Source organism: Ascidiella aspersa, chromosome 2 (genome assembly GCF_963924565.1).
Source record: "Ascidiella aspersa chromosome 2, kaAscAspe10.2, whole genome shotgun sequence".
Taxonomy (NCBI): Eukaryota; Metazoa; Chordata; class Ascidiacea; order Phlebobranchia; family Ascidiidae; genus Ascidiella; species Ascidiella aspersa.
In genome coordinates, this window is record NC_139448.1 from 36343746 (window position 1) to 36415834 (window position 72089).

Genomic DNA, 72089 nt, shown 5'->3' on the forward strand with positions numbered 1-72089 from the left:
TTCTTTAACCCAGTTGAGCATATTTGAATGACTATTTTTTCTCTTGTTTTAGGAGGTTGGAGGTTGCCATGCGTACGATTGTTATAAATATTCAAGGAGTGTTTATCAAAGTCAAGTATTATTGAAGTTAGTAAGCAAGCATTTACCATTTGCTTTACTGATGAGTATGTTGTACGTCACTTTCAACACCAACTGATTGTTTTATTTTGTTTGTTTAACCTGTTGTTACTTCTTTAAACTCCTTAAGCACATCAAACACAAACAAGAATGCACTTTTAATTGTGCAATAATAATATAAAATAAGTTTACTGTTTGAACTTTATTATTATATTTTGTTTAGTCTGTTTTTAATTTCATGCTACAAATTTAAATGTTTTAATTTGAAGCATTGTGAGAAACGTTAGCTCAGTTGATTTATCGATGAGATTCCAAACCAACGTACTTCTGCTTCGTACAACATAAGTCTTCAGGATTATTACGATTCATCTGCGTCTTTCGGCTATTTGGAATTTTCAACTGCAAGTGCGATATTTGTTCATGTTTTTTTACAGAGTAATTATTTATCTTAGTTATCTGTTTAACACGAACTTACAGTTCTTGATTTGTCCTAAATTTATTTACAATTATTTCCATATTTAAGGTCCTAATGATGCTCTAAATCAAAAAAATAAGTACATCACTGCCCAATTTCTTGTTTGTTAAAATAGACTAAACATAAGTAATATTCTCAATGTTGTTTCCAATCTTTTTAGTTTCAAATGATTTGCAGAACTTAAAACTAGGCCATTTACCGCATTTAGATAACCCACAGAATAATTTTACATGAATGGTTGCATTGTATGTACAATGTACACGCAAGCCACTTGAGTTTTAAAACACACATTGTGTACAAAGGAATCAAATCCCTTTTTCACAAGTATCAATCATGTTGTGTGTTTTAAGGATGTGGAAATCCGAGCCAAGCTGGTGTGTCAGCAGCCCCAGCAAACAGTGGGTTTGGAGCGAGCCACACATTCACCTGCACCACTGGCTACACAGGGACAGCTACCGGGCTCTCAACCTGCCAAGCTGATGGTATTTGGAGCTTGGAGGGACTACCGACCTGCATTACAACATAAGGTGGGCTGAACATTACACGCTAAACAATATTGCTTTATTTGGGAACTACAAAATGTATTTTTCACTTTACTTACACCAGCGGCACCAAAAAAGTCTAATGTCACCTGAACTATGCATTAAGCTATTTTATGTGTGCGTCTTTGTGTTGCGATTTATTTGCTGGATTTTTTTAGAAATCTTTTATCTCGTTAATGCTACCTTTTCCGCTTTATTGCTTTGCTTCCTTTTGTTGGTTATGGCACAAATATTCATAGTAACATTATGAATACTATACGATACACATACCTAGTCTTTATTAAAAAACTACATTTACAATATTCAACCGTAATACCGGAAAATATCTATCATACAGATCAAGGGTTTGTTGTTAATACGTTTTTTGTCATTCTACAAGTTTGCACAACCTCTACTAGGTCTTTATAATAGAGTTAGCATTTTCGAACGGGTGAAATCCCAGGATTCATCCATGACTTTTTGGATAACTTTCTAATTGTCCACTAAACTGAATTGGTAAAAGTTGAAATTTTTTCACATGCTTGTCTCTAAAATTCTTGACATTTTTGGAAAATCCGTACGTATGGCGACTCTTGTTTAAAATAGTAACAATCAATTAAAAGCAGGCCAACATCCTCTTTTAAGTAAGCACGTTCATCCAATTCAACAGCAGAAGTTAAGCGAAATAAAGCAAGGAAAGCGAATATATTGAAATTCATCATTTTCAACGTGTTTTACTTTCAACTCTAAAATCAAATTTGTTTTTCTTTTTGTTTTATGACATTTGTTTAACCTTAATGGCCGCCTGAAGATAAAAAAGTAAGTAAAAAAAAGTAATAAAAGCAAAAAAAAATAGTTTTAAATCAACTTTAAACTGTTTTAACGGCCTTTGTGAGCGGCACAATATTTTCTGCAGTATTTTGTTAATGCTTCACATTATGTATTCGACGTTTTTATATTGCGATTGTGTTTGATTTCGATTACACCGTTATATGGTGGTACTATTTAAATGTTTGAAATTCGTTGTATTAAAATTGAAGTAATAAATGTATTTACGTGATCAAAGCAACGTTGAGGCAATTTTGTCTGTGCTCAATAACAACACATTCCTGTAAATTTGTTCCTAACTGTTGCAGTCTCCGTAGTAAAGCAAGTTGATACTCACATAAACCCAAGCAGCAGGCAACAGTGCTACGATTGGGTTAGTGTTAGGGCGTTGTTGACCGCTGCTTGGATTTATGACACTTTGCGAGTTGCAACGATAACAGCTCACTTACACAGTACACCATCGAAACAATAAGCTCTATACATTCGACCACTAACGCAAGCATGTGTTTATACGGTTAACTAACATCTATCATTGACTAGCTTATCAACAACTGAAACATACAACCGCAGAGCTAAACTGGTTTGCAGAGCCAAACGGATTGCTTTGACTTGTCGTAATCGTGAAGTTGACTCTTTACCCTGCAATTGACCTGACTTCATTTGTTAAGGTTTTGTCTTTTGATTATTAGCTACCGCAAACATATCTGTGTTTGTGAAATAACAACAGAACTGCAAACAATACGGGAATAGCGTAGGATCCAGGACCCCGTACTAACAGCCAGCATTAATTCAATGAGTCACATTTTGTTAGTTGTTGGTTCCCAATTCATTTCAACACAACTTAGGGTCAAGCGTTTTTAGATGACATTTTTACATTTCCGTACAATTTAACCTTATGCTTATTGACTTTTTATTTTGTCAGCGTTTCTCAAAGCACGCCGCCTTTGCTCGATAGAGGCGACAAAGATCTGGCGTAGATCTGGCGTAAATTTTTGGTTTCTGAAAAAAAATCCGAAAAAACAAACAACAAAGGATTTGGCCACAAGGGTATGAAAGAAACGCCGTATAAAAATTGTTCATTTAACATGATCAAAAATTACCTGTGTTGTGGAAAACAATTTAAGGAATTAAAGTTTAAAAATTAGTAAAAGTGCTTAAGATTTTTTAAAATTAATTATTTTTAATCTCACAGTTCCATAAGCTTAAAATGGTCTGGTTTTAGTTCCGAAAAATTCATCTTTTTGAGGTTCAACAACCTGAAAAAGGTCACATTTGAACGTAATAATTAAACCAAATGTGCCCGTTTGATCATAGTTATGACGTAGTTTAGGGATTGCGTATTTATTACTCAACATACGGGTTATCAGAGTAAAATACAAAGTGTAGAGTGTTGTTATCCAAAATTCAAAAAAGAGACGGGGATGCGAACATTTTTTGCATAATGTGCGCAAAAACTGTGCGCACATTGTAAAATGCCTTCAAAATGTGCGAACATTTGGAAGTTAAAGTTTAAAGTTAGAGTTGGAGTTTAGATTTGGGTTTGCTTACATTACCTATCTCAAAAAAGTGCGCACATTTGGAAATCCCTAACTCTAACTCTTTTAACTCAACTCTAACTCTCAAAACTCTAACTCTAAAAATGTGAAAAAATGTGCGCACATTTAAACATGCGTCACGTCCCCTGTTGCGCACAAAGTACTTTCTCTTAAATACTAGCTTTTCCGCAGGAATTCTTAGTTTGTTGTAATGAATTCGATCGTAATCGTACAGACACGTTATATTAACGGTGTACAAGGATAAATTTTAACACGGAATGGACCGCAAGTCTTTCCAGTAATGCTTTGTATTGTGGAAAATTCTGTTACGAGAAAAACAAAACATTTTGAAACTTATAATTATACCGCAACTGGTTAAACGCAAACCTGAGATTATGGTTTTTAGGAAACCAGAGCTTATGGTTTGACGTCGTGCGCAGAGATCTTAGTCTAATTCCTTCAAGGAGATGGCGACACGTTTTAAGCGAACATATATTTTTCCAGTATGATTTTCAGGCTTACTATCACCACTGGTTTGAAGCAATTAACATAAAACACGAGAGACGATAATTATTAGAATGTTTGGTGAAACAATAAAGCAAAATCCTCTAAACACAAAAGAAAGCTGAATTGGTTCCTTGTAATTAAGCGGTAGTTATTTTGCGCATTTTGTGTATTTGGCGATACGTATATAGTCTTCGATTAATATATTTCGTTGGAAAACAGTGAATGGGTTTCAAAGACCAATGTTATTCAGATGAGAGGTGTTTAAACTTGCATTTCTGCCATTTTCGGCTCTTTTTGCAACACGTATAATATAATGGAAAAAAATGACTTTTGTGGTAAACAGATGTAAACAAATATGAAAAATACCAAGAAAGCGCAGTTTCACTGAATCATTTCGATATGCAATAAAATCTAGCGACCTGAGAAAATGCACTTTGAAATGCTGGTACATGTGTTTAGTTTTTATAAACTGTCGTTTTAAACTAGACAAATACCGACAATGGCTTAGCAAGCCATTTATTTCATAAATATGCCACGGCCATCGTGATAATTGCGATAATTGAAAGATATTTTGTCTCTGATATCCCGCCGAAGGTGCACTTTTGCGCAGCCCTGCTTTAAACTTCGCAGTCTGTTAATAATTTTGAAAGACTGTATAAGTGACTTTAGCTGTAAATATTTTGCAACAAAAGGTAATTATTAAAAGTAAGTTGTTTCTAACGTTGGGAGCCTAACACTTTTTCAGATTTTAACATTATCAGCTAAGTCCTAATGTTCCGACAGCGCTAACGTTATGCTTATAAGCTCGCCAAGTTGTCAGCCTCTGTTAAACAAGCCGCCATTAGTCGCTAGAGGCGACAAAGAGTTAAATGTGATTTGAAGTTCCTCGTAATTGTTGCGCTGCAGATTTTCACACAGCGCTAAAACGGCTCGCCAAGTTGTCAGCCTCTCGTAAAGCAAGCCGCCGTTGTTCGCTAGAGGCGACAGAGAGTTAAATGTGATTTGAAGTTCCTCGTAATTGTTGCACTGCGGCTTTTCAGACAGGGCTAAAACGGCTCGCCAAGTTGTCAGCCTCTCGTAAAGCAAGCCGCCGTTGTTCGCTAGAGGCGACAGAGAGTTAAATGTGATTTGAAGTTCCTCGTAATGGTTGCGCTGCAGCTTTTCAGACAGCGCTAAAACTGCTCGCCTAGTTGTCAGCCTCTCGTAAAGCAAGCCGCCGTTGTTCGCTAGAGGCGACAGAGAGTTAAATGTGATTTGAAGTTCCTCGTAATTGTTGCGCTGCAGCTTTTCACACAGCGCTAAAACTGCTCGCCGAGTTGTCAGCCTCTCGTTAAGCAAGCCGCCGTTGTTCGCTAGAGGCGACAGAGAGTTGAATGTGATTTGAAGTTCCTCGTAATTGTTGCGCTGCAGCTTTTCAGACAGCGCTAAAACTGCTCGCCGAGTTGTCAGCCTCTCGTAAAGCAAGCCGCCGTTGTTTGCTAGAGGCGACAGAGAGTTGAATCAAAGTTTCCGAAGCTACATATTCGGCCACAAGAGGCGCAACTGAGCGTAATTGTGGTTCGCGAATTTAAAAACTGCCCGAAATATCAGCAGCTTTATGGTTTTGTTGTTTGTTGCTTTTTGTATTCTATGGTAAATGTGCCATGCGCAAATTCCCTTTGTTTTCATGCAAGCGTTGTTCTTTGCTGTAGTGGCCAAAAATTTCTGTTGTGTTACTGAATTTTAATTTGTTTTCAAATTTTTATCCAACTCTTAACTGTGTGCCTTCAAATGTATTCTAATGATATTGCGATGAGGGAGCTGACTTTGATGACCTAACGGTCTTTCGCCGCTTCCCGGGAATCTATTACCGTAACAATAAACATATCTATTTACCTGGGTTAGAATCTCCCTGCTTTTTAAATTTTGTATTAAAGTGCCTTTTTTAATGTTTTAATAAATAGGGTTTCAAAGTGGGCGCAAATGTTTCTCAATCACGTACAACTCTTGCAAAAAATACCCAATAACCACATATTTTGACAAAAACGTGGCAATGTAATATTCCCAACAACAAATTTAAGCGATTACTGTTTGTTTACCAAGTGCTATAATTTAACTTTTCAATGAACTTGTAAAAAAACAGGAATAGGGAGAAAATTAAAACGAATTCAAAACAAATACGGTCAGTAATGTTTTGCCACATAAAGTGTAGGCTTATCTTTTATTGCAGTAAAATAGTGCCATGGTTACGATCAAACCTATTTATAGGGATTTTTTGCAGGTTATTTCACATTGAAAGTTTATTTTGGGTTCAATAATAAGTTGGAACTCTCATTGCGATGACGAGCGTTCCGGTCTGCTGGTCGAAGCGCTGGTCTGCGCAGATCGCTAGTACGCAGGTGACAATCCCGCTATGTTAAATAAAATTCCCCTGAAATTTATTTTCTTAAGATGTGTTCTATATCCGTAGGCCTACACTTAAAAAAAATTACCCATTAGAACAGACAAGCTTTAATCTATTATATCTACTTCCTTTTTATTCATTTAAATATGTTTAATATACCAAAAAACTGCTTTTTTGAATACAAAACTATCTTTTGGAACTTTAAAAAGTCCCTCAAATGAAAAAAAAATATCCCAGATTGAGAACCTATACCTCGTATAGTAGTAGACCTTCCAGTGATGGGCAAATGTACAGTGAACAGTACTTTTGTTTGCATCTTTCACAGAGCACAGAAAAAAGACGTTATATCTTTATCATTACCAAAATATTATTTATCGCAATTGTACACACCTGTGTATGAATATTTCAAAATATTGTCTAATTATAATAATTAGGTTTTGTGAAGTATTCTACGAGGTAACTTTCCGCATCACCAAGACTGAATAATATAAACTCAATAGGGACGGCTGTTCTGTTGTTTGGCGACTCAGAATTGGTCTAAACGTACTTTCACCGTTACATTTTGGAACACACAATAAGACCTATAAAGCAGAAAAATCTATAAAACCGTAGTATCAAGATCAATGGCATAATACAGCCAAATACACAATAATATCACAGAGTAAGATCAAAATCGTCTGAATAAGTCTTAAACCTGTCGAAATACTTCCTAAATTATTCAGAATAAGGCCTAAATGACCAAAGCAAAATAACGCATGAAACTGTACTTAGTGTTATGGGATAATTGGGGGCCGTTGGTCTGGCATCGGCCGGTTTGGTTTCGATATTGGGACGCCCTAGTTGGACCGGCGCTTTTCGGGCGCTGCTGTTTTTGCACCGGTTTGGGGGCCTGTTTGTGGTTATAGGCAGGGCTGGGGAGCCGGAGCTAAGCATTTTCTCTGGAGCCATAGCCGGAGCCGTTGTTATTATTTTTGTGAAGCTGGAGCCGGAGCCACTTTTATTATTTTAGTGGAGCTGGAGCCATTTTTCAATTTGTGGTGCTAAAGCTAAGAATTTATATTTTGTTCCATCTCCAACGTTAGTTAGCCAAAAGCAATTTTTAAAACTTGCCATTAAATAAGTGACTGATGGCACCGGAGCTGGAGCCGGAGCCAATGGATATGAGTTTTACTACTCTGGAGCCGGAGCCATTTAATCCAGAGCTGGAGCCGGAGCCGGAGCTAATGCTATTTTACGGTGGCTCCCCAGCCCTGGTTATTGGTGGGTAAAGGGTGGGGTTAGAAAGTGGGTTTCGGTTGAGGACATTAGGGGAGTTGGTGACGTAATTAGGGGTGAGATTTGGGGTTAGTTAAAGTGTTGTTTAGGCCTGATTCTGGCCATTTTGGAATAATTCTTTAAAGCCCATACAAAAGTACGTAGTATTTTATAAACGTTTCAAATTATTCTTATTATATCTTCTGGAGGTCGTAGTTGGACGTACAATGAATATATCAAGCCTATACAGAAGTAGGTAACATCTCGTGATCCTGTTTGGAATAATTCATTTCATCGTTTTCCACATCATTAGTTGTTACCTTACTTGCGAAACTTTCCGATTAAAATGAAAAAACAAATTTGTTTTGATTTTCGCCGCAAGTCCCAAGAAAAGTTAATTTTAGACTTTTCATGATGCGTTAACTTTCACCAATGAAATTACCATGTAACTTTTTTGTTAATTCTAAACCAAACTAATTAAAAAAGAATTCAAAAACCTAAACCGAGATTGTCAGAAAGTCTCAACCAATTCCGTTTTGGTTTCGATATTGGGACGCCCTAGTTGGACCGGCGCTTTTCGGGCGCTGCTGTTTTGGCACCGGTTTGGGGGCCTGTTTGTGGTTATAGGCAGGGCTGGGGAGCCGGAGCTGGAGCCCGGAGCTAAGCATTTTCTCTGGAGCCATAGCCGGAGCCGTTGTTATTATTTTTGTGAAGCTGGAGCCGGAGCCACTTTTATTATTTTTGTGGAGCTGGAGCCATTTTTCAATTTGTGGTGCTAAAGCTAAGAATTATATTTTGTTCCATCTCCAACGTTAGTTAGCCAAAAGCAATTTTTAAAACTTGCCATTAAATAAGTGACTGATGGCACCGGAGCTGGAGCCGGAGCCAATGGATATGAGTTTTACTACTCTGGAGCCGCAGAGCTGGAGCCGGAGCTAATGGATATGAGTTTTACTATTCTGGAGCCGGAGCCATTTAATCCAGAGCTGGAGCCGGAGCTAATGCTATTTTACGGTGGCTCCCCAGCCCTGGTTATTGGTGGGTAAAGGGTGGGGTTAGAAAGTGGGTTTCGGTTGAGGACATTAGGGGAGTTAGTGATGTACTTAGGGGTGAGATTTGGGGTTAGTTAAAGTGTTGTTTAGGCCTGATTGTGGCTATTTTGGAATAATTCTTTAAAGTCCATACAAAAGTACGTAGTATTTTATAAACGTTCCAAATTAATCTTAATATATCTTCTGGAGGTAGTATTGGACGTACAATGAATATATCAAGCCTATACAGAAGTAGGTAACATCTCGTGATCTTGTTTGGAATAATTCATTTTATCGTTTTCCACATCATTAGTTGTTACCTTACTTGCGAAACTTTCCGATTAAAATGAAAAAACAAATTTGTTTTGATTTTCGCCGCAAGTCCCAAGAAAAGTTAATTTTAGGCTTTTCATGATGCGTTAACTTTCACCAATGAAATTACCATGTAACTTTTCTGTAAATTCTAAACCAGCTAATTCAAAAAGAATTCAAAAACCTAAACCGAGATTGTCAGAAAGTCTCAACCAATTTCGTTTTGTTTTCGATGTTATTGCGAGCTTAACAATCGACATAATCGGGAGTTTCGAGAAGTATAAACAAAGGCGGTTCGTATGGTTTACCTGGAAAGTCACCAAGACCATGTCCAGCTAGTTTTGCCCAAGCTAGTTTTGTATTATAACTGGATTGTACGCTATGGCGTGTGGATGGATATGGATGGCTGCACTTGGCGGCTGACTTACTAGGAAACGCTGCGACGGTTTTTTAGCCGGAGACTGCGCAAACCAACCGTCGTCGTTAACACACTGTTCGATCGCACTTACAACAGCAGGATCGAGTCACAAACTAGTCTGCGACAATAGATCAACAGCTCATGTTACCTTTTTGAAAAAAAATGAGATATTGAAAGGTTACTCAATCCACTCTAATTATGCACACTAGACCTGTACACGGTAACGAATTCTATTATGGTTCTCACAATGTTAATACACGATTGGTGTATTTTGATTTACCAACACATCACCCTGAATATTAATACTTTAACACTTAACACTTGGATAGAAAGAGTTACTATCTCCGCCTTTTTACGTGCGACTTTCTAAACTTGGTGATTTTGTAAACCGGTATCACTTCAAAACATCGCCATTCTCTCACTCTTAACATTTGTAAAACCATGGCATTTTTTTATTCCGGTTCCTCTGAACAGTTTTTGTTGACGAAAAACTTTGATTGTGTGTGTGTGCCTGTGGCATAATTGTCCAGTTACTTAAACGCCCTGTCCACTTTGCTGCCTTTAATAAATACTGCACAGCAGTTTGCCTCTACATAATCAATAAAACAAGTTGTTTGACTTTTGTTACTGTGATGTGTTTTTATGTCTACTGTCTTGTCAAACAAGAATAGGCTTGCAATTGTAAAGTGAGTTTTAACCAATGAAAACGAATTTAAAACAAACTACGGTCAGTAATGATTGACATTAACTTGGTGTTTCGCCAAACTCACATGTTAAACTTTGGTTTATTTTAATGAAGTGAAAAGCAAAATATGTGAATAAAGATAGTTAAACGGTTACAGTATGGTAACAGTATACGTACAAATAAAGAAGGTGAATGTGGCGACCATTATAACAAGTAGGGTGAATAATATGCTGTTTCTACAAGGCATAGTATATTAAAAATAAGTTCTCTGGTATATATTTGTTAAACCAACGTTTCAGCTTACTATTCGGTAAGCCTTCTTCAGGGAATGACAAACAAGGCCAACAGGACGGGTTTACCAATAGTGTAAGATGTTTTCCTTTCGCTATAGTTCCATTTTTCGTTTCTGCGCGCGCATAATGGCGTCACGCATCGCATAGGCACAATCACTTAAGCGCGGTAGTGCGCGCCTTTCACGTAAAGAATGTATTTCAGATCCGGTTGATCAGTCATCAGATGCGATGGAAAGAGAATTTTAGGATATTTGAGATAAGATTGTGTCAGGTTGTGTAGTCTGTCTTTTATAAAGTAATAGAAAAAGAGAACAGCCAGCATGTTATTTTGCAAAAGACGTCCAGTCTATTTTTAGTTTTTACAAGGAAGTGTAAATGTGTCAGATAGTAACGAGTATGGCGTGAATGTTATATTTTTAAATAGGGTGGCTTTCACGGCTTTTTGTTTAACTGGAATTACACGCATTACAAAATATCCATATGACGAATCTCAAATCTATTTTTAAGCTGTTATTTTGCTAACTTGGCATGACGCGATAACTTGGCATGACGCCAGACAAAAAAATTGTTTGCCAAAAAAATAGGAAACTTGTTCAATTAATTATCAGGAAAAACTACATACTATTTTCGTAAAAAATATACACCAAAATTTGGGTCAAAATTTACCGATACCGATATATCTTTTTTTTAATATCGAAGTTTTTTTTATTTATTTTGTCACACCAAGAGCCACCACTATCTAACCTCTAAAGTATAAGCGAATGTCAACCATTAACATCAACAAATTTATAAACACACGTTTACAGCCTTAAAAGTAAAAACTAATATTTTTAAGAAGGGTCTAAGTTCATAAAACCTCATGATTGAATTTATGTCATACGTGACGCAGTTCGTTACTGGACCAAGCCTTGTTTATTTTATATAACCCTCTAGCGCCACAATTTGAAAACGTGCTCCAATCAGCTTACTTACGCCATCTAACGGCAAACATTTTGTGTGTTTTATTAAAATCGGTAAACAAACGCCAATTTAACAACTGGACATATAAGATTGTCCAAACGTACTAAACTGCTCTACACTACTATTTTTTTTTAAACACAAATCAAATGGAGTTTATAAATAGAATAAATGTTATCAAAACAAGATAGGAAAACCCCGTTCTATCTTAATACCCTTAAGACTACCGATTTTTCAAAACCCCGACAAAATGCACAAGTCAGGGGTGAATAATTTCTGTCAGAATTTGTGTGACGTCCTTAATAAGTTGAATCGACACATTCAGTTTAAATTACTCAATTAGTTTGAAGTGCCAGTTTGTTATGTAAATAATAAAAAAAAAAAAAAAAGCATAGAACACAATTAATTGCTATGCTCCAATTGATAACAACGGCTCAGTGTATCTTCTCGGAGATATTGCCGCTCTGATAACATCGACGCCCATAAGTCAGGGCGATTGCCGGCCCGAACAACGCCCAAAATGTCGCGACTGCAAAAAAGCGTCCCTTGATTGTCGCGGGACGTAACTGGTTTCAAGGATAAGTGACAAATGTGTAGTTATAATACGTTCTTGCTTACTCGATCCTGAGCAATTTGGCCGCCGCCGTCGCGAAGCAGCGCAGTGGATTGCGATGATTTTGTTTTTTGCTAAGGTTTAATTTTATCTGAAATCGGTGTAATGGGGATTTCTCCACACCACGAGGTTTAAAGAACAGGTGATTAAAAGAGTGAATCAAGCGACTTGCGCGAGACAACAATGGAGACTGTTCACAACCTCGATCGGATTAACAAACGCCAGTGTTGTAAACCAGTCATTTTGATATGACTTAAGTCACAGTAAAGTCATTTACAAAAAAATAAGTCCGAGTCAAGTCATTTAAAAAAAATGACAATTCAAGTCATTTTGAATAAATGATAAGTCAAGTCGTACTTAGAGCAAGTGAATTTTCAAGTCAATTCCAACTTAAATAACTAGATATTATAATGAGAAATGCTGAATGAAACACTTTATTTAAACTAAAGTCAGTTTCCAAAATACTTAAGTCAAGTCATTGGTGACGATGGCCCTAAGGTTTAATTTTATCTGAAAACTTCTAAGTTTGTTTTCCACGGTACAGTCGTAGTTAATTTGGTAAAGTTTGTCCCAAGGGATTCGGTTTGGTAAAACTTGCAATATCTGTTCCCACTTGATTTGCTGTTTGACTGGTGGGGGGGGGGGACAAGCCAGCATCTTTAATATGTGAATAAATTTATTTAACTGTATCAAGTTTTAAGAGAAATTTGGTACAAGTCTGCAACTTGTTGTCAATCATGGATATGTTACTTGGTTTATTCAAGTCCTATTGTCCAGGGATAGCCGAAATTAGTTTTAGATGTTCTAAATAATCCTTATTGTTGGTGGAAAAGCTGTAATATTGGGCGAGGTTATCGTAAGACATGTAATGATCTGTATTGTCGATAAGATGCGCGTAATCCAATATGCCAGCATTAATCATAGTCTTTATAAAAAAGGTTTACGGTATTGAACCTGGTCGTTAATCCACAACGGTCTACCGTTCCTTAGATTTGTAAACATTATGCTAATCAACTGTTTGCAGTCCGCAATTGTTTATCTGATAGTTTGCAAAGGATCAGTTTTCGGGCTTTTTGAGAGAGGGCAGACTGGCTTCCACGAAGCCAACATTCTATTTCATTGTTGCTTATACTACTTCTTTCCATTTTTTTCCAAGGCGCCTTATAACTGTCATCGAATAGTTTTGTTACCCATTTCATACTTAACGCGAGGATGTAGGCATCGCGTCACGGGTTAATACAGTACAGCGGCGAAATAGGGAAAACAGCGACAGCTAGCGGCGCTAGAGTGCTATAGATTGTAGCAGCTAGAGGCAATAAAAGTTGCGCCACATTTCAAATAGTAAAATGGAAACACGACACAATATTAAAGTCTATTCTTTCTTAACTTGTAAATAAAAGCCAAGCGTTTTTCAAAGATTTATTGCGGTACATCAAGAAGTTATGGAAGAATTACACGCAGAGCAGCGACCCGCGAATACTGTTTTTTACAAATACTTACCATAGCTCACTTACGTCTTATACCGGCTAAACCTTTTTGTGTATGCCATATTAATTTGGTAAAGAAATGACAAGCTTTACCTTAAAAAAGCACTCTACGTCACGAAACAAATATCGAAGATCTTTTATATATTTTGTCACACCAAGATTCACCACTTTCCAACCTCAAATATTAGCAAATGTCAACCTTTGACATCAACAAATCTATAAGCTGGCGTTTACAAGCTTAAATACAAAACTAAACTTTGCGATACTTTAAAAAATAATCTAAGTTAATCCAGAAAATAGTAGGAAAATATGAATGGGGTAACATAAAAAGCTTTTACCACTGGACATATAACAAACTAAACATATACAATACTGATTTTCACTTTTTTTTCAAATCAAACCATGGATGAGTGTAGTTTACAACAAAAGTAAATGTCATCAAAGCAGCACAGAAAAAACCCGTACTGGCTTAATACTCTTACGACTGCCGTTTGAAAAAAGAATTAAATTTTGATGACGTTTGTGTAGACACAAAATCCCATACTAAAAAAATGCAAGTGGCCATTTTCCCGGATCTCTCGGGTTACGCATACACCCATTAGTGATTGTATGACGGGTTCAAAATTTTCCTCCAACGTTGGTAGGATTTTTCAGGATTTATAAGTTAAGGTTCGGGTGAGCGTTTGAGTTAGGGTGTGTCATGGTTAGTTCTAACAATTTTAATTTATACAGTTTTGCATCATTTCTATGGTTTTTTTTTTTAACTTTTGTGAGGACTCAGTACCTCAGGGTTGGTGAGGTTGGCAATTTGCAAACCCCCCTTTGGTTTGGGCTCATCATTGCCCCTTTTTGGTCTTTTATTTTGGAATGTTGTCGAAAAAATATAAGCGGTGAAAAAGGCATGGACAGATAAATGGATTATGGGTCCGTATAATTTCGTTTTATTTGCTCATATGATTTGGTGGATTATTTAAAAAAAAATGGGAAATTTACGGTTGACCTGCTTTCACTCCCCCTACCAAGAGGAGTATGCATCAGCAGGTCTGTGTGTTACTGGACAACTTGCTCTATGTTTTTCATAGCTCCCATCGGCTAAGGATATACATATTTAATTTTTTTAAATTTTCTTCGGGCTCGTGCAGCTCTCGAAGAAGGCACGGCAAGATAAATGCATTAATATATATTGTACATATCAACCAAAATGTCAATGTAAAAACTAAAAAAAAAATGGCGGTTCGAAAAACAAAATGGTGTCTCGGTGAAACAAGGCGAGCAATGACAGTAGGGTAACTTTTCCTTAATTTGAATAAATATTTAAAAACGAATACAAGATAGATAAGACAATAAAGGGATAATAAAAAAAATAAAAAATAAACAGAAACAAACATAGGATTTTACGAAGGGGTTAGGGCAGACCTATGGTTTTGGTTTCACATGGGGCAAGGACAATTTAGTTTGGTAGGAGAGGAGGGGTCAGTTGGTACCAAAGGAGGGAAGTAAGTTTAACGAACAGGTCAATGCCGGGAGAGTTGGGTTTGACCTGTTCTCTTTGGCACCGGCATCGAATTGACATATTCAAACGCGATATTAGGTGTTGGGGTGGGGTAGGTTGTGAGTCTAGGTTTATGACTTTTTTTAATTCGGGCTTTCCATATTGTGTGGTGAAGGACGGTGTTGAGAAGGGTAATGACGTTTTTTGGGGTAAGGGTCATTTTCAATGTTAGTTCCCCAATCATCCGTGTAAATGTCTTTTAGCTGGGGACAATTACCCTGTGAGTGATTGTGCTAAAGCGGTCGACGCTTTATTCACAATGATGCGAAAAAACACGCGTTATACAACTACAGCGGAGAAAATAGGAAAAAGGCGATCTGCACGCTTCGGTGCACGCGGATGCACATGAGTTTTTTTTTTTTTTTTTTTTTGACAAGTTTTATTATTATATAGCGACACAATAAAGCGAGTGCGAAAGAAAAAAAAGAGGCGAGCTAAAACACATGTCAGAAAGCGACGAATTAGCAGGAAGGCATAAAAATACAGTTGGGGATTCGGAGTAACATGAAGAGAGCGTTAAAATAGCCCTTGCCACTTGCAAAGAAAGTCGTTAATTTTACAATTCCGAATGGCGATAAGATGTTCCGACTTCTGAACAGATTTAACCATATTTAGGAACATATTGAAATTCGGCACGGATTCGGCGTACTTACAACGGTAAATTACGAAACGCGCACACAACAACAAACAATTCAAACGGGTTTCAGATTGATCTGCCACAATACCAAACAACATATGAACAGGGTCAGGGCGTAAATCAATCAGAAGTTTCGCCGAGATCCAGGCAGTTACTTCTTCCCAGAAAGTTACTACTTTGGTACAAAAATAAAACACGTGCGCTACAGTTTCTAATGCATCGCAGCAGAAAACACATTTATCTGAGTCTTGAATTCCAAATGAACACAGGGCGTCATTGGTGACGATGGCCCTAAGGTTTAATTTTATCTGAAAACTTCTAAGTTTGTTTTCCACGGTACAGTCGTAGTTAATTTGGTAAAGTTTGTCCCAAGGGATTCGGTTTGGTAAAACTTGCAAGATCTGTTCCCACTTGATTTGCTGTTTGACTGGTGGGGACAAGCCAGCATCTTTAATATGTGAATGAATTTCTTTAACTGTATCAAGTTTAAAGAGAAATTTGGTACAAGTCTTGTTGTCAATCATGGATATGTTACTAGGTTCATTCAAGTCCCATTGTCCAGGGATAGCCGAAATTAGTTTTAGATGTTCTAAATCAGAGGTTCCCAACGTGTGGGCGTTGGCGAGTTACAAGGGGGCGTTTTGGGTCTGTTTCTAATTTGGGGGGGCGCTGAATGCACATAAGGGGGCGTTACATAAAAGTACTTATAGGCTAAATTTTATAAAAAGTTCACATAAAAATAGTAACAAACAGGACTGTAGGTAACTTTTAACCTTAAATGGCAACTTTTGTACTGCGAGTTTTCCGACCATTGTTACGTAATAATTGACTTTCTTATGTAAAGTTGTTGGTTGTTGTTGCGTTTCACAGTTTTATACGCGGCAAAATGTTTGTATATTTAAAGCAGGGGTCGCCAACTTACGGCCCGCCACCTCTTTGACAACTTGACACGAGTCCATTTTAAATACTTTTTGACGATTTTAACTTAGTACGGGCAAACAATTTTCGCGCTTCGCGCCAATGATCTTTCTACGTCCAGTTTGTTTACGTTTCCATGCTGTCTTTGGAATAGATTAGCGCTTTTTTACGGTTGCGGACAAAAGGAAAACGTATTCAAAAGTATAAGACATATATTTTTTAACATTTTTTGACTTTTTTCGGCCATGTAATAAATACTAGCACGAAATTTAAAAGAAATGTTGGTATACCCCAAAAATATTGCGCTCGCTTCGCTCGCCAGGTGAGCCAGAACTTAAAGAGCTTAACAAACACTGAATTACGCTATCTATAAACACTAAGGTTATCGCGTTTCCTCAAACTAGCTTTATTACACTTTTCATTAGTAGTATGAATGAAAAAAATCCGAGGTCCGCCTGATTCACAGTTGTTCTAACATTTCAATAACACAATTCTTAGTTAACATTTTGTGCGGCCCACAGAGACCTTTCTGAGTTTGATTGGTGCCCGTGACAAGAAAAGGTTGCCGACCCCTGATAGTATTGGTGCAGAAAGTTGAATATTTCCTCGTAATGACATAACCTGGTGAATTAATGTATCCATAAATTCCTATAGTGAATGTATGTTAGACAACCTAAAATATTACGGACAGCTTATCGAAACAAAAGTACAGACAATATGATGTTAGACAACGATTAATATGATACTTTACTGTAAAGCAAGATTAGGGGGGCGATATGAAATAATATTTAGCCCAAGGGGGCACTAGTGTCAAAAAGGTTGGGAAACACTGTTCTAAATAATCCTTATTGTTGGTGGAAAAGCTGTAATATTGGGCGAGGTTATCGTAAGACATGTAATGATCTGTATTGTCGATAAGATGCGCGTAATCCAATATGCCAGCATTAACCATAGACTTTATAAAAAAGGTTTGTTTACGGTATCGAACCTGGTCGTTAATCCACAACGATCTACCGTTCACTCGTCGCGGGTTAATAAGTACAGCGGCGAAATAGGAAAAACAGCGACAGCTAGCGGCGCTCGGATGCTATACATTGTAGCAGCTAGAGGCAATAAAATTGCGCCACATTTCAAATGTTAAAATGGAAACACGACACAATATTAAAGTCTATTCTTTCTTAACTTGTAAATAAAAGCTAAGCGTTTTTTAAAGATTTATTGCGGTACGTCAAGAAGTTATGGAAGTGTAATGGTTGTTTTACAAATTCTTGGAATCGAATATGTCGAATATGTAATGTAGTCGGTTGGACCATTTTAAAACAAAGATCAATTTTCTTAGCTAGAGCTTCAATTAACTTGCACGTTCAGTGCAAATTAAGCTGATTTTAGTTTTAGGTAAAGGTAACCCACCTAAATCGAATTTGCGAATGGTGAAAATTATTGCCATGTGCTATTGCCAGTTGACTCCCAACAAAGCAAACCTAAATATTTATTTGGCCTCGTTATTATTCTTTCATTTTCTTTTCGCCTACGGCGCAAACTACAGACATTTAAAATAATGTCGGATTTACTGCTTTTTAAGACTAATGTCCTAATTCAGTTGTGTTGGTGTGGCCCGCTAACATGGTCAAATTATGTCATCCGACGCTCAGTTAGGCAAAAATTTAAAAAATGATCGTTCTTCTTACGCGAATGATCGTTCTTCTTACGTTTTTTTTTCGTTATCATGCTGTCTTTAACTATATTAGCGCTTATTTACCATTGCGCCGCGAAGTGGGTCGCGGACAAACGGAAAACGTATTCAAAAATATTGGACATATATTTTTAACCTTTTCAAGTCTTTTTATCGGCAATGTAATAAAAACTCAAAAATAATAAAAGAAATGCCCGGTATTTAAAAAAAAAATCGCGCTCCCTTCGCTCGCCAGGTGTTCTTCCGACCTACAAAGGTTAACAAACACACAACTGGATTAACTATTCAAAGTTATCGGGGTTCCTCAAGATTGTTTCTTTATACTATTCATTGGTAATATGGATGACCACGTATGGATTCGAATTTTGAGCCAAACAAACGCATTTTATTTGCGCTTTGTGCCTTTTCTGCCGCCTTAAATGTAATTAAACACGTTTTCAGCTGCAAAAATCTGACGCCCGCCTGATTCACAGTCGTTGTAACATTTTGGGTTGCGGACCCCTGGTCTAGCATTTTCAAAACCACAATCACGCGTTTTAAGACTTACTTCGGAGATCACCAGAAAAATGTAAGGTGTCCGCGACTATTTGAAAGCTTCAAAAAGGGGCCACGGGTACAATAAGGTTGAGAACCGCTAGACTAAGTAAATGTTCGTCTAACAATGCATTTAACCACCATTGTCATTTCGGCGAAATAATATTTAATGCTTTTTTTAACATTTTTTACGCCGTTTAACACAATTTCACTTTCTTTTGCCTACGACGTATATAACTGAACTAAAATTAAATATTTTCGAGTTTTTTGTCATCAATTTAATCAGATTGTCAATTCATTCAGATATTTACAGCAAAATAGGTTTTCCGTAGCCCATTTGTGCTTAAAAACAAAAAAAATTAAAGTTTGGGGGATACATTTGGTCGAATTTTTAAAAACTATCCACACATTAAAATTTCCTAAAAATTTACATACAACTACTAGAAAGTATTCTTAACAAGATAAGCATAGTCTTCCACTCTGGTCATTCAGATAATTTCAGCGAAATAGGTTTTCCGTAGCTCATTTGTGCTTAAAAACAAAAAAAATTAAAGTTTGGGGGCTACATTTGGTCGAATTTTTAAAAACTATCCGCACATTAAAATTTCCTAAAAATTTACATACAACTACTAGAAAGTATTCTTAACAAGATAAGCATAGTCTCCCACTCTGGTCATTCAGATATTTTCAGCGAAATAGGTTTTTGTGCTTAAAAACAAAAAAAAATAAAGTTTGGGGGGTACATTTGGTTGCATACCTCTCTAGTAGCTTCATTAAGCTTATATGTGGCAATTAATTTTAGGGTTTCACGTTTATTTTGTGTTAACCAAATAATTTTTTTTGTAATATTTTGCTAATGGCGTCAAACGCAAAAATGGTGTAACTTACCTTGATCCTTTAAAGCAGTGGTCGGCAAACTGTGAACCGCGACCCAAATGTTGGCCGCAGAGCCATTTTAGTGGCCCGCGAGTTACTTTTAAATGGTTTATTGTTATCATGTAGTTGTGGGCCGCGTGATAGCCGTGCATTCATTGCACTTCATTTTAAAAGTTTATGTGGCTGAGAATTACACTGTCTCAGCCTGGTTCAGGCCCGCGCGCCAAATGTGGCCATGTTCTTCCAACTGAAACCTGTAGGCGCAATTTTTTGCGTTTCGCGTGATAAATGTGGTTTATTTGCATAATACGTGTTGTTTCTGTTAGGGAAGAACACGTTTCTTAAATTACTTGATCTATGACGTTACTTGTGACGTTAATGGTGCGGATTTTTATGTTCTTCTATCAGTTTTACTTTAATCCAGTGTTTCTTAACCTTTTTTACTTAAGGGCGCACGATAGAGACGTATGAAAACGTTGCGGCGCACCTTACGAGCGAAGCGAGCGCGAAATTTTTTAGGTGTACCGGTATTTCTCTTAAATTGTCTTCATTATGCCAATTTTGATGGTAATTGGCTTTTATGAATTTGTTGCTGATGAAACTACTTTTATTTGAACATTCTTACGTAGTTGGTTCCGGCAAACCTGGGTGTTTGTGTAGTATCAGCTTCTGTGCTTGCTACTGTACCTTGCTCTCAGTATGTTTTATCAAGGACACATAATAAAAGCACAACGTTTTCAACATCGTCACCATTGCGTGAAGGAATTTCTCCGGGGGAACCAGACCGTGACCCAAAACAACACCCTAGAACCTTCTCTGGGGCCGTTACTATAGCAACCTCAAGGTCCGTGCGTCACACTTGGTGGTTTTCCCTTGGTTTCCAGCTGAAGTGAAAATTTGTTTCTCCTCAACCAACCCAGAGAGTGTTGCGTACTCAGCTGCATTAGACGCTTTTCTAGTCGTCGTGTGTTCTAGCTTACTTGTTTGCGTATTTTATCAAAGGGAGCGTTGAACAACTTGCTATCTGACAACAACCGAATCTGTAATTACAGTAAATGGAGTTTAATAAGCATATTGCGCAATTTTATCTACTTTACACAAATTTGCGTAGTTTAATAAATATAACCTAAAGCGTTCCACAAGCATGTGGCGAAAGTGTATTTTTTTATAGTGTCTATAAATCAAAACTGTTTTTATTGTCATGAGGAATCGCTGTGTTTGGGATAAGCTGGGTTTTTTCGAAGGTTAACCGAGATACGCGACGCCTTTAGTTTAAAACAATTTTAGCAAAATAGGATAGGACATACTAAAAACATAACTCAGATTTTTTCAGTTAAGCGGAAAATACAGCTGGGGGTGGGGGGGGGGGGGGCATGACCACGCTCCCTTGGATACGCCCATGTTTGTCGGTTAGGCCGAAGCGGTTCCGCTTCAATTTAAAGACGAGCGTTGGTTCCGTTAAACTTGAACAAAGTGTCTCGTACTTCGCTCGACATTTAGCACTTGTTGTTCAACCATTAGCGACTGAAAGTTTGAGATTTTGGTGAAAACCTTCTAAATGTAGCTCAGAAAACAAAAGCATAATTAAGTTCGGTTCAAAATATTTAAAATTAATGCCTTTTTATTAGTTTTAATCGTTTTTTTTAATTAAAAGCAGTCGTTATGTTTGCCTTACTGAAGGTTTTGTCAACAAAATTTGTTTACTATGTTTTTGCAAAGTAACATGTCAAAAAATCACGGTAAATCTTGTATTATTTGTCAACTTTTTTAGTCGGTTTTGGCGCAAATTTTTATGGTGGACTTACTTTATGACGTCATTAATAACCGTTACTATCTGATTAACAGTAAAGACTAGCGAATAATTAAACAATAATTTAATGCCGTTTTGTCTTGGCTTTGTTTATTGTATTTTTGCTATGTTCTTTTCTAATAAACATACTTAGCCTTGTTTGAGCAGCTTTGTGTAACTTAAATTGATGAATTCATTTGTCACATACCATAACGCATTACGTCATATATTGTGACGTAGTGATATGTTAAGCTTTACATGAACATACCAAGTCTTGTTTGTGCAGCTTTGTGTCAAGTTAAACTTGTAACTTCATTTGTCATATACCAAAATGCGTTACGTCATATATTGTGACGTAGTGACATGTTAAGCTTTACATGAACATACCAAGTCTTGTTTGAGCAGCTTTGTGTAAAGTTAAACTTGTGCGAGTAAAATATCTGAATGACCAGAGTGGGAGACTATGCTTATCTTGTTAAGAATACTTTCTAGTAGTTGTATGGAAATTTTTAAGAAATTTTAATATGCGGATAGTTTTTAAAAATTCGACCAAATGTACCCCCCAAACTTTTATTTTTTTTGTTTTTAAGCACAAATGGGCTACGGAAAACCTATTTCGCTGAAAATATCTGAATGACCAGAGTGGGAGACTATGCTTATCTTGTTAAGAATACTTTCTAGTAGTTGTGTGGAAATTTTTATGAAATTTTAATGTGCGGATAGTTTTTTAAAAATTCGACCAAATGTACCCCCCAAACTTTACTTTGTTTTTAGCACAAATGGGTTACGGAAAACCTATTTCGCTGAAAATATCTGAATGACCAGAGTGGGAGACTATGCTTATCTTGTTAAGAATACTTTCTAGTAGTTGTATGTAAATTTTTAGGAAATTTTTATGTGCGGATAGTTTTTAAAAATTCGACCAAATGTAACCCCCAACTTCAACTTTTTTTGGTTTTTAGCACAAATGGGTTAAGGAAAACCTATTTCGCTGAAAATATCTGAATGACCAGAGTGGGAGACTATGCTTATCTTGTTAAGAATACTTTCTAGTAGTTGTATGGAAATTTGTAGGAAATTTTAATATGCGGATAGTTTTTAAAAATTCGACCAAATGTACCCCCCAACTTCAACTTTTTTTGGTTTTAAGCACAAATGGGTTACGGAAAACCCATTTCGCTGAAAATATCTGAATGACCAGAGTGGGAGACTATGCTTATCTTGTTAATAATACTTTCTAGTAGTTGTATGTAAATTTTTAGGAAATTTTAATGTGCGGATAGTTTTTAAAAATTCGACCAAATGTATCCCCCAAACTTTACTTTGTTTTTAGCACAAATGGGCTACGGAAAACCTATTTCGCCGGAAATATTTGAATGACCAGAGTGGGAGACTATGCTTATCTTGTTAAGAATACTTTCTAGTAGTTGTATGTAAATTTGTAGGAAATTTTAATGTGCGGATAGTTTTTAAAAATTCGACCAAATGTACGCCCCAAACTTTAATTTTTTTTGTTTTTAAGCCCAAATGGGCTACGGAAAACCGATTTCGTTGAAAATATCTGAATGACCAGAGTGGGAGACTATGCTTATCTTGTTAAGAATACTTTCTAGTAGTTGTATGGAAATTTTTATGAAATTTTAATGAGAGGATAGTTTTTAAAAATTCGACCAAATGTACCACCCAAACTTTACTTTGTTTTTAGCACAAATGGGCTACGGAAAACCTATTTCGCTGAAAATATCTGAATGACCAGAGTGGGAGACTATGCTTATCTTGTTAAAAATACTTTCTAGTAGTTGTATAAAAATTTTGAGGAAATTTTAATGTGCGGATAGTTTTTAAAAATTCGACCAAATGTACCCCCCAACTTCAACTTTTTTTGGTTTTAAGCACAAATGGGTTACGGAAAACCTATTTCGCTAAAAATATCTGAATGACCAGAGTGGGAGACTATGCTTATCTTGTTAAGAATACTTTCTAGTAGTTGTATGTAAATTTTTAGGAAATTTTAATATGCGGATAGTTTTTAAAAATTCGACCAAATGTACCCCCCAAACTTTAATTTTTTTTGTTTTTAAGCACAAATGGGCTACGGAAAACCTATTTCGCTGAAAATATCTGAATGACCAGAGTGGGAGACTACGCTTATCGTATTAAGAATACTTTCTAGTAGTTGTATGGATTTTTTTAGAAAAGTTTAATGCGCGGATAGTTTTCAAAAATCCAGCTCTATGTACCCCCCAAATCTGTGTTTTTTCCCAAAAACTCTTTTCGAGTTTTGTTTATATTAACAAAATTAATGGATTACGGCAATGCTGTTTCGGTGGAAATATCTGATGGCCAGAGTAGGAGACTATGCTTATCTTGTTAGGCAAACTTTATTGTTGTTGCATTGTATTTTTTAGAACTTTTGGATGTGTGCAAATTCTTTAAAATTTATTCTAAAACAAAGATTGTAGCAGATATATTTTAAAAATGTGTTGTTGTTGTGACAACCTAAATGTATTGATGATAATTAATGCAAATCATAATTTATAAATCAGTTTTGTATGAGTTCAGCAAAAGGTAATGAATTGATGGTAAGCGGTTCGTAAAAGTGTGAAAAAAAGCGTAAAAAATTATTTCGCCGAAATGGTAGTTATATGCTGTTTTTGCAGACAAGCTTAGATTTCGCCGAAAAGTAAAAGCTGCGAATTTGATTCCGTATAATTTAAATATACAAAGTCTGATTAAAACATTGCCATGTTGGTGTTAAAATATATGGTTAAAGGATTTCGAGATCAGTTTATGGACTAGATCAAGAGTTCTTAAACTTTTTTGTTATGTACCCTTTCGATTCACTTGCTTGTATATTATTTGTGAAATAATAGTATAAACTTAAGCCAAACTAGATTTTCGGCCTAATAGCGTGTGTAGAATTTTCCCTTCAAACCCTTGAGCACTTCAGTGGATAATATGAAATTCAAAAAAAGGGTACTGTAGTTGTGGCCAGTGATGTCGCAAAGGAATGTAAAATATTTTGTTACGAAAAAGATAATAACAATGCCAAAGGCGAAAAAATATTTACAAAACAACATGTTGATGATGGTGAAAAGAGTAAAGAGTTAGAAAGAATATAAGAGTATTTCAACAACAGTGATGTGCTGATGTCAAACAAGCATTGTAGTGTTTGCTCAAATGCTGAACTTAGTAAACTTAACGTTTTCTCGCATAAACGTGAGCAACGATTTCTTTCACAATCAACGAAAAATCGTCGCAGTGGCTGGGAAAATAACTTGGCCGCGTAATCCCCAAGCTTCTCTCGCTCATCCCTTAGTACGCGTACCGCAATTTGAGAAACCCTTAACCAAGACCGTTTGCAAATCCATGGGGGCACCGGGCCACGCCCCTACACCTACCCCAAACCGGACATTTCATCCCCATCATCAATATGTGTTTGTGATATGTCTAAGCCTCTTTTTCTAAAATAGTATCTCATCGCACCCTTATAATTGAGAGTTTTGGCAACCTTAACCTATAAAAGCGTGTTAGCTGTCTCGTGTCAGAAAGCGCGCGAAGGCCCACAAAAGGGCGGGAAAACGGATTGATCTACATAAGCACATTATGCGCGTCAAGTAAAATTGGCGGAAACCCAGCGAAGTTTAATCCATGTTAATCGTGAACTCCAAGGCACCAATTATCGTATTTTGTTGATATTCATCATTAATTTGTGGTAATATTTCTATTTTTGTAATCACGTCTGTAAGGATACTCTATTTGTAGTACTATTTTTAATAAACCTAATTCAAATGGTTAAATTGTTTGGAAACCATAAATGCTTAAATATTGCGATAATTCTTTTCTGCCAATCATATCAACAACACCCATTACCTGATGTGTCCAATGTCCATATACCTATTATAGCCTAATATGTATAGTTATATATTAAAATATTGGTGAAAATATGTTTAATAGATAACTGTTTAAAAGTAGGATAAAAAGAATTGTAAACGCCAATCTAAGAGATAGAAATTTGCTTAACACCCTTATTAAGCGACTAACCTACCTCTTACGAGCGTCGAGCGTGCTAGACTTGGCGCGCTTTAGCACGATAAAAACCAGTCAAGCGAGGCGACTTCGCCGTGCGTCATGTTCAGTGTGACAGACAAGCGCGTTAGCTCACTTATTTTTTGCATGTAGAGGAGCCTAAATTGTTATTTAGCTTTTGGTATTCAAAGTAACACCTCTCCAACCTAAAATTTTAATAAAATAAACAAACTAATGTGTAATGTTTTAAGTGCAATTCTTTTTACGTCACGTTTTGACGAAACTTATGTCCTAACATTACCAAGAGCTAGCCAACCTACAAAATCTCGCCCTATCTCATCCTACAAATTCAAAGGCAAAATAAACATATTTATTCTAATGTTCTCGTGCCATAATGTTCTCGTGGCACAGAGACTTATAAAAGCTCAAAGAAAGACAATGAATGTGAGAACGTGGTTAGAACAAAGCCATTTTTTCTGTGACACTATATGTGAGAAGTCATTTAGAACTGTGCGAGTTACAGGCGTTTAACGATTATTGCGATCGGTTATGAATATGAATATCTGTTATCGTCGATTTAAACCCTTATCCCCCATATCAGTGGCATCGTGTGTAGCATCGTTGGAAAGGTGTGATCAAGGTCTACCCCAATTTGTTGGTTAAACGGCTGGCAAGTGAAAATTTTACTTCATTTTAAGGGGATGCTACTGGGAGCAAAAATGGCGATTATATCGCATGGTAATTATGAATATAAATATTGGTTATCGTCGATTTAAACCCTTATCCCCCATATCAGTGGCATCATGTGTAGTATCGTTGGAAAGGTGTGTTCAAGGTCTACCCTAATTTGTTGGTTAAACGGTTGGCAAATGTTTTTATATTTTAATATTCGGCGAATATTAATATTCAATATTAATATTTTTTTTTTTTTTAATTTTTTTTTAATATTACTAAAATATAGACCTGTATTAGTGTGGTTGTAAATATTTTTTTTCTAGATGCTGAATAAATATGTTTATTTTGCCTTTGAAATTGTAGGATGAGATAGGGCGAGATTTTGTAGGTTGGCTAGCTCTTGGTCTAACATTTTCTCGTGTCCCCTCTTTTTCTAAGCTAATTTATGTTAAAATGCATTAAATTTGGATTTGCGTTTTAACTGAAAGCTTTTAGGATTAGCGAGTTAAAAGTTTGACTTGGTAAACACTTTAAGAACTTTTTTTAAGCATTAATGTACTTTAATGGTTTAACCAAGTTTAAAATGCGAGTGATCATCATTTGCCCTAAAACAATCTGTTGTATTAACGCCTTTGTGTAATATTATCACGTATTTATTTGTTTTATTTTAATAGTTTTATCTTAAAAACCTGCATTTTAACAATATTTACTTTTTTTTGTGGGATTTGCATGCCAAGAAAAAACGTTAAAATGCAATTAGCTGATCTTTCGAAGATTATGCAAATTGAAGTGTTTTGTGCGCTTCTAACATTTGTCAAAGGTATTACTATTTATTTGTTGGAATATTTTAACTAATTGAATGTTAAGCATATATATTCTAAATAAACAGTCCTGTGAAACATACAATACTGTTTTTTCAAGATAACAACAAACTAAATCCGCACTATAGTTTATGCAATGTTTTTACAAAAGACGATTTTTACTCATTTTGTCTCTAAATGCTCTTCTATACTGAAAACTTAACAACCTGTATTTTGTCAAAAAGAGAAAGTGTAATTCTGATCGATAAATAAATATAAAAAGTATAAGGGACAGGTGCTACATCAAACAACTAATCTTTTATAACAAACTTCCTATTACCTCTACCGGTATCTCTTGAATCTTTAATGCAATGACGTCATATTTATGCGGTCCGAGTTTTCCGTCACGTGGACAAGGTCAGCGACAAAATCGACAAGGTCATTGGAAGTGTGCGACTGATCTTAGCTTTTTCTAGGATGTTTTCTACTGTCAAGCCATGCCATTGCTAGCTACAAAAATCTCCATCTATTTTGTTTACTGTTTCAGCCAACATCTTCATTCTGGAGCCGAAGGACGTCAATGTTGTTTTAGAGGGAGCTGTGGTTGATGACGTCACATTGAGATGTAAGGCAAACTTGACCAATTCTATATATCACTGGAAGAAAGATGGAGACGTTATTTCAGCTGGAGGTAACAAGTTTGCTTAATTGGTGTGTCTTAATCGATACTATCCTTATTGTGAGTTTGCGCTAAAAGTTCCCTCAAAGCATCTTGGTAACAACTAGCTCATAAGAGAAGATTTTTGTTCAAATTGTTTTTGTATGTAGACCATAAAAAATTTATGATGGACAAATATGGCAGTTTGATAATTTAAACATAATTTTTGCTACTGACGAAAGAAAATAATAAAATTTGGCCTTGAACAAAGAAGGTACTGAAAACGTCCAAAACTGTTAAGGTTTTGGAGCATAATGGTATTGGAGGTTGTAGTAAGACGTAATAAGAATATCAAAGCCCATACAGAAGTGATAATAAAAATGAACAAAGAGTTATTCGAAACGTTCAAAATCCTACTTCTGTAATTGGATTTGATATTCTTATTACGTGTTAAGTTTTTTCCATGATTTTCGATGTATGACGGATAAGACTTTGATAAAGGTTCCTTTTTTTCTGGAATAATATACATAATCTGTGATCAAACCATTCTGGAGTCTTACTGGCTAACGATTACGGCACCCATATATAGTAAGCAAAACGCCTTCGGGGAAATCGTAAATTCGAACTTAACCGTAGGCTAGTTGCTTGTTTAGCGCTCTAGCCTGTCTTGCTTGAAGTACGATCCTGGTAAGACTGACTGATTTCGGTAAGCCCGAAGGCATAAAAGGTTTTTATATTATGACGCACTATTTGATAAATACAGACAGGTACAAGTTCAGCGAAAATGGGACTTTGACGATAAATCCACTGCGAGTATCAGATGCGGGGAATTACCGCTGCCTGGCAACTAGTCATGAAGGAACAGCTTTAAGCAACCCAGGAAAACTTGAGATCACTTGTAAGTATAGAACAAAGCTGCTACCGATGAACACGATTGCAAAGTAACGGATTTTACGTTCCTCCTACATTTTACGATCATAGTAAACACAAAAGCTTAATGGCCTTGGGTAGCTTTTCATCCCGTTCAAAAAATATTCTGCGCACACTAGACGAGCTGTGTTTTAACGAAAAACATCAACAAATAACGCGTAAAAAACGCTTTCGGTTGCGGAAAGTCGAAATATTTCAACTTTGACGCTTTCGGTTAGCAGCGAGGAGATTTGCCGTTAACGCTGGCAACGCGTTATGTGCGAACTAACTAGAAGACGTTATCGTTTTGCGCCAGACGCAAAACGCCACTGATGTAAACCAACCTTTACACTTTGCGAGAAAAAAATATTTACACGGAGATTTAACTAAGGGCAGAACTTAGTAAACCGCAAATCAGTTTGTTTGGCTTCTATATGATCAAAAATAAAAATATATTTTTTATTTATTTATATAAATGTTTAAATCGTAATTGATAAGGAATGAATCTTGTTTTTGAAGTAATTTAAATTTTATTCAAACTTTTTTTACAAACCACTATTATACAGGAAGTCCAACCGTTTGACTGTTCAGGTTCAGGTTCGGTTCGGGTTCAAGATTTTTTTCGGAATCCGGTTCAGCTCCGGTTCGCCTAAATTTATTTTCTAAATCGGTTTATAACGTTCCGGTTACGCGAAAAGTTAAAGTTACGTTAAGTTACGCGAAGTAAACAAGCAGCTCGTTATTGAAATATCTGGAAAATAAAAAAAACGTTAGTTTCAGCATTTATTTTTTTCCTAAAATTTCGAACATGGCATAGATTATATCTGTAAAATAGAGGTTGTGACGTTATGCTGGAGTTAACCGCTTTTATTGACAGGTTCGGGTTCGGTTAAGGTTCAGGTTTATTCCAAATATAGGGTTCAGTTCCGGTTCGGCTCCTCAGAAATTCACTTGAAACGGATCAGGTTCGGTTACGGTTTGGCAAAATTTGGACCAAAACCGGTTCATAAAGTTCCAATCGGTTACGGTTCGACTCCCTGCTATTATATGTAATAAACACAATCAAAGTGAATAACGAACAAACAGATTAAAAACATCCCAATATATTTCCAGTTATAAGTAAATTTGGACCTCGAAGTAAAATTCCATACGCAACAGAAGCTGGTAAAGGAATTGGCATTCCATGTGAAAAAGCAAATTTTGCGCCTGGTAAGTTAAATATTATGAATTACATTTTGTTTAACCTTAAAACGAAAAACGTCGTTTCATCGTCTTCGACTCCTGTTTTTAGTGAACATAAGCCACATTTATTTTACAGATAACTCGGTGTACTTTTTCTGGGAATCCATAAATGCTTTTATTATCTATGGAAAACCTGGAAGAGCTGATTATTACGTTTCACAAGATGGAACCCTCTACTTTGCAAACCCAACAGCAGACCTAACTGATGTGTATTTCTGTTTCATTCGCGATAAGTGGAATTTGCCGAGTGGTCGTCGAATCGAACAATCATCCCATTATATCGCCCTAAAAGTATCGAATTCCAGTAAGTGCAAATGTTGTAGTTAACCTAGTTGACCTTGTTGTTGTTTATGATTATCGTCTTTACATCAACTTAGACAAACTTAATCCTCCAACAATTCTCCTTAACCCCAAGAATGTGACGTATGCTAGAGTGGGTTCAACTGTCATGCTTGAGTGCTTCGCTGGTGGAAAGTAAGTTGATTCTTTTCTTAAACTTGAAATCAGAAGAAAGAATCACCACAGCAAATGTACTTTTTTGATTTTTAAATAATTGTAAAAGAAAGCAACTAGAAAATTAGTCCCATTATTAAACAAAGCAACGTATAATATTAATTTAAAAACATTATAAGTGACAATAAACCAGTATTAAAACTTAATATATGGGTTTCGCTTTTAAGCAATTCCTAGAGAACAAAACAGCCAAAGATTAAATTTAAATGAAAGAAATAAACACATTTGTGTGTTTAACAACTATGATCGAGCTCTTTTGAAGCTGCTTTTTGACAAACGATTACGGCTTACGTATTAGTAGTACATTGAAAGCCATCGCCTCTAACTAATCGAATTTGTCGATCAATGATACAAGCAAGGCAAATTAGAAAAACAACTAGCCTGCAGTGAGGTTCGAACTCACGACCTCGACCATACCGGGACCGTCGCTCTACCAATTGAGCTATGTAGGCTCAGAAGTAACAACTTTACAGACAGCCTTTAATCACTTGCGGTGATTAAAATTTAAACATTGTTTTTCAGTCCAATCAATTCATAAGATTAAAAATAAACTTTAATATCACGATCTTTACGAAAATCACTTTTCAGTCCGACTCCAACCCTCAAGTGGACAAAGATCAACGAGTTTCTTCCCTCTAATCACGTGATCACCGAAGCGGGACAACTTGAACTCCATGACGTCACACATGACGTCACTGGTGCTTACCGATGCACGGCCAGTAGTGAACAGGGTTCTATAACAACACAAGGGGAAGTAATCGTTTCAGGTATTGTTATCATCTGTTTGAACATGAATTTGACTTTATAACAACGGTAAATACCGCACAACGCGCAGAATAACTATATTTAAGCTTCGAAAATTGTTTCGTTTTACAACATATAATCGAAATCAACATTTATCACCGCGTAACATGGCAACCTAACAAGGGTAAAAACTTTCACTTTGGGCCTGATCTGTTATAGATGCAAAAATTCTTATTCTTATTGTATTAAATATCCGTATAAATTGTTCTGTCCAAAGTATTTAGTTCAAAATTTAAGGCTGTTTCAAAATACTTTCAGAACCCCTGTTTCTTAAACGAAGAATATTTTCTCAAAACGTTGAGTTCCACGAAACTGCGACATTCCACTGCGAAGCCTCAGGTATTCCTCCGCCAACTTATAAGTGGCTTAAAAATACAGTGCCTATTAATGTGACGTCACGTGTGAATGTAAGCGTGGGAACGGAAGGCGGAAGTGTGATGACGATTGCGGAAGTTGGTGAAGATGACGTGGCAATATATCAATGTGTGGCTGAAAATCCACTTGGAAGTTTGACTTCAAATGCCGTGCTTGGCATAAATGGTAAATGAGTTTTGAAATTTTTCACCCATTCTTTAAGTATTTGGTGAAGTCCTATACGTTTTTCTTTTTATCCATAGAAATTCCACCTCAGTTTGCGGCTGGCGTTGGAAGAGTTGTAAAATCCTTGAAAAACAAGTAAGTTACGGATTGGGCACTCGACAATCAAGATTCAATATATGATTTGCAAACTCAAGTTAAAATTGAATAAACTAAACACCTCAAAGCGAGACGCTTTATCACAGATGCTTTATTTTAACAAACAAACTAGAGAAACAGTGGAAAAACAGTTCTAATATATAGGCATTTTGGATCCCTGTAATGTTGTTAATTAGGCAAATGTAAAAACTTAAAGTTGCTTAACTGGACAAAACAACTCCGGGCTAGTTTTAGAGCCCCCGGTTTTTTTTGGAACTTCTGGGTCCAGTTTTATGCTACGTTTTAAACTGATGTTGTTTTGTAATTTTAGGACATCTACATTGAAATGTACAGTTGGAGGATACCCAAGACCACGTATCTATTGGATGAAGGATGGCGTTAATATTACAAAGAACGTTAAGTAAGTAGGAGTTTTGTATATTCAACTTTTTGATATATCCATATATAATTATTTTAATTGCTGGTATTTTTCCATTGTTAAACCCAACATTAGTTATGTCTGCATTCATCGTTGTACCGGCCTTGGTGAATATGCAGTTTTGTGTTCGACATGTTGTTTATGTATGCTTCCTTATGCAAATAAACCTAATTACTTAAAAATTAAATAAATGAAACTTTGTTCGGCCTACTCGTATGGTATTTAGCTGGTGTTTGTTTTCCTTTTAAATTTATTTTTTTTTATTTTCAAATTACAGAATCTTAAATAAAGGATCACTGACAGAGGGATTATTGCTTATTCAAAATGCTTCTAAATCCGATGAGGGGACGTATAGTTGTACGGCAACTAACAATAAAGAAACAATTACTGAATCTAAACAACTTGTGGTTTATGGTAAAATAACGTTTTCTATATAAAATCACATTTCTTGTCAAGCTATAGTACATAATTTAAGTCTTTTTTAGTTTAAATGTTCTAACATTCGTCTGTCGTGATTAAAATTACATTTTGTTTATGATTTCAATTTTATTAAGAACCCACTGTGGCTGTAGCAGTTAAAGACACAGTTGTAGTATTACGAGGAAAAAATCAAACTTTACAATGTAACGAAACACACGATGAACGACTTGAGACAAAATGGAGTTGGACTCATGTTGTCGGAGAAATTGAAATTGATATTGTAAATTATATAAATGGTACTCTACAGGTAAAAAATACATTTCCCTTAATGTTGACTACGGAAGTCTTTATCAATTAGAAATTGATGATTAAAATAACTTATAGTTTCTTATCCAAGAACAATACAAATAATTAAAGGTCAACACTGCTCATAATGAACAAGGCATAAATATAGAAGTTGAAATTACATACCAACAGAAGTAACTATTAACACAAGCAAAATTAGCTCTGAAATTGAGGTCATACGAGACACGTTTCTGTTTGAGACTAAGGGGGCCACTAGAAGCATTCTTTAATTAAATTTAATAAAATACTAAAGTGGGTGAACTTAAATATATTTTTTTCGAAGCGTAATAGAAAAAAGATTACGAAAATGTGTTTGTTTTATTTACAGTTAAAACAAGTAGGAGATGGCCAAGCTGGTTCTTACAAATGTTGTATCTCCTCAAAATTCGATCGGACATGTGCTACAATACATCTATCTATAGCTGGTAAACACACACGTTGTTTAATTATATGTCGCTTCATATGTCATTTTCTTAAGGCGTTGTCGTATATGTGCGTTATCTTCTTTCAATATTTAACATGAGCTGATAAGGCATCTAAAAAAATCATATTATTGTTATAGACGAAGAAATATATTATTAACCTTTGTAGCCTTCTTGAAACTAAAAAAACAGAAACAAATGAATTTAAAACCTGTATTAGAGATAATTGATGATGTAGGCTAATCTCATACACTGTTTAATATATAACTTTTTGATTGAATCATTGCGACCATGTTAATGCATTGTTGTCACTTAAATACTTATATAAATTTTCTCTTCATATATTATTTATGGTAAAATAACGTTTTCTATATGAAATCCGATGATCACATTTCTTGTCAAGCAGTAGTGACATAATTTGAATATTTTTCAGTTTAAATGTTCCAAAACTCTTTCGTGTGTAAAATTACATTTTGTTTATGATTTCGCTTTTATTTAGAACCCACTGTTGCTGTAGCAGTTAAAGACACAGTTGAAATATTACGAGGACAAAATAAAACTTTACAATGTAACGAAACACACGATGAACGACTTAAGACAAAATGGAGTTGGACTCCTGTTGTTTGCGGAATTGAAACTGATGTTGTAGATAATGCAGAAGGGACTTTACAGGTAAAAAACAGGGAGTCGAACCGGAACAGAACAGGAACTTTATGGACCGGTTTTGGGTCAATTCTTTCCGAACCGTAACCGAACCTGAACCGGTTTTTATAAGATTTTAAGGAGCCGAACCGGAACTGAACCGAATAATTTGAAAGTACCTAAACCTTAACCGAACCCGAACCTGTAAACAAAAGCGGTTCGCTCCTGTATGACGTCACAACTTCTATTTTACAGAGTCAAGTTACGCCATGTTCGAAATTTTATGAAAAAAATATGAATCTTGAATAAAAAAATCGTTCGTTTTTTATTTTTTAGATATTTCAATATTGAGTTGCTGTTTTTTCAATAAGTCACGGAACTTAGATTAAATGACTTACAATTTAAAGATTATTCTCTACATTTATCGACCCACATTTTAAGATTTAACGCAAATTATATTGTATCTGAACCGGAACTTTATGAACCGGTTTTGAAATAACGATGTTCGAACCGGAGCTGAACCGGAACTTTTAAATTACTCCGAACCGAAGCCGGAACTGAACCGGATTCCGAAAAAATCCTCCTTGAAACCCGAACCGAACCTGAACCGGAAAAGTCAAATGGTTCGACTCCCTGGTAAAAAATCCTTTTTTCATAATGATAACTCAAAGTTGAACGGTTACTGAAGTCTTTATCAGTTAGAAGCTAACGAACACAAGTGTCAATAACTTCGTTTTTATTTAAGTACCGGTGCATCTCAATTTGATAATCAAAAGCATAAATAAAACTAAAACTTGCACACCAACAGTAGTAGTTACCAACACCAACAAAATCACGTCTGAAATTAAAACCGTATGAGAAACGTTTTTGCTCAAGGCTAAGGGGCCACTACGAGCATTCTTTAATTGAATAAAATAAAAACAAAACAAAGGGAAGAAACTTAATAATAGTTTTTGCAATGCGCAATCAAGATCACAAAAATGCGGTATTTTTTATTTCACAGTTGAAAGAAGTAGGAGATGGCCAAGCTGGTTCTTACAAATGTTGTATTTCCACAAATATTGATCAAGACTGTGCTACAACACACCTATCTATAGCTGGTAAACACACACGTTGTTTAAATATATGTCGCTCCATATGTTATTTTTCTTAAGGCGTTGACGTGTATGTGCGTTAGCTTCTTTCAATATTTAACATGTACTGATAAGGCATCTAAAAAAATCGTATTAATGTTATAGACGAAGAAATATATTATTAAGTTCTGTTTAATTTAAAACAATTTTTTCTTACATGTTTTTAAACATTAAGGTGTTTTTGGTGTATTGCTTTATTATTCAAACTGCGTTAATTAAGCAGACAATCAAGAATTTGATTGTTTTGTGATTTGTTAACACGAGAAAATCCTACATTTGGGTTTCGTTAAACTCGCATGTTATATATTGTAGACCTCCCTATATTCCCGGTCCATGTTGACGTCATCAATTCGAGCACTACGTCACAACATCTGACGTGGGACGACCAATCATCAGACGTCATTCAATATAAAGTAGAAGGTCGCTTAGAACAAGAGGATAATTGGTTTACTTTCGATTGTGACGTCAACAAACCTTGTTTTGCTTCAAACTTGCTTCCATACAACGAATACGTTTACCGAGTATATTCCATCAATAGATATGGAATCAGCAATGCGAGTGAAATAAGCAAACCACAAAGAACAACGGGTGGAGGTAAGTTGTAAGTTCGGTTATATCCGCTTTGATAGCGTGACATCTGGCTAACCTAAGCAAGATTAGGACAAATTATCCGATTGAAGTTATAACTTGGTTTCTTGGACTGGGACTTACCTGATTTATTCCAAAAGACTTGACTTAGACTTAACTTATTTTACGAATGACTTGACTGGGACTTAAGACATTGTAAAATGACTTGTTTACAACACTGCACAATTGTATCTGATAAGAAGGTACTTTTGTCTCGCGATTTCTGAAGGTCAAATAAACTCAATTACAACAGTGTAAAAAGCGGTTGTTTTTCTACTAAAACCAATTAAATTCTGCTACTTTTATGAAAACGTGCAGTTATCATATAGAAGGTAAACCACTTCAATTTATAATATATTTTGCGCTACTAAAGGCTGCTCAAGAAATTACTCAAATATTAACAGGAAAAAATATCGAGGAGCGAAATATTGTGCGTAAGAAATACAAAAAAATCGTTAATACAAGGTAAAACTTTTATCCCATTAGACGGCAAACTTAGTTCCGGACAAAGAACAATTGGGGGAGGTAGGGTGTAAGCTAACTTATCAGTTATATCCTCTGCAATAAGATGACATTTTGCTAACCTAAACAGGATTGGGGCAAATTATTCCATTGCTCTCTTTGTTTCCTTTGACTTTATGACTTCGTTCTCTCAGTTATTCTGCATTTATACTTACCAACATTATAATTTCAACATTTACAGGAGCATCAACAAAATAAATAAGTAAAGAAGAGCAAAAAAATACGTAAGAAAAGTGCAAAACTACATATTTTTTTAGTTTATTTAGATAAAAGTTTTGATTCGCAAAAAAATATACCAAACATAGTCACGTTTCCACGCACTTTTCGTATAATCGACTTAAGTGATAGTATATTCCCAACGGTTAAGTCATATGTTTGTGACTATATCTGAAACAAAAATAACTGGATCCACCCCTGATTAGTTCACATCATTGAAACAAATACGAAGCACTACATATTAAAACTAACATTATTTGTTCGGGTAATTCAGGTTGCATAATGAATAGGTATGAATTGCCTACGCATTTATAACGATCTGGATTTTAATTGCTCTACAACTATTGATGGTAAATATTTTTTGTTGTTTTAGCTCCTTCTTTGGCGCCATCTGGTGTCAATGCAACAACAAACGATGAAAATATATTGGTAACTTGGAATGTAAGTATTTTAAAGGTTACATACATATTGTTAGCAGATGTCAATGCTTAACCTAACAAATCAACTGTTTTTTTACTTTGTGTTGTTTTTTCTATCTTAAATATATAAAAGTTACAAAAAGTGAACAAGCAGTCGCGCCATTCATGAAAGTCACCAAAGATAAGGAAACTTTATTTTTTTTATTTCAGATCTACCCGGCCAAATACTATGGATCAGCCAAAGTGATTTACTTTGTCAAGCATCGGGCTTGCCACAATGCAACGGCGTATGACGGAAAAGTTTGTTCTAAGTGGTTTGGACACAACGAAACCAATTCGTCTGCAATTTCAACCTTAATCACTGTAAAAACTTAGTTATTTATCGAAACAAATATAATGTTCAAATTGTATCTAAGAAAATGTCTGATTACATATATATATATACATATATGCGACATTCTAAGTGCCGTTAAAAAAATAAAACATTTATAGCTCTCTTATGTCCAACGATGCTTAGTTATTACGTTATTTGCACACCAACGCATTGTTTCACTTTTTTTTCTATGCCTTTTGGATAATATATTTGCAATGTTATTAGATTGAAAGAACTCCAATTTCGTGATAACAATTTAGTATTATTGACCTCTAACTAGATCGCTATTTAACGGTCTTATCACTTGCTTCAAATAATAACGCGCAATATTTATAAAACAATAAAAAAACATAATTAATATTGATCTACCAAACTTTGGTCACTTTTTGGTAATATTATTGTTTGCTTTTTACTGTACTCTAATTTTCTAAGTAAACATATTTTACAGATCTCGAAAATCAAAAAAACAGCTTTGTACGAATTTAAAGTTGCAGTTGGCAACGAGTTTGGTCAAAGTTCCTTTAGTGAATTATTTGACATTACAATTGAAGCAACACAAGGTTTGTAGACAGAAATTCTGTAGTGTAAATAGTGTCGCAACTAAAGGCGTTTTTTTCAGTAGCAGGCACCGTCTGATTGTCGCTAAATTAATTGAAAAAAAGGAATAGTCAAAATTTAAGTTCTAAGTAATATCTATGAAATCCCAACCTCTTGTACACAAAATGCAGACATTTGTATGAAAATTTATTTTGTAACTCGCGGGTTTATTTTTTACTACTTGCCTCACCTGCCATACGTTTAATTCCCGGAAGAACTTTTGTCTCAACTATAGCCTTACCTCCGGGGTTGCAGTTATATGAAGCAAAATTTGATAGGTAAAACTTTCTCTTTTACATATACTTCATAGTCTAAATAGAAGTTTTTAAAAAGCGTATTAGGCATTGCTAAAACATTTAATGCACTCTATTAAAACGTCTTTGTTTTGTTAACAGATGAACACAGCATTCCATGGTTTATATGGCTCATCGTCATTTTACTACTTATCGTTTCAGTGGGGCTAGTGATGTGCTTCGTCCGAAAACATCTATTGAAATGTTTAAAAAGTAAGATTATTTTCTTTCTATTAATACTGTACATGGCAATGAATAACACAAGTCTTAATGAACCTATAGATGTCGATTTTATTGAAGATTATTTTTCTTAATTAACCTGGTTAAAATAAACTGTGTGACAACTTGAAAAACTATATTCCGCAAACATCTATGTTTACTCAATTACTAGATTATCTAAATCCTGTCTTACAATTAATTACTGTGAAAACATGATTGGTAGTTTATTTTTTAAAATACCTCTTATTTTCGTTGAGCACAGAAGAGAAACATTTTGGTGAAGACGAATGTCAAACACACGAGGAAGATACAACCCTGCCAATAATTTATTCACCCGCATCCGATGAGGCAGGCCAAACAGACGATTGTGCACCTTCACAAAACTACGAAGTTGAAGAAGGTTCGGGTAGGGAAACCTGATCGTGCCGCTGATACCTTATCCCAGTGTTGTAATGACTTCAGTCAATGACTTGTCATTTAAGTGCACTTTAAGTCGCCGTTTTTAAATGACTTAACTTGACTCCAGTCTTTCTGACAAATGACTTGACTTGAACTTAAGCATTTTGTCAAATGACTTGCGATAAAATCAAGTGTTTTCATTTAATTTTTTTAATGAAATTGTTTGTTTTTTTCCAATTTTTTGCAGGTAAAACAGTTTATCCCTTTAGTTAAGGTAATGCTCATTATCGAACGATGTTAAGAATTTTAATACTTTAATGTTTTATTTTTGTCAATACCTTGACTTGCTTAAATAATGACTTGACTTAGACTTGACTTGTTATTTTTTAAAACGACTTGACTTGGACTTGAGTTATTTCAAAATGACTTGTTCACACACTGCCTTGTCGTGCGTTAATGAAAAACTGAAAACAGCCAAAAGTGCATTAGGAAAAACTTCTATGGAGATTCCAGTTTCGCAACAATCAATGGCCAAAAACGTTTAAATATTAGTTCTAATAAATAACTTAGTTTCATAAAACTTACTTTACATAAACTTTATCCGCTCATAAATGCTTTTTGAATAGTCAGCCAAAACGTTGGTCAAACAAATATACAAGAAGAACTTAGTATAAGCAAACTTACTTTACCTTCTGAACTATTCTTTCAAGCTACCTTAAACATAACTAGTAGTTTATAGTTAAAAATACCACTTATTTTGGTTGAGCACAGAAAATGAACATTTTGATGAAGACGAATGTCAAACACGCGAGGAAGATACACTTCTGCCAACAATTTATTCACCTACCCAAGCCGCAACATTACTCGCATCCGATGAGGCAGGCCAAGCAACACCACCGGACTATAAAACGTGGCCACCGGCAGACGATTGTGCACCTTCACAAAACTACGAAGTTGAAGAAGGTTCGGGTAGGGAAACCTGATCGTGCCGCTGATACCTTATCCCAGTGTTGTAATGACTTCAGTCAATGACTTGTCATTTAAGTGCACTTTAAGTCGCCGTTTTTAAATGACTTAACTTGACTCCAGTCTTTCTGTCAAGTGACTTGACTTGAACTTAAGCATTTTGTCAAATGACTTGCGATAAAATCAAGTGTTTTAATTTATTTTTTCCAAATTTTTGCACGTAAAACAGTTTAACCTTTTAGTTAAGGTAAGGCTCATTATCGAACGAGGTTAAGAATTTTAATACTTTAATGTTTTATTTTTGTCAACACCTTGACTTGCTTAAATAATGACTTGACTTAGACTTGACTTGTTATTTTTTAAAACGACTTGACTTGGACTTGAGTTATTTCAAAATGACTTGTTCACACACTGCCTTGTCGTGCGTTAATGAAAAACTGAAAACAGCCAAAACTGCATAAGCAAAAACTTCTATGGAGATTCCAGTTTCGCAACAATCAATGGCCAAAACGTTTAAATATTAGCTCTAATAAATAACTTAGTTTCATAGAACTCACTTTACATAAACTTTATCCGCTGATAAATGCTTTTTGAATAGTCAGCCAAAACGTTGGTCAAACTAATATACAAGAAGAACTTAGTATTAGCAAACTTACTTTACCTTCTGAACTATTCTTTCAAGCTACCTTAAACATAACTAGTAGTTTATAGTTAAAAATACCACTTATTTTGGTTGAGCACAGAAAATGAACATTTTGATGCAGACGAATGTCAAACACACGAGGAAATTACAACCCTGCCAATAATTTATTCACCCGCATCCGATGAGGCAGGCCAAACACCACCACCGGACTATAAAACGTGGCCACCGGCAGACGATTGTGCACCTTCACAAAACTACGAAGTTGAAGAAGGTTCGGGTAGGGAAACCTGATCGTGCCGCTGATACCTTATCCCAGTGTTGTAATGACTTCAGTCAATGACTTGTCATTTAAGTGCACTTTAAGTCGCCGTTTTTAAATGACTTAACTTGACTCCAGTCTTTCTGACAAATGACTTGACTTGAACTTAAGCATTTTGTCAAATGACTTGCGATAAAATCAAGTGTTTTCATTTAATTTTTTTAATAAAATTGTTTGTTTTTTTCCAATTTTTTGCAGGTAAAACAGTTTATCCCTTTAGTTAAGGTAATGCTCATTATCGAACGGGGGGAATTGTAATACTTTAATGTTTTATTTTTGTCAATACCTTGGCTTGCTTAAATAATGACTTGACTTAGACTTGACTTGTTATTTTTTAAAACGACTTGACTTGGACTTGAGTCATTTCAAAATGACTTGTTCACAACACTGCCTTGTCGTGCGTTAATGAAAAACTGAAAACAGCCAAAAGTGCATTAGGAAAAACTTCTATGGAGATTCCAGTTTCGCAACAATCAATGGCCAAAAACGTTTAAATATTAGTTCTAATAAATAACTTAGTTTCATAAAACTTACTTTACATAAACTTTATCCGCTGATAAATGCTTTTTGAATAGTCAGCCAAAACGTTGGACAAACAAATATACAATAAGAACTTAGTATTAGCAAACTTACTTTACCTTCTGAACTATTCTTTCAAGCTACCTTAAACATAACTAGTAGTTTATAGTTAAAAATACCACTTATTTTGGTTGAGCATAGAAAATGAACATTTTGATGAAGGCGACTGTCAAACACGCGAGGAAGATACACTTCTGCCAACAATTTATTCACCTACCCAAGCCGCAACATTACTCGCATCCGATGAGGCAGGCCAAACACCACCACCGGACTATAAAACGTGGCCACCGACAGACGATTGTGCACCTTCACAAAACTACGAAGTTGAAGAAGGTTCGGGTAGGGAAACCTGATCGTGCCGCTAATACCTTATCCCAGTGTTGTAATGACTTCAGTCAATGACTTGTCAAGTGCACTTTAAGTCGCCGTTTTTAAATGACTTATATTGACTCCAGTCTTTCTGACAAGTGACTTGACTTGAGCTTGAGCATTGTGTCAAATGACTTGGGATAAAATCAAGTGTTTTCATTTAATTTTATTAATAAAATTGTTGTTTTTTCTAATTTTTTGCAGGTAAAACAGTTTAACCCTTTAATTAAGGTAATGCTCATTATCGAACGAGGTTAAAAATTGTAATACTTTAATGTTTTATTTTTGTCAATACCTTGACTTGCTTAAATAATGACTTGACTCAGACTTGACTTGTTATTTTTTAAAACGACTTGACTTGGACTTGAGTCATTTCAAAATGACTTGTTCACACACTGCCTTGTCGTGCGTTAATGAAAAACTGAAAACAGCCAAAAGTGCATTAGGAAAAACTTCTATGGAGATTCCAGTTTCGCAACAATCAATGGCCAAAAACGTTTAAATATTAGTTCTAATAAATAACTTAGTTTCATAAAACTTACTTTACATAAACTTTATCCGCTCATAAATGCTTTTTGAATAGTCAGCCAAAACGTTGGACAAACAAATATACAAGAAGAACTTAGTATAAGCAAACTTACTTTACCTTCTGAACTATTCTTTCAAGCTACCTTAAACATAACTAGTAGTTTATAGTTAAAAATACCACTTATTTTGGTTGAGCACAGAAAATGAACATTTTGATGAAGACGACTGTCAAACACGCGAGGAAGATACACTTCTGCCAACAATTTATTCACCTACCCAAGCCGCAACATTACTCGCATCCGATGAGGCAGGCCAAGCAACACCACCGGACTATAAAACGTGGCCACCGACAGACGATTGTGCACCTTCACAAAACTACGAAGTTGAAGAAGGTTCGGGTAGGGAAACCTGATCGTGCCGCTGATACCTTATCCCAGTGTTGTAATGACTTCAGTCAATGACTTGTCAAGTGCACTTTAAGTCGCCGTTTTTAAATGACTTAACTTGACTCCAGTCTTTCTGACAAGTGACTTGACTTGAGCTTGAGCATTGTGTCAAATGACTTGCGATAAAATCAAGTGTTTTCATTTAATTTTTTTAATAAAATTGTTGTTTTTTCTAAATTTTTGCAGGTAAAACAGTTTAACCCTTTAGTTAAGGTAATGCTCATTATCGAACGAGGTTAAGAATTGTAATACTTTAATGTTTTATTTTTGTCAATACCTTGACTTGCTTAAATAATGACTTGACTCAGACTTGACTTGTTATTTTTTAAAACGACTTGACTTGGACTTGAGTTATTTCAAAATGACTTGTTCACACACTGGCTTGTCGTGCGTTAATGAAAAACTGAAAACAGCCAAAACTGCATTAGGAAATACTTCTATGGAGATTCCAGTTTCGCAACAATCAATGGCCAAAACGTTTAAATATTAGTTCTAATAAATAACTTAGTTTCATAAAACTTACTTTACATAAATTTATCCGCTGATAAATGCTTTCTGAATAGTCAGCCAAAACGTTGGACAAACAAATATGCAAGAATAACTTAGTATTAGCAAACTTACTTTACCTTCTGAACTATTCTTTCAAGCTACCTTAAACATAATTAGTAGTTTATTTTTAAAATACCACTTATTTTGGTTGAGCACAGAAAACGAACATTTTGATGAAGACAAATGTAAAACACCCGAGGAAGATACACCCTGGTCAATAATTTATTTACCTACCGAAGCCACCGCATTAGAAGATAAGAAAAAGTTCTCATCTGAATATGAACATCATAATTCCCATGAGATTCTCCCAACAACTGAGATAAACCAAACATCACCACCGGAGCTCGTTCAATTGTTGACCAAAGTTCCCTCCAGTAATGAAACCTCGCAACAGAACACAAACGGTACATCATGTGGACAATAAGCTAAGTTATAATATTCGACAATTAATGTTGCTTGTAACATATTCATTATGATTATAAAAACATTACTTGTCAGGTGACTAATACAAATTTTAAACCAACAAATACTCAGTATGCTTAAAGTTAAGTTTAGTTGTGAATTCAGCTGCAATAGTTTAGTTTAATTAAAATCAAGTTTTTTTCGCAAAAGGTTTTCTTTTTATAAAACTTTCTCAAACCACGTTAAATAAAATTAGTAGCTTATTTTAAAATACCACTTATTTTGTTGAGCACAGAAGAGAAACCTTTAGGTGAGGACGAGAAAGGATAAACTCCCCCTAACAAAGTTGCCACCTACCGGAGCCACCCCCTTTCTAGATGGGAAAAACTCCTCAATTATATATCAACATCATTTCCATGAATCAGCTAAGGTGGGCGAAGCCAGTCCTGCATTTGAACTCAATTCAAGAGCGTTGTCGCCAAGGGGCGACTGGCATACACGTTCACCGAGCGAAACATTGGAAGACAGTCAGGTTGCGAGTATCACCAAAGTAGCTGATGGTGTTTCTGACGATATGTCATGCGTTTTGTAAAATCAAAATCAGCCGATAACCTTGGGAAATCCAGCGCTTACGATATTACTTATGGTTCTGAACCCTTCCTTCCTTCTTATCTAAATAATGTGGGGGAGGCATATTAGTAACTCTAATGCCTAGCGGAAGTAATGCCCTTCAACATAAATCGAATCAACCTTCATATAATATAACTGACTGCAATATCTCACAACCCAAGGGTGGGCAAACTGCGGCTCTCCGGCATGTTTTTAGTGGCTCTTCTAGTTAAAAAGTAAAATTCCAAAACAATTGTAAAGGTTACCAAGAGTACCGTTTATAAAGGTTTCTCTCTTTTTTTTCTTTATTTAGGCCAGCAATTCGTTTATGACGTAACACTAGACATAAAGTCCGAAGAGTTAGTTAACAAATGACTGATATTAATAAATATTGTGCGTGTTATTTTGCTATTACCGTTATATTGTGATGATTATTACCGTTTTGTTATATTGCACTTCTGTTACTATTGCTGGCCTTGCATTATTTTGCGTTTTTGTATTGAAATATTTGTGTGGCTCTTTGGTGCTTGTATTTTCTGCAAATGGCTCTTCCATTGAATACATTTGCCCACCCCTGATATAATCTATATAAACTATTGCTACCAGGCATAATACTAATAATCAAAGACAGTTCTTCTGATAATTGTAGTTCTTAACCAAAGCTTTGGCAAACCTAGACAAAATCGCCTTCGTCAGGGTAATTGACACCGAAATTTCCATATACTGTGCGACGAGCGTTCACTATCATTCACCCTGGAGAAAGCGATTTGAATAGGTTAGCCGAAACTTATAATATTATAATACAACCCGACTGACATTCTGTTGCTTATAAGGCTGTGTTCATTCTTTCCCGCTGATTTTCTGTGCAAAATACAGCAAAATGTACAATATGCCTATTGACGTTTCTATCTCTAATAGATTTGTGTATTTTTTGCTCCACACCTACCGTTTAAGCAATTTTGTTTTAACACATTGATGAATTACGTTTGGAACAGAGTTTACTGACTACGACCAGTACACTATAAACTAAAAGTTTTATTTAACCGCAATTCAACACGCTTTATTGACTCTGGTATTATTATTTTTGTTTTTTCATCGATTTATTGAGGACTTTGATGTTTTATCGGAAGAGTCTATATAGTGGCATAAAATGGACATACGGAGTAAGGGAGACCCTAATATATGTTTGCCTTTATCTACCTCACCTAACTCTTTACCTTATATCGCTATACCAACGATAGCTCGTTATTTCCGATCTACCTCTTCCTTTTTCATTTTCTTCGCCTTCGTGTTGTTAAACCCTTTTTCTGTTGCTTTTATATACTTACTTATTCCAAAGATACTGAGTGCGGAATGAGTTGTGCACATTCGTTGTTGGCATGTCGCGCGAAGCGTATGATTGTGTTCCAAGCTGTCTATATGTTAATAACATTCAGCTGTACAGACAAAAAATTAATTGCTGTACAAAAATAAAAAAAAAATTACAAACAAGAATGAGTGGCTTTATACGAATAGACCAATAGAAACAAACCAAACTTGTCTACGGTGGGTAAAAGTTTATAATCTTGTATCAAGCGACACTGTTGAAGCACCATTGGACTTGTTAGTTTGAAAATAAAAGTTTGTCATTTAACAGGCGTCAAATTAGATAATCGGCATCAACCAAAAAAATTATTACCCTAAACAGGATTATCTTTAAAGAAGGTCCGTAAATGTGTTAAAATTATTAATTAGTTAAAAAAATTGTAGAGGCTACCAAGGGTACCATTTACGAACGTTTCTCTCTTTTCCTTTATTTAGGCCAGCATTTTGTTTATGACGTAACACTAGACATAGAATCCGAAGTAGACATAGAAATCCCAGATGTAACGACGAAACGGAACTGTTTTGGCACCGGGGCTGTAGTTTTCCAATGCTTTTGCATACCAATAAATATTTTCCAAAACTTTGATTTCAGTTCATTTTCATTAGGAATGAAGATCCGTTCTCGTAGTTCAGATATATTTGTTTTAGTATTCACTGCTGAAATAGTGTTTCAATGGTCATTGCTTTCACAATTGTTTTTCCCCCTATTGTTAGGAATCTCATTGGATCAGTTGGCCAGAGCATCGTATCTACAAAGCCAAGTCTTACCCCGGCTTATGTTTGCTAAACACACTGTTGTTGCTGTGTTGACTTTTCACGAACGCTGTCGCTCGCCGTTTTCGCTTGTTTGAACAGCATCACGGCGCATCATGTGAGCGTTTTCGCGACCTGTGGCGATAATTAGATTTCATGGGTGGTGTTGATTGACTATAAAACTAAAATGATAAAAAACAATGACCGATTTGTAAACGTTTTTGTGTGATATTCTTTAAAATTAGAGGGTGTGACAATCGATTGCAAATATGGTATTTTAACCCGTTTTTACACTTGTTTGTCGGTTCAACGCATCATGCAAAAATTCTCACGACTTGCAAAAATAGTTTCGTATGTGATGTTGGTGGAGCGGATGGAATCTGACGAAAAAAGCTAGCGATAACAAGCTAGTTGTTAACTTAGGAACTCATGTATATAACAATTGAACACAAATAAATATACTGTCCAAAGTCTGGAATCTTGTGTTTTATGTTTAACTTCTACAACAAACTTATACCAGCCAAGCATGACTAGCCTTGCTGTATTTTTCACCAGATAATTCCATTGCTGTGTTCGTACTTTTTATGAAGTAGGACTTTCCTAAATATACGTTAGGTGGCGCTGTAGAGTTATTACTGCAGCAAAATACTTAAATGGCTGAGTTGTCGAACAATGGCTATGACAATTTTGGCGTCGCCATACCTAATTAGCATTTAAAGCAGCCAAACGCCCAGAAGAATGAATACACTTCTAACATGAATTTTAGATAGACAATTAAAAACATTTCATTTTAAATGGCTAGTCCTTTAAATTTGTGTGTGTGGAACAAGTATTAAATCATTAATTCGGTCGATAAATACACATTTCGTAAATGACCAGCGGGAATTCCCGATAATTTGTATCAAAACGCACAAACTTTAGCTGACGGCTAAAGCGTGTTTTATCATTAAACCGAATGTAAACCACACAAAAACATCCTTTTCTGAATTGCAAGACTGTTAGCTTCTGTCACAAGCTCTGAATACAAATTATAGCAATGATAAAGTAAGGCATTTTTTCGTAAGGTGTAATATCTAAAGTGTTTGGACCTGTGCGAACACACACAAAGTGCACTTAAGTCACTATTTTTAAATGACTTGACTTGAATTAAACCATTATTGGGACCAAACTATGCGCAACATTGACTTAAGTCACCTTGCAGAGGTATATATACAGTGAAGAAAAACGACGAAAAAACGTTTTCACGTTATTCGCGCCTTGTTTTCTTTTTTCGCCTCGTTTTGCCACCTTGTTTTTTCGTCGTTTTTCTTCACTGTATATATACCTCTGCAAGGTTACAAGTTTATATGCCCTGATGAAGATTACCTGGATAGGTTATCGAAACGTCGGTACGGAATAAATTATTGTCGGAAGAACCCTCTTTATAATTAATATAATGCCTGGCAGCAACAGTATATTCATTGACTTAAGTCATTTGACATAAGTTTTGCACATAAAATAATTTGCATGCTATTTTGCGTTTTTTTTATTTTTTAGTTTAGTTATTGCTCATAATCGTACGACTATATATTAGTTTGACGTTTTATGGATGTGCCTTGAAGTTTACTTGCTCTAATTAATCATGGCTTCCCTTGTTATTTATTCAAAAATATTTTGACTTTGCTTTTACAACACTGAGGTGTATTGTTAAATCAATTGCTAAAAGTGTAAGGATATATTGAAAATTATTGTTGTTTGTTGTAGCATACGCAGGGGTAAAAAGTAGAACTTTCTTATCACAACATGAACTACCAACAACATATTTACATAATTTCACTACGTAAGGCCACTCAACTGTCAACTTTTTCTTCAGCAGTAGCGAACCTTCCTTGCCATTTCCTTCATGCAAATTATAAATGCGATCGTATAATAACTACACACACAAGTTCAAACAACAGATGGAAATATTTATACGCGGAGGTCTGCTATAGGGGGCACCTACGTTCACCTGATTATGCGAAAAATCATTTTTGGTTTTGTCGTCTGAATTTGAATCACATGCAGTTGGTATTGGCAGATAGTAGCAGGTATTTTAACAAACTGCGCTTAAATAGCGACAATTGATGTAAAGATTTTTTAGTTTTCTTATAAATCTATAGTTTTTCCAGATGCAGTGACATAGGTTTAAAAATGTCTTTTAAAATCAATGTTTGTGTTTTGGCCATTCTTGCTTCTGCCGCTATAAGTACAAAGGCAGACTGCGTGTGGGGTTCGAAAATGTGTGACAATTCGAGGCAATGCGTCGAGCCAGGCGAATGGTGCGATGGGTCGCGACATTGTGACGATTCCAGTGATGAAACGAACTGCAGCAGTTGCGGTGCTGGCGCAGTGCATTGTAGTGATGGACTTCAGTGTATCGACAAGTGGTACATATGTAACACACAAACTGAATGTTTTGACAGTAGCGACGAATGGTATTGCAGAGCTTGCCAGCAACAAGTGGCTGACAGTAGGATCCAGTGCGTCGGACGAAAGGAGCCTTGCGATGATCGGCTTGTTCAAGTTGGCAATCGGTGGGTTAATGTGGCGCAGTGTTCTAACGAGATAAGCAAAAGCAAGTTTCAAGCGATCTACAACACGACGACTTGCCGCCAACTTATGGGGCCGTGTGAAGGGCGGAGAGACAGGGTTTGTGGGAATAGACAGTGGGTTTGTGAGGAGGGAACGCACACAAGTTTGTTACAATGCAGTAACGGTAATCTCATTTCCACCAATGACTATTGCGATAACTACATTCGTTGCAATGATGACGAAATCAAAACCGGACTGGGATTTAAATGTTCGGGATTAAGCAGAAAAGGGGTTTGTGTTTTACCGCAGATAAACATTTACGACAACGAACCTCAATGCGCAGATAAGTCAGATATTTGCTTCGTTGATGGGCAATTTAACTGCTTCTTGTGTATGGACAAGAGACTGGTTATTTCACAAGACCAAGTTTGCAACGGGGTGCCGGACTGCTTTGATCTTTCTGACGAATGTTTGTGCGAAAACCAAACAGTTTGTCAGTTAATCTTGGGCGACGCTAGACACACCTGCCCTCCCAACCAAATGCATTGCCGCAATGCAACGGACTGCGTGGACATAGACAAAACACTGTGCAACCAAGAAGTAAGTTGTGTGGGAAAATTTAACACGAAATACTGCAGACTAGCTCAGGGTGACTCTAAAGGTTATCAGATGTCATGCTCCCCTGACAGCTACTTCGGTTCTGCTCCAATAATCGCCACAAAATGCGATGGAAGACCTGAGTGTGTGGAAATGAAAGATGAATGCGAAGGTTGTAAGGCACGACCCAAGTTCTGCCAGGTGGCTTGTATGCAAGGTATGGCTAGCAATGGAATAGCGTGCCAAGGAGCAAATACAACATTGTGCGACGAACGCGGATTGTGCCCGAAGCGTCACGAATGCGCCAACGGACAACTAACCAGCATCGATGTCAACAACCTCTGTGATGGAATAATAGACTGCGACGACGGATCCGACGAGGATACGACGCAATGCAGCGAAACGAGGTTCTACTGTCGCAATGGAAAGCCCCTGTCGGTCGACATGAAATTGGTTGAAGATGGATTTCCTCAATGTTCGGACGGAAGTGACGAATGCCCACCCAAAAGTAAGCGAAGTTCCACTTTCTCAGATCAAAAAGAAATGATAGGTAACCCAGTTTACAGAGCCTTCTTCTGGTTAATGGGTTTCCTAGCTGCTATTGGTAATTTATCAGTGTTTATTGTTACAGTGAAGGATGCTGCTAGTGAACAAAATGCTGATAAATTTACAAAAAGCAATTACATATTCTTGCTTAGTTTGTCATCAGCTGATTTTCTTATGGGCATTTATCTTATTGCAATAAGCATAAAGGGTTTACAGTTTTCAGGGGATTATTGCTCTTTTGACGCAGCTTGGCGCACAAGTAACACCTGTTTGATTATTGGGGTCTTGTGTGTTGTAGCTACCATGGCCTCTTCGGGTACTATGGCTGTCATGACAGCGTTTAGATTAGTTGTGGTGTGTAAACCATATGTAGCCAGAATATTTAAGTTAAAATGGATATACATATTGTGTGTGAGTGTATGGTTGTTGTCATTTGTATTAGCAATTGTGCCGTTAATAGATGATAGTTCGGGGTATTTTGTTTCTCATGTTTGGTTTTCCAGTAGATTTTTCAAAACAAATCAAGTCCCAAAACAAAGTATGGAGTTTTTGGCCAAAAACGTTATTCCACAAAACATTACGTCATTATCTTGGCATGACGTTACTCTAATTATCAACAAAACATTCCCTAACCAACCAATAAAAGGAATATTTGGTTATTATGGTGAAACTAGTGTTTGCATGCCCAGACTGTTTGCTTCTTCTAATGACGCTTCATGGCAATATTCGGTGTTTCTCATTACACTTAACTTTCTGTTGTTTATTTTCATGCTTGTGGCCTATATAACTATTTACATTAAAAGTAACAAAATGGCTCATGCAAGAAACAGACAGCCCGACAATAATTTGCAAAAACGTATTTCTCGCTTGCTTATTACTGACTTCTGTTGTTGGATCCCAATGTGTGTGCTTGCTTACTTGGCTGTTTCTGGTGTTCCACTTCCCAATGATGTATATATTATCAGTGCTGGTATTTTGCTTCCCATTAACAGTGCTTTGAACCCCTTGCTTTACTCCACATTAATCGAACGATGTTGTGTACGTATTACGAAATTGAAAAACTCTGTCATAAACAGAACTGATGATGGTGTTGATATTGCTATGAACCAAATGTAAATTCTGGACATAACATATTGCTTTTTTGGTAGTTTTACAATGTTTTTATATGTTGTACAGTTTTGCATGAAGTACATTCCTAAATACAATATCTAAAGTTGCAATATTTTAGAATGTAGTTTTGCATAGTGTAGTTACAGTATATTTTAGCACTCACCGCATTTTAGCTTTGAAACTATAGAAAGAGCTAGGGTTTGAACAAACTGTATATGACTAAATAAATATCTTCTAACTAATGGTTATATTCTAAACCTAATGTATGCACAAATGTTGTTTTTACATATATTATATTATTCAATTAGCCTCACTGGTTTGAAAACAATAAACGACCATGAAGTTCGTTTAAAAGTTAACGCAGAACGGGAATGCAAATTACATCCAGTCTTTGTAAAGATTTTTACACTAGAAAACGCAAGGGACAGACATGAGAGACACTGGTTTTACTCGAGCAAACGTCATTAAAACACAAAGTAATACTCGTGTTCGTAAAATTTGGACTGATACATTCCCAGCATCCAACGCATTCAACATACGGTCTAACAAGTGCTTTACCAAAATAATTATCAGCTACATTTATTGCCAAAATATAACCTGAAACCGGACACGATATATTTGCCGGACACGATTTTGCGGCCGCTGGGTTAAAGATCCCATGTTAAGGACCCGAGAGTAAAACTTCAACCGCGTTAAATTGGAAAATTTTCTGTCGCAATATCACAACGACGTGATTACCTTTTCAATAAACACTGCTTAGTTTTTGCTGGCAAATCATTTACAGATGGTGTGCGTCACGCGATTCGAAGTTGTGCTGACCTTCGTCTGCCTGTAAATGTCATTTGTTAAATTGCGACTCATAGGTTCGAGCCAGTTTCACAAGGAAGTTGCCTTTTGCTGTTTTTTTATTTATTCTTTATACCAGTGGTTCTTAACCAGGGTTTGATCGAACCCTTGGGGTTCGACATAAATGCTGTTATTTCAAGCTAAATTTGAATCTCTTTAATGCGCCAAGGTGTCATGCAACGTTATAAATTGAAAGTTTGGCCAATTTAACCTATATAAATGCAAGTTTATAATTTGAATATGCCCAGTTTCAGCTGCTAGTAGGAAGAAAAGAATGCTGAGCGAAAATTTGACGTTCGACGAACGCTTGCAGAATAACTTAGGGGTTCGACAGGCTACCAATGGTTAAGAACCACTGCTTTATACCTTAACTTTCACATCTTTATATTAATAATGCTTTTTATTAACCTCTTGGGAGTAACTTTGTTGGTATGTTGATGAATTTTCTGCATGAACTTATCAGTTGCTCCGTTCAGATTTGCTGTTTGTTAATATTGGAACCATAAAAAACATCGACAAAAAGAAAAGCAATGAGAAAACTAGCTGGATTAAGGATTTTAGGATGGATTTTGCTCAACTGGTTTCTAGTTTCGTTTGCTTCAGGTAAAAAAGGCTCGTTTTTAGAATAAGTGTCATTTGTTTCGGTTTGCGTGTGGTACTTCAACTTAGTGAAACAAAAAGTAATAATTTTACCAAAAAAACTCTACCCATTTGGTATAAATTGCCGGGAATAGACAAATGGTGGCAAATTTTCTTGCAAAGTACAAGTGACAGTAACGTAGTTCGTTAATTCAAATTTTAGCAGCACAACGACAGTGGTAAAATTATTTTTTGCTGAATATTTTTTCTAAAACAGGATTTGCTGGATAGCTAAAGCCAGAACAAGGTTTGTATAAAACACCCAATCCGTTAGAAATTAGTGCATTTTTAAGCAAAAGGTTCTACAACAATTAAGGCATCCAAGTGAAGAAAAGTTTGACTTTAGACCTTGAGGTCCTGGCAATGCACTAATTTTGACCTTTAGGTAAACTCCCGGCTTAGAACATTCACAAAAGATTACAAAAAGTGTGAGATAGCATTAATAACACTTGACCCACCCTAACCCAAACGCTAACCCGAAACCTAACCCAAATAATGTGCGTTAATGTAATAATTATTTGAATGCTGGTGAAAAAGCCCAAACTCGGGTGGGCATAAGATAGTTTCTCGTCTATGGTACCATAGGATTGTTACGTCGCAAATTGAGGTATTGGAGCCTAAAGCGTTTATGTTATTATGTAATTATTAATTCAATGCACATAATTTGAGTTAGGGTGCTGGTTAGCGTTTGGGTTTAGGTAGGTCAAGTATTATTAAACTTAATCTTTTTAAGCACATTGTTAAGTCAGATTAGTGCATTGTCCGAGACCTCAAAGTCTAAAAGTAAGACTTTTTGATCCTTTGGATGCACTAATTGTCGTATACCTTTTTGCTTAGAAATGCACTGATTTCTAACGGATCGGGTGGTATAAAACATTCAGCTTATTAGCGCAACAAATTTCGGAGATGTTGCTTTATAAAAATCTTGTCGCTCTCCGTTCGCTCAGGTCAGGGCATGATTTTAGTTCAAAAATTTTTCAAGAAGCTGGTTTGAAACTTAATCTGTAAAGTTGTGATCATTTATACGTGCTGATATTGGTGTGCATCTAAATATAATGATATCAATCATGCTAAATCTGGTTATTATAATATCATCAGAAATAAACTGAGTTAAAATTAAGTTAACGACTTTTAATTAAATTTTAAATCAGCTTTGAAGCCTGACTTCGTTAGTCCTGCTTTATTATTTCGACGTCATCACTACAACGCCGTCAGTGCGTCAAATTTACCCCATTTTAAAAGCTAATATTTGCATGGCCAATATTTGTCTTCCTGCTGTACCTTCCCAGCCCTATATGAACATTTAATCCACACTCGACCAATTTTGCATTAGTTCTAAGCAATATAGGCTACACACTGTATGTTTTTTTTTATTGGAAAAATATATTTACACTTCTCGATTGAGGTATTTTTCTAATACATTATATTTTCTGTTCTAGAAAATTTGGTTTCGCTGGAGCCAAGGGTTAATGTTGTCAGCTTGGAAGAAGTTGTTAACGTCACATTGAACTGTAAGGCAAACTTAACCAGAGCTAAATATCAATGGTTGAAAGATGGGAAAGCGATTATGACAGAAGGTAACTTAGGTGTGTAGGTTAACTACAACACTTGCAATGCAATGATTATTGTAGATAGGGAGGTCCGATAGTATCGGATCAAAGCCGATACCCGATACCAAGTGGTAAGCTGGCAGTTTGTACTCGAATGCTAAACTCATCATAAAAGGTGCTATTTTAATGTAAACGCCATGTCTATCGATATTTTTCTCATTTAAATCAGTGGTTTCCAACCTTTTCAGTGTATTTTGCAATTCATTATAACCTGTAATTAATTATAATTAAACAATATTTGAATGACCTCGATAATTTCAAATTAACAGCTGATGAAGGACGGGGTTAATCAGTGAGTATACCCTCGTGTTAATCATAAGATGGTGTGTTGTATAAGCTAAAACGACAGTGTTCATTGCGCATGTGTGTTGCAAATTTCCACCGAAAGCATTTCAAATGTGGTTAAGGAATTACTACGATATACCCTTTTTAGAAAATTATTGGACGAACGAAACTCTTACGCAGCGCTAGCCAGGTTAAACGTCGTTATTTTGGAGACAGTTTTGCCAAAAGAAGAATTACAATGTTGTTAATATATATTTTCACATGCTGCTTTTGTTAAAGAGTAAATAACGATAAAAAGCTTTGTTACATTTAGTAATTTGACAGTTATTGCATTTTATTTGAGCAGTGGTCATCAACCTTTGAGTCTGGTGGGTAATTTGACTATTTTAGGGATAATTATAGCAATACTTATTATACTAAGTTTAATTGCCCTCTATAAACAGAAAAATTACAAAAAATACCATAAATATCAAATTACACAATGTAACAAAGCACTCAATGAAATGATTTATGATTTATCACAATACTGTGATATACAGGGTGCGCCCGAAAAACCTACCACATTTCAACCTTGGGAAGAGGGACAAAATGTAAAAGCGATCAAAACTTTTGTTGTCTCATCTCAAAGTCAAAAGGTTACCTTTTAATGTATTTATGTTTTAAAGATTACATCCTGTAGATGGCGCCCTCGAGATCTAATACATTATTGCAGGCGATTTTTAAAGTTTTCGAATACTCAGCGAGTCATTTTTGCGGTATTTCTTTCCACTGTTTGACGAATAGACGCTTCCACTGGGAATATGTTTAGGCTGAGGTCCCCAAAACTCGGCCAGCATCTTTCGAAGCACTAAAAGTATCTGTTCTTCAAGCAGCGAAAGAAATGACGCGCCGAGTATTTAAAAATCAAAAATCGTCTGCAACAGTGATATATATCTCGAGGGCGCCATCTGCAGGATGTATTCTTTAAAACATAAATATATCAAATGGCAACATTTTGACTTTGAGATGAAACAATAAATGTTATGATAGCATTTTGTCCCTCTTTCCTAGTTTAAAATGTGGTAGGTTTTTCTGGCGCACCATGTACTAAGTTCAAAAGCAGAGTAGCATATTAATGAGTATCAGACTTTTAATTGTTTAATTTAAATGTTTATTTTGCCATATGTTTGTATTGTTCCAGTTTTGTTAATAACTCTTTTGCAATAAATTACTTATAATATTTGGAAGCGGGTCCTTTGTAATGACACTAAAAGAGATCATGTATATAAGCGTATTGAATGTCTTAAGGTAAAGCTAGACAGTTAAATTTGTTGGGGTACCACTAGCGTAAAATATATAAAATTTTCCGGGTCTTCTTTTCATCAAACAGTGATTTAAGTAGTTTAATATAATCTCAAAGAAAGTCGCCATTATTATGATATTCACGCTAAATCTATAAACAATAATAGCAAATGCCGTTTAGAGATGTATTTGAATTACTTTTAAGCTTTTGACAATTATTTGTAATTTTCGTAGATAAAGAAAACAGATTTTACTCCAACAAAAACGGATCCTTGACGATTGACAAACTGCGAGAGACAGACGCGGGAAGCTACCGTTGCCTGGCAACAGGGAACGAAGGAACAGCTTTAAGCAACCCTGGAAAACTGGTAATCGCATGTAAGTTTTTCACCTTGTAAAAATAGGAAAAACTTTAGGCAATTCTACAATTAAGAAAGTCTAATAAAGGTCGCTATTAGTGAAGTTTACTGCCAAAGGGGTAGAGTCGCTAACGTTCGACAAGAGTGACTCCATTATACATATTAACATTAGTAGAATTAAAAACTTATACGTACAATTGTTTTAAAATGTATAATGGTACATCTTTAATACACCATTTGACAAAATACACCCTTGCTTTTTATTTTTAATAAGCAATACGAAAAGTTTCCAAAAACAAAAAATAAATAAAAAGAAAAGTATCCGAAGACAAAAAAGAAGTTTGCTTCTATACTTTGATTTAACAATAAATCCATGGCAAAAAAATATTCACGTTACAGATTTAAATAAATTCCAAACACGAACAAATGGATTTTACGAAGCAGAAGAAGGAAGCGGTATTGCTATTCCGTGTGAAGGGGTAAACTACGCTCCAGGTAAATTGTTTTCTTTATACCAGTGGTTTAATGACTTAAGTGGATAACTTGACCCAAGTACACTTAAGTCACTGTTTTTAAATGACTTGACTTGACTTAAGTCTTTTGGACAAAGGAGTTGACTTGGACCTAAGTCATTGATTTAAATGACTTTGGTTGAAACTAAGTGTTTTATTCAACATTTTGTTATAAAATTAAGTTATTTATTTCAATTTTTGACCCTAAAACGACTATATCCGCTGAACGTTGTTTGTTATATATTATAGTTGAATTATTGCTCATTATTGGGGGGGTTCATCGTTTAAAGGTTTATTGTTTTATTATTGTATCAGCGATTTGACTTGTAGATGACATGCTTTAATAATGACTTGACTGGGCTTAATAGCCTACGTGGATAAGTCGGAATAAGATAAAATTAACTTTAATGTTTGCTTCATATTTGCTTTTACATTTGTGAAAGAAAACAAGTAATTTAGTTAAAAAAAAATTATTGTAGGCTATATATAAGCAAACAGTTTTTTTTAATGGTAACGAAAATAATCTTATGAAAAGTGGTTTTACCAAAAGTAAAGGATAAAACTGAATCGCGCAGATCTTTGAGCGAACCAAGAGATGCACGTGTGAATCTCGTCGGTAAGTATACTCAAGCAACGTTTGAATGTGAAAGCAACCTTAAAAATCGCAATTATCAGTTGGCGCAGATACGATTCTAATGCTAAAATTTGGACTGTTGTGAAAAAGTTTGTTCCATCCCAATATAGACGGAATTATTACACCGACAGACAGTTTTGGGGTTATTTAGGTCAGGGTTACGGACCACTATTCGTAAATCTGTTATTTCGCGGACCACAATACAAAGCAAAAAATAAATAAAACCAAATTTTATTTATTTACGAGACTAACAACTTCAATGAGACGTGTGCGATTGTTTCTTTCTGCATAAATCATCGATTCTCAAAGTTATTTGTAAAAGGCAAACTCATAGAGTCCACGGAAAGCCTAGACGCCCTAGGTTGTATTTTGTCTTCATGTTGGTAAGAGCTGAAAATGCTCTCTCACACAAGAATATATTTTTACGTCATAAACGAGAAATATATGAGAATTTTTTCGTAAACAACTTTTTGACTACAATTAAGGTGCAAGAAGTAAGATTTACGATACTGGATAGCAAAAGCGTTCGAAATCATTATGTTATGTAATTTATCTTTGAAAGGGTACGTACTGCACAACGTATATTTGTGACAATTTCTTCATATCACCGCGGACCACAGTTTAGGAAACCCTGATTTAGGTCACTTCCTTTAAGTCATGTTTAAGTTCCAAACAAGTTTCGTTTATTTCGGGACAATATATGAGCCGAATAGTTTAGTAAATAGTTCAGTAAAGTAAAACGCCATCAAACCACTTTGAATTGTTTACTAATAATTGACTAAATTTACCAAAAACATTTTTCATGTTAGTTTTCTGTATCTTTGATGGCACCTAAAAAGTTTGGGAACCACTGACCTATAGTAATCAAATTTATAATGTTCACTTCTAAGCGGAATAGAATTTTCATTTAGCTATTCTGAGATATCATTGCAAAAAGGCTTCAGTGACAAAAAAACACATCGTAAATATCGTTTGTTCACAGGAAATTCGGTGTCTTTCTTCTGGCAAGATAATGAACACCACCGGCTCTACGAAAACCTGGGTAAAAACGATTATTACGTGTCGCAGAATGACGGAACACTCTATTTTTCAAACACTGCGCGTCAAGATAGAGCAATAATTTATTGCTTCATTCGCGCAAAGCAAAATGGACCAAACCGCAGCGCATCTGAACAAAATTCGAAAAATGTCTACCTGCAAGTAACGCCAGCTGGTGAGTAGAATTTAAAGACTGATATATGTATTTTTTTAACTGTTTTTGTTGGCTTAGCGAGACGCAATGCACCGAGGATGCTCTTGGAGCCGAAGAATGTGACGTTTGCTACAGTGGGTTCGTCGGTCACGCTTGAGTGCTTCGCTGGTGGAAAGTAAAAGCAGAAAATTCGCTAAATTAATTGCATAATTTTTTTACCAGCTATTTCTATTATTAGGCCATGTCCCTTTTTACCAAGCAATATCCCGCCACCTCCTTGAATGTGTTCAAACTAACATTTTACATGCGTCACTTTATCACCCCTAAAAATTTGTTTTGTGTTTCGGTAAGAAATTTATACTACTTTAACTGCTAATGTATAAACTATAAGGTACAGTTGTTGGGAATGGGGTTAAACTTTTTATTTACCGGCTGGTCAGTTACTGCAAATTTAAGTGCGCAATATACCAATTCAGGTGTGCACACAGATATTAACTAAAAATATTGCGTGTGCACGTGCCACAGTGTGCAGACTGTCAAGTGACTATAATCTTTATTATTATCCATAACTAAATCGCGGCCAGCTTGAAACTGCCCGAATTCAATTTAGTTACAGCAGGGGTTCCTAAACTTTTTACCACTGACCCGTTTATTTTTTTTTGCGTCGCGTGGACCACGGTAGGCAAGAAATTTTCAGTGATGACGTCACAATACAAATAGACTTCAGAAATCTGCCGATTTCAGTCCGAAAAATGCAAAAGTGAAATGGAGTCTAAATACATTCAGTGCAAAACCGTTTGATTTTTCATTTAACTCTTTTCTTTGAAAAGTTGATTACTTCTTAAACGTACAGTAACATTTTAACTATAGCCTTCATGGACCCTCTTTAACTAGTTTACGGACCCCCAAAGGTTCCATTGACCCTAGTTTAAGAAACCCTGATAATTAGTTTTTTCTTTTTATTATTATTTTCCGTTGGTTAAAAGTCCCATATATTGACGTAATTAACATTTTCAGTCCTACTCCAACCCTCAAGTGGACAAAGATCAACGGATCTTTTCCCCCTAACCACGTGATCACCGAAGCGGGACAACTTGAACTTCATGACGTCTCACATGACGTCACTGGTACCTACCGATGCACGGCAAGTAATGATTTGGGAATTGTAACAACTCAAGGGGATGTAATAGTTTCAGGTATAGAATGTTCACCCCGTATTTTTTGATTAAATTAATTTTAACATGTTTTAATTCAATTTTTTTAACATTTTTTGGTTAATTTTTTTTGCATTTTTGTCTACATTGTTTGATTAAAATATCCCTTCGATAAGATTTACATGTTTAGTAACTTTGAAATTTAAAATACCTGTGTGTTCTGTCCCAATTTCTATTCTGCATTTGGTTTTACTAGTGTAAAAACAAATTGTTAAACTTTAGAACCGGTAACTTACAAAAGAAGAATGCTTTCTCAATTTGTCGATTACTACAAAAGTGCAAAATTCCGCTGCGAAGCTTCAGGTATTCCTCCGCCAACTTACAAGTGGCTGAAAAACGGAGCTCCGATTAATATGACGTCACGTGTGAATGTGAACGTGGGAACGAAAGGCGGAAGTGTGATGACGATTACGGAAGTTGGTGACGATGACGTAGCAATATATCAATGTGTGGCTGAAAATCCACTTGGAAGTTTTATTTCAAATGCCGTGCTTGGCATAAACGGTGAATTGCTTGTATAAATTGACCCTTACTTAATTTTATTTATAAATCTTAACTTTGATAGACGACCAAATACACTTAATTTGTAAAGTTTTTTTTTATTTTACTTCAGAGATGGCTCCTCATTTTATTACCGCATTCCAGCAAAATGTTGTGAAATCACCGGAAAACAGGTAAGTTTTGTTTTTTATCCATGAACCGAAAACAAGTTGGTCTAGTAGGGATTTTCGAGTTGTAAATTTATTTACACAGAATGTTGCCCGCCATTTTAGTTCCTCTTTTTGTCATTCGTGTTCGGCGTTGAATTGCAGACTTTTTGTAAAGCGTTTTTTATTTTGTTTTTAGTATATTTTACTTTATTTTTATGTAGTGTACTTTTTTAAGTTTAATTATTTGATTTTACAGCTTTTTTCGCCCAAAGAATGGCTCGGCGTTAGTCATTGGGGAACCTTTAGAGGTCCTTGCTGATTCTGACTTAATAATCACATGTGTAGTGGACGGGTATCCCAAACCCAGCGTGTGTTGGGCAAAAAATGGCGAAAGCATCACGAAAAACGTCAAGTAAATACGTTTTGTTGTTTTTGGATCAAACTTTTTTTTTTTTAGTCTTTTTTTGTATGCCATGTTTGAGCGCAGTAAACTATTGCAAACCTACCAACTCGATCAAATACATTGTTGTGTAATTTTGATGTTTTATTTTGTTAAAATGCTAATTTATTTACTTGAATTATAATGCCCAGGACCTCATACAACGGTTCATTAACCATCGGAATATTATCGTTGTCAAATATTTTTAAATCCGATGAGGGAAACTACAGTTGTACGGCAGCAAACTACAAAGGAGCAACGCCAAGTTTTAAAATACTCTTGGTTTATGGTTAGCACTTATTATTTTTAATTGTGTTTTTTTTAAAGAGCGTGAGCCGCTAAGTTTATCTAGAACCAGGGGTGAAAGTATAGAATTATTTTCTAACCGGAATCATGAAAAAATTTCTTGGCCAAAAGCATTACAATTTTTCTGATGACGTCATGACGAGACTTGTAAAACAAGTAAGCTGAGGGAACCTGAACCTGAGGTTATCATTTGATTAAATTATCCAACTGAAATCTTGGTTTAAATACATTTAAGGCTAGGCGGGATAGCCTGGTGAAAAGGAATATTTTTTGACTTAATCAGCTAACCTGCATAACATTTTTACCGAAACCTAGCCCTCCGTTAAAATAATTACCTATTTCAATGGAAAATAATAACTTATATTTATTGCTCATGCTATTCTCAGGTGTTTCCTAGACATTAGGTGTTGAAGCGCTAGAGTTGTGAATTGCGCGATATTTTACGGTGGTCAACCTTTTATTTTAGAACCTACTGTCGTCGTATCAGTAAATGACACAGTTGAAGTGTTAAGAGGAAACACCGCAACTCTACGGTGCCGGGCATCTCACGATGAACGGCTGAAAATAATATGGAGATGGACACGCGACGATTTAGAAATTGTAAAGGACAAAATGAGTTTTGATCAAGGTTTTCTCCAGGTAAAAAAATCGGAAAATACTTCTACCAAATGTTAGGCAGGATAAAAGTTTGGTAACGAAAAAATATTGGTGACTGTATTTTATTTTTATCCTGTTCATTTTTATCAGTATTAAAAAATATTGGTGACTGTATTTTATTTATGACATTCTGTTTTAAGGCAATCATATATATTACATTTATCCTATTATTTTTGGCATTTTATACATGTTTGTTTTTTGTACAGAAACTGATGATACCTATTCAAAAGGCGAAAAAAATATTTCTGTAAAAAATAAATTATGTTATGTTTTGTAACCATTTTTGTAAACAGTATTAACATCATCCTGTTCTGTTTAATATTATTTTCTGGTAGATTGAAAAGGTGGCAGAACTCAATGTTGGTGCTTACAAATGTTGCGTGTCAACCCGACTCAATCGGGGTTGTGCTTCAATACACTTAGTCGTAGCAGGTATGAGGGGAAAATAATAGCACTAACCATTGGTTTGTGTAGAAAACAAACTGAGGAAATTACATATGCTGTATATTTTGAACTGTTCTTATTGGATTTTTTAAATCTGAAATACCCACATATAAACATTTTTAAACTTTGAAATAAAAGTATTATATAAAACCTGATCTCAATTCAGATTTGCCCACTTCTGCACTTAACGTCGACGTCATAAACTCAACTAATACGTCACAGTACTTGACGTGGGACAAACAAACGAGTGAAAACGACGAAAAATATAAAGTTGAAGGTCGCTTGGAACAAGAGGATAATTGGTTTAGTTTCAATTGTGACGTCAATAAACCATGTTTGGCTTCAAACTTGCTTCCATACAACGAATACGTTTACCGAGTGTATTCAATCAATAAATATGGAATCAGCACTGCGAGTGAAATAAGCAAACCACAAAGAACAAAAGGTGGAGGTAAGTGGCATTCGATTCTAATCTAACAATTGTATGTTCCCAATAAGTGGCCTACTACTAAAATGTAGAATCTTTGTGATAAAACCCTCAGGGCTAATTCGATCACAACGGGTTTTGTTTCAAACTTAACATTTTGTTTTATTGTAAAAATATATGCTATGTAATAATGGGAAAAATGGCAACATGTTGAAATTCAAAGCCAATAGGACACATTTTTAACACAATTCCAAACTGTTTAATTTTCCTATATAAAATTTTATGGCCATCTAGTCATATAGCTATAATACCCGTTTGGATTTTGTGGACATTTATGTTACACATTAAATACGGATTAAGAAAGACCATAAAGCTTTAATTTAGTCTTGTTTTTGAGATATTGGTTGATTTGTTATAAAATCTACATATCCCCGTTAGTCGATCGGTGTTAAAAAAATCAAACAAATAGTATGAATGAATTCATTTAAAGCACTTCAATTTAAGGCAAGTCATTTCTGGAAATGAATAGGTTAAGTTAAGTCACTTCACCCGAAATATTAAGGTCAAGTCAAGTCATTTAAAAACAGTAACTTAAATCAGTACAACCCTGGCCGAAACCAAGTGTACACATAAAACAATTATGTACATTTTATAGCTCCGTCCATGACTCCATCTGGTGTGAAAGCGATTATACGAAACGGGAACCTTTCAGTTACTTGGGATGTAAGTACGCTAGTTTTACAGTTTTTTCATTCAAAAAAGTTTAAAAACAGTATTACAAATGAATGTAGTTTTATTTGAAACGTTTCAAATTTGTTACGTACACTATGAGTTTTGATATTCATTTGGACGTCTAAAAGTTGTTTTGATTTTACCTACTACGGGTCCGTAGCTGTTTAATGAGGTCCAACTAGTCATTAGCTAGCTGATTAGCTTGTATCAGCTGATCTGTGTCAGAATTCGAAACATATTTATAATAATTGTTCAATTCTATGTCATGTTTATCAATTTTTTTAACATTTGCTGAGAAATTTTAAGATACAACATCTATTTCAAAGTGTGCACGCTAGTTATAGCTACACTATTTGACCTCTACATTTAAGAAACAAGCTATACTACATTAGAACTGTACGGAAAATATTTGTAAATTTTAGTGGTGCGCAGTTAATACGATTTGTGTCTACTATAACAGTTATGTTTGTAAAATAATAAAAAAGTACATATTTTCTCTAATTCTTCTTGCTAAATAAAAACGGATAAAACTTAAACTAATATTGATTTCTGTAAACAGCTGGTCAATTTTGAATTCTAGCAGAAAAGCCTAAAATAGCTATGTATAGTTGACTTAAATACTGAAACTTAGTGGATTACTAATCTTGATCTCAATGGAAAATTGAAATGGAAAATTAGGCTTATTTCGCGATAATGCAAAATCAAACCTAATACTGTGTAACCGATTTATTGCAGACCTATCCATCTAAATACTTTGGTTCAGCGAAAATATTCTATGCAATCACATTTCGCAATTGGCATAAAACATTGATAAATAACGGCACTGCAACATTACAAAACTCGAAGTGGTTTGAACACAACGAAACAAAAACAAAAACAAACGCTACGTCTACCCTGGCTATTGTAAGCATCTATTGATTTTTCTAGGCTAATTTTTGTTATATAAACTAAATAGTTTGAAGCAGAGCCAGTACGATAAATTAGAGTTGTAGTAAAATTATAGAGATTTGTTTTTGATTTATAAATATAACCCTTTATTGCCTCTTACTACAATGAAATAAAATATACGTAACCAGAAAATAATAAATAGAATTCTCATATATTTGTACTTCTTTGTGTAAAAATGACTTTTTTGCGGATTGGTATAGTACGTTTGTGTCCCTTTAACGATTTTATTTTTTATGTTTTATTCTGTCTGCACTCTTTCGGCTCAACTTCGAGCCAAGGCGTTTTGTCGTTGTTTCATCTTTTCATTCTACTTATAGGTACAAACAAGCTATATTTTACATTTTACAGGTGACAGAAACCGAAAACGTTGTTTGGTACGATGTTAAACTTAAGGTTTGCAACGAATTCGGCCCAAGCCCGTTTAGCAAAGAGATAAAGGTCACAGTTGCAGGAAAACAAGGTCTGTTCGTTTACTTTTGGACTTCAACTTGTTGTTTTGTTCCCAGTTAGCCCAACTCAGTTCCTCCATACAATTAAACTAAGAAACATGGATTTCCAGGCTCTTGACCAGAGTAACTGGGCCCCTCAAAATTGTGTCTTTCGATGACTTTGAAATTCATCTTTTGATGTATTTTTCTAAAACGTGAGCTAGGGTTTGGGTTTGGGGGTGGTTGTCTGAATCCCATGTAAGGGGGCAACGTGATTAAGGCTTGAGAACCATTGATAGAAACAACTATATGCAGCAAGTTTTTTTGAGGGAATTAATATCTTGTATGCCTCCATTGTTATTTAACCAGAGAAGTTTTTGTTAAGGCCTTTAGGAATATGTGCATTTAAACCACTTTGCGTGATGAAACTAACCTGAATGCTTATCATGTTTATAATTTACCGACGTTATTACCTGTGTTACCCCGTAGTTAACTATTTATCAGAAGTGAAATATAATTCAGATTTGATTGAAAAACATTTTGCTAAATTACATGTTTTAAAAGTCATTAACCGTTTTCTATTCCATTGATACTGTTATTTTATTTACAGCAAAAACGGAGAGTAATCTTCTATTGACGGTGGTGTTAATATTTATTTTGTCCGCAGTGGCTTTAGTATTTTTAATCGTACTGGCTGTTTACTTCATTCGGAGGCGAAAAGCGAAACAATTTTATCGTAAGTTTGCTTTTTTATAGTTGCCAAGCTGAAATTTGGCTTTTGTCAGCATACTAGTATTAGTGAGTAAATTAACTGAAATACGTTAAAAATAGGACTTAAAAACATGTACAACAATCCCTCCACCAGGGGTCGATCCAGGAGAGGCTTCACCAGGCCATGCACCCCCAAAAGACATTTTTGGACAACTTTTAATACGTAAATGCAAAAAAAAAAGTTCCGCCTCCCGTAAAACTAATTATTAGAATGCTTTGTCGGTTTAAGGAAGTGTATTGCGCCGTGTAAACTTCTTAACTCTAAAATGTGCAATTTTAAAAAAATTTAATTTAGAAATTTAATTATATGGAGCAAGATAGAAATACGTTAGAAATGAAAGTTTTGCCATTTTAAACCAAATATGCGCAACTTTTAACGCTTTGCGCTTTCATCTGCAAAGTTTAGCACGAGTTTACTCGAGAACAACCATTTTTTTATTACGTAACTTTGTGACGTCATCTCTGAAAATTTGCATGCCCCCCACAACAAATACCCTTGATCTCCCCTGCCCTCCACGCCACAAATAACGCACGTCTTGTATCGTTGAATACAAACTCTTCAGTATACCGATCTTCATTTGCAGGAGAACCAAAAAGTTCTGAGGAGCTTGTATTGTTAATCTCAAATGATGCGTTTAAAGGACTTTTTGAGAAACCACCTATTTTTGATCGAAATCAAGGTGAAGAAGGACTCTGAACCGTTTTGGTTAAATTAAAGAATCATGAAAAAATATCGACACGCGTTTCTTTTCTCTTTTAGTATTTTTTATTGTTACATATTTTTATTTGTGTTGCACTGCAGTTTTCAGTCTGGAAACCTTTTCAATATTAATTCAAAGTAAAATGCGGATAATATAATTGTTGCTTACAGTTATTTATAACTAGGCGAGATAACACCTTCGTTTTTGCCTACCGTCATGCTATTTGTGGTACAGCTTTAATTCATGTATGTGGTGCAGCTCTATTTGTCAAGTATGTTTTTCTTATTTCAGGTGAAAGCAAAAGACCAGATGAAATATTTTCTGGTCCACAATGTAAGTACCGTAATTAATATTTTAGGCAATTTTTTTTATTTACATAATATTTTCTTTATATATATATATATAATTTTTTTTTATAATTTTTTTTATATATATTTTTTTGTAATTTTTTTTCTTTCGATTTATTTTCCTCTGAGTATATTTATAACATACCATTTCATGTGGAAAATGAAGTTGATTCGTTCATCCAAAAATACGTGGAGTTGATAAACGAAGGAAAGTTCCAGGAAGCGATTCAAGCTGTGGATCTCCAGTTTAAATCGCTTAAATTTCAAGCAACAGCGAAAGAGTTGGAAGCTTTCACTAAAAGTCTCCGGGTTGAGAAAAAATACACCGAATTAATTTTATTTTTTCTAATCTTATCACGTATCTTCTCTAATGACTCCAAACCAGACAATAAAGTAACAGGTATAAGGTGGTGCGCTTGGGGTATGAGGCTAACCAGCAAAATAATGAATGACCGAAACGCGGTGAGGCATCATGTGCTTCCACTTATGCGAGACATGGCAACTCTAATCGAAGAAACACAAGTTGCTGACCCCAAAGCCCGGGTTTTGCAATTGGTTTGGTGTTTGCGGCACATTGAAAAAAGTGAAGCTATAATCGGTGACCTCGAAAGCCGGGAGCGAAATTTAAAGAGAGCGATTTCGTTAATGCAAGAGACTTACGGTCATGAAGAAGCTTCCAAGCATAGAGTTTACGCAAACTGTTTAAACAACCTCGGTTTTGTGTGTGAGGAAACTTTGCGGTTGGAGGAATCGAAGAAAAATTACGAGCAAGCGCTGGCAGCTCACAAGAAAGCTGAGGACGTGAGTAAAATGGAAAAAGAAATGTGGATTCAAGACACCAAAAACAATTTGAGGAAATGTATGACAACGATAAAAGCAAAGGATTTCGAGTAAGAGTGGAAAGTAACGTGTGATTTTGAGGTTTTTAAGCTCGATATTCAGAGATTCTAAAACCGCCCCGTACGACTTATAGTGGGGTCGCTATCTGCACTGGCATGCATACGATAGGTTGGCACAGATGTTCATTTTGGCGTTTTATTTTGATTTTTGCCCGGACTCAACTTTAAGGCATGCTTGCAAGTCAAATGGTTTTACCTGAATATTTCGTGTCCTGTTGAATTCAAGAACATTGTGTAGGTCGCTTGACATGTGTGAAATGTCTAGGCTACTTTAATTTTAAATGTGATTTATGTTTCTCGTTAAATTTGTGCATTTTGAATGTGTCTATTCCTTTAATTTTATATTATTTCATATACTCTTGGTAAATTATTATTTTCCAGGAGTTATTTCGGTTAAAGTTAAACAAAATTGTTTTGTTACATGTTATGTAAATGGTTTGCTTTTTCGTCCAAACTACTAATTACTTAATTTTTCCGGCCTTTATTTGCTATATTATTATAGGGGCAATTGCACACTTAACGTTTTGCTACTTTGTTTTTATGTTTTGTTTTCGCTCCTGTAAATCCATATCACTACCCATTGTAAGGTTTTACCACAGTTCATGCTATAATACTAATTCATAAAGACCCCCGTCACCAAACCGATGAAGATAAGTTTTATACTTCAATCTATTCAGCCCAAAAGCGATAGTCTGTGATTTCTTGCGTCGTGCGACTTGTAACTGTACAGTCCATCTGTTAAATTGTACTATAAATGATTTCGAGCAATGTTTGAGTCCTTTCATGTGCCATATGCGTCACATATCCACTGTTTTCGTAGTGGTTTCACCTCGTGGGCCTCTGAAAAGCGTACTTTGGGTCACGACACACAAAAAATTCCGATCACTAGCGTAGCCTAATGCCAGGAGCAAACATTCGCAGTTTTGTTAAAGGGCGTTAACTGTCACAAGAACTCGTAAACCGTAAGCATGATCCAGGGTTACTCAAGGTCAGTTTTAGGCCAATATTCAGCGTATTTTCTTAAATAGTAACGCATTAATAAAACGAAAACCAGAAATCATTTCGTAACATTCGCTTGGCTAAGTACAAAACAGAGCCGAATATAAAAATACCTTGCCAAAATCAAGCTTTGTGATGACTAAATGTGTTAATTTAGATTAAAATGACTGATTTGTTAATTTTTAGAATTCCTTGAAAACTAAGTGCATTTATTCGTTGATTAATAGCTATATTTGTTATTAACATGAAGACGTAAAACATTTAAACACAATGCCAGGTATTTTTATAAGCAGGTGGGCCACGAGGGTCGATAGCCTTTCAAAGGGGGCCACGAAGCATAAAAGGTTAAGAATCACTTATCTAGTGTCTCAAACCCCAAACAAAATGATGCGTTGTAGAGTGTCAATTTTCTTCTGAACATATTCTGGTTAATCTTTAAGCCAAACAGACAACAAGCCCTGTTTTTCACGATCTACTGCACCTCGTTGATCCGTAGCTTTGCTTTTGACAATTAAAGAATAACGTTTACAGTTTTGAATTTCAGTTTGTAAAAAAGTGCTATAATATACGAAGTAATTTTGTCGTTGACGTACATTTGCTTTATAAATCGCTAAGCTTTTCAAGGGAAGCTCAATCATAGCAGTAAAGTCGACGCAGTATAATCTTAAATTAAACAGAACCGACGGGCCGAGAAATTAGGCTAAGTGCCGCGTTCAACTTTAACCAAATCTATACAAATACCAGCTTTTAGAATTTTTACCTTCGCAGTGCCTTGTAAAAAAAAGAAGCGACCACACATTTACCGTAAAGTATTGAATAGTAATAAATATTATTTGCTATGGAACAGCAATAAATAATGATAACAAACAAGTATTGCAGTGAAAGCCTTTTATTGGAAGTTAATATCGAATTGCGACTTTCGTGGTTCCTGCGCTTTTGTTGTTGGCAGCTTGTTCTAAACAATAAAACTGAATTGTAAGCCATTATCGATGTTGCACTTAAGACGTGATATTGGGGATCACCTTGACCCTTGCAAGATAAATGTCGACCTTAATTCCTGATCAGTAACAGCAGAATACCCTAGCAAACTAGAAATTCAGGTCAGACACTATTAAACGATCTGTATACATATTTTTTCCTTAGCTAAGGCATTGTCATTATATCTGAATAAACAAACACAACAGTACATGTTTAGTCGGATACATTAAAAGATAAATAAAGCAAAGTAAGATAAAACTACTAAAACACAAAAAATCATAAAATTGTAGTAACATACAACGAGTGCAACCCCTGTCCAAAATCAACAAACCAGGTCGAGAGACTCGGCAACGCAAAACCGCTCAAAAACTGTAAATGCCAAACAGAGTAGGGTCGTGAGAAAACGATAATAACACGCAAACATTACTTAATTAGTTTTCGAAAAGGGTTTGTACATGTTGGATGTTACTACAATTTTATGATTTTTTGTGTTTTATTTATTTTTTATTGGATCTAACTAATACTTAAACTGTTGCGTTGTGTTTATTCAGATATACTGACGATGCCTTTTTGCTGAGGAAATATATATATATATACATATATATATGTCTTTTAAGAAAGGTGTTTGACCTGATTTAGTTTTGCTAGACTTTTTTGCTGTTAAGCCATTATCGTTGATAAAAATAATCACTTCAGAAGGGTTAAAACACACGTGTGTATATTTATCTTTCAATGAACGTGGAACTGTTGACCAAGTTCAAAATGGGGTTGTTTGTACTAATTGGATGCAAGTAATGGCGCTATCGTTATTTCTCGGCATGTTCCTCTATGCGCCGGTGTAGCAGATAGGGCGGCCCTCCCGCTATGGCCGAGGTCGTGAGTTTGAACCTCACCACAGGCTAGTTTCACGAACAGGATGCAATTGTGCTATGGTTGTTTCTCGACTTGCTCCCTCTGAGCCTGTGCAGATCAGTTGGTAGAGCGACGGTCCCGGTATGGCCACAGGTCGTCAGTTCGAACCCCATCACAGGCTAGTTTTACGAACAGGATGCAGCAGCCAACGGTGCTATGGTTGTTTCCGGACTTGCTTCACTCTTAATCAGTGTATCTCAGTTGGTAGAGCGACGGTCCCAGGATGCCGCGAGGTAGTGAATTCGATCCTCATCGCAGGCTAACACAATCCCAAAACTTTTGTGTATTTCTTCACGTAGGGTGGTAATATTTTGAGATAACGTATAGCTAACACTTTGCCTTGAAATATAACTGGTTACTTTGAATGTCCAGCAGCTCTTCAGCAAAGAATCGAGTCTTGAATTCTTTGCCTCTAAGAGAGTGTGGTGAACGCAGGAGATAGTGGCTTTCTATCCGAGGAATTCTTTCGTTGTATTGATCTGGACTAGGATCTGAATACACGGTGACGCTTCTATCTACTTCTATGCTGGTTCTGATTCGAAATTGATCTGCGTGCCTTAAAATGAATGTAAAATGCACGGCAAACCATCAAACCCGACAGTAGGCTAGTATACAGTAGGCTACTACACAGTAGGCTACTACACGTGCATAAAAGATACAAATATAAACATAAATGATTTAATTAAATAGAATTAGGCCTATTTGGTATTTTAGTGTTAAAACGTTAAAGAATTGAAAGTGTAAATTTGTTCATCTAAAATCATAAGACGTGTTAGAATAAAAGTGTAACATCTCTCAGACGTAAAACATTTGCAAAAACACACTGTATGATCTAGGCCCATAGGGTTATTTTGTCATGGCGTCGCGGTTTGATCTAATTTCTAAACGTCATCTTTGATAAATTGCGTATCCTGAACAAAATTCTTTAAAAACAGAGTCTTAAAAGAGCTACGCTAATGAAAGTGTATTTTGTATCGTTGCGTATATTGACCACAGTTATTTTAACTTGACCTGAATGATTTTTTCAGTTAGAGCAATGCAAAATTCATGGCACACTCTGGCATTAGGTTAATACACATAATGTCTTGAGCTATTAATGCCAGATAGCGTGCATTTAAGCATTGCATGCATAACACTTTCGCGGCACAGCCCAGTTGAGAATCAATGATGTTTAGCTCCGGAAATCTACACTGTCTTCAACGGGTGTACGGTAATATCAGACTGTAGGTTGATACATTGTTACGGTATCGGAATTCATCTGACTTCAGGGAAGTATCAGTGACGATCCAATTCCCAATTGGAAGGTATTTCAGTTATGTTTTGATCCAAAGGCGCATTTTGCACTTTAAAAAGTAAGACTAAATCAAATTATTGCGAAGTTTCAAAATAAATCTTCATATCATTTTTCACCACGTAATTACGTAGAAGCCTAATAATTAACCTTCGTAATTACATGGTATACAGGTGACCTACGTAATTACGTAGTATACATTTGACCTACGTAAATGACGTTTGTCGGGTATTTTTATCAAAGCACCAAAAAATAACGAAGTTCCGGACCTACCTGCTGTATCAATGATGGCCTAATTATTTGCAGCGCCCTATCCTAAAAAAAATGTTTTTGCCGAAAAAAAAAAAAACATGCCTGGCAGCAACAGCATATTTATTAAAAATGTAATAAGAACAGGTAAACACCATAATATGTATCTAATGCATGGGTCAGTAACCACCGGTGTGGTGTATATAATGAATTGGTTGCAGT

At 35.5% G+C, this 72089-nt stretch overlaps 1 protein-coding gene and 1 non-coding gene across 2 annotated transcripts; one reads left to right on the forward strand and one right to left on the reverse strand.

Moving 5' to 3' along the window:
* Positions 1–30619: 30619 nt before the first annotated feature.
* On the reverse strand, positions 30620–30693 carry Trnat-ggu (transfer RNA threonine (anticodon GGU)). The gene has a single exon. It is a non-coding gene; the product is annotated as a tRNA-Thr (tRNA).
* Positions 30694–35909: 5216 nt separating this feature from the next.
* LOC146165545 (uncharacterized) lies at positions 35910–44673 on the forward strand. Its single transcript, XM_083380955.1, has 10 exons — positions 35910–35951; positions 37116–37205; positions 37727–37838; positions 38650–38793; positions 39558–39755; positions 40496–40666; positions 41435–41632; positions 42391–42588; positions 43344–43589; positions 43883–44673. The coding sequence occupies exons 1-10, from the start codon at positions 35910–35912 to the stop codon at positions 43915–43917; spliced, it is 1434 nt and encodes a 477-aa protein (XP_083237081.1). The 3' UTR covers positions 43918–44673.
* Positions 44674–72089: the final 27416 nt, after the last annotated feature.

Coding starts and splice junctions, on each gene's coding strand:
- LOC146165545 (XM_083380955.1), top strand. CDS start 35,910: ATGACTTGTTTACAACACTGCACAATTGTATCTGATAAGAAG. Junction 37,839..38,649: donor TACAATTGAAGCAACACAAG/GTTTGTAGACAG, acceptor CGTTGAGCACAG/AAGAGAAACATTTTGGTGAA. Junction 39,756..40,495: donor CGAAGTTGAAGAAGGTTCGG/GTAGGGAAACCT, acceptor GGTTGAGCACAG/AAAATGAACATTTTGATGCA.